This window comes from Azolla caroliniana, unplaced genomic scaffold (genome assembly GCF_043228905.1).
Source record: "Azolla caroliniana isolate FFs.n. ecotype wild unplaced genomic scaffold, voAzoCaro1.0.p SCAF_22, whole genome shotgun sequence".
NCBI classification, from domain to species: domain Eukaryota; kingdom Viridiplantae; phylum Streptophyta; class Polypodiopsida; order Salviniales; family Salviniaceae; genus Azolla; species Azolla caroliniana.
Genome location: NW_028230457.1, coordinates 1664230 through 1736318, shown reverse-complemented (window position 1 = coordinate 1736318; position 72089 = coordinate 1664230). Strand labels below are relative to the sequence as shown.

General features: G+C 46.6%; 2 protein-coding genes and 2 long non-coding RNA genes across 4 annotated transcripts; 3 read left to right on the top strand and 1 right to left on the bottom strand.

Annotated features, from left to right (window-relative positions):
* The first annotated feature begins 39748 nt into the window (after positions 1–39748).
* Positions 39749–40394, top strand: LOC147849752 (uncharacterized). Its single transcript, XR_015531708.1, has 3 exons — positions 39749–39932; positions 40154–40226; positions 40303–40394. It is a non-coding gene; the product is annotated as an uncharacterized LOC147849752 (long non-coding RNA).
* A 5322-nt stretch (positions 40395–45716) lies between these two features.
* Positions 45717–46476, top strand: LOC147849751 (uncharacterized). Its single transcript, XR_015531709.1, has 3 exons — positions 45717–45816; positions 45911–46210; positions 46350–46476. It is a non-coding gene; the product is annotated as an uncharacterized LOC147849751 (long non-coding RNA).
* Positions 46477–47762: 1286 nt separating this feature from the next.
* LOC147849750 (putative F-box protein At4g22030) lies at positions 47763–49477 on the bottom strand. The gene has a single exon (XM_087336893.1). The coding sequence runs from the start codon at positions 49303–49305 to the stop codon at positions 47848–47850; it is 1458 nt and encodes a 485-aa protein (XP_087193019.1). The 5' UTR covers positions 49306–49477; the 3' UTR covers positions 47763–47847.
* A 13088-nt stretch (positions 49478–62565) lies between these two features.
* Positions 62566–64179, top strand: LOC147849749 (putative F-box protein At4g22030). The gene has a single exon (XM_087337276.1). It carries the CDS (start codon positions 62719–62721, stop codon positions 64156–64158), a length of 1440 nt encoding a protein of 479 aa, XP_087193402.1. The 5' UTR covers positions 62566–62718; the 3' UTR covers positions 64159–64179.
* The last annotated feature ends 7910 nt before the right edge of the window (positions 64180–72089 follow it).

Genomic DNA, 72089 nt, shown 5'->3' with positions numbered 1-72089 from the left:
AAGTAGTCAACCTTCACCCACACACGACAAGCCTTCATCACCGGCTTGACGGGGAGGAACCGAGATTGCCACGGCGAAGAAAGCTGAAGGCCGGATTGAAGCAAATGAAGCCGACAAAAGCCAAAGCGGATGTCGGACGCCTCACACGAGCTTGAGGGGGCGTGTTGGGAGATCAAGCTCAATTTAGTTTAGCTTATTAGTCAACAATGTAACTTCGAAGTTACCTAGATAAAATCTAGTCAGAACTGTTAACTATAACGTCTTAAATAGGACCTTGTACTTAAGTGGGATATTGTAGATCCTCCACTCCTAAGTACATTTAATATAGGACTTACACATTAATACCTATATTCTACTCACACATGTGCACCTTTGCACATGAGATGTATATATACCTCATTGTGGGTATTTTTGTATTTGATGATGATGAAGCTAATGCTAATTTAATATAGTCACTCATCCCCAATCTTGTGTTGTTCATAAGCCTCTCTCCCTCTCTCTCTTCCTCTCACACACATACACACACATATCACTTAATCTTTCGTGCTTAGCAACTAATCACATAATTAGGTACTAATTAACCCTTTCTTAATTACTTAACTAATTCTTAACATGGAATTAGAGCGTGTGGTTTAGAAAATCTACTAAGCCCACTGGACTCCATGTTTGTGTGTTCGAGACACTGACGACAAAATCCGGCTATCGGCTACCGTAGTGCTGCTATGTAGCATGTGTACGTGATTGAAGGAAGAAAAGCAAAAGAAGAGAAGACACTACAATCAACATGAACACACAAATGGGTAGCTCGCTCCCTAGTGAAAAGCTAGACCGGAGTAATTATTCATCTTGGGAGTACAAGATGACCCAATACCTTGTCGGCCAAGGGTATTGGAGCTACATCAACGGTGCTCAAGAAAATCAACTCGACTCAAAGAATGCCGACTACGCAACATGGGAGCAAATGGCTAGTCGAGTCATGTATTGCTTGGCAACATGTGTCCACGACCACATGCTTAGGCACATTCGAGAGGTCAAGACGCCCAAAGTGGCATGGGCGAACTTAAAGAAAATGTTCGCCACCAACACAACCGCCCGAAGCTTCAACTTCAACAAGAGTTGAACAACATTTGGCAAAAAGACATGTCCATGTCGGACTACACTGCCAAGATCAAGAGCATTTTTTACTCGCTTGGCTCCATCAGAATAAACGTTGACGAAGACAAGATGGTTCAAGTATGCTTGGGCGGTCTCACACAACGATTTGATCCATTACGGACGGCAATCTTGGCGAGAGAAAACCCTCCTTCATTCTTCGACCTCCAATCAATGCTATTGGTCGAAGAGACCCACGTCCGAACCAAAAGCAAGACGTCGGAAGGGAAAATGTTCTTCTTGAATTCGGACGATGGCCGAGGAGGAGATCACGGCGGTAGAAGAGGTCAATTCGACCCATCACATGAAGGGAACTCAAACCTTCACGGAAGCCATCGAGGAACCTTCAGAAGAAGGGCGAGCTTCCACGCCGAACATGGTCGGCAAATGAGCCTTGCAACTTGCAACTATTGCGGCAAAATCGGCCACCGCGAGGAGGAATGCCGAAAAAGAAGAAGCAAGTCGGCTTCAACAAGTCGACAACTCACAAACTACGCATCAAACTCTGACTACGAAAATCATAGCGGAATGTTCACGAATCACGCATTGAATTCCGACTATGGCGACCATTGCGGAATGTTCGTAATGAGGCATAGAGCGAACTCTATGATGGCCTCCAACCCCGCAAGCACCTCCAACTCGGAAGACATGTGGTTCATCGACTCCGGCGCCTCACATCACATGACATCTCACGAAGAGTGGTTTCGTGACTTGCATACACCGAACCGACCCGGCTTCATAGAGACGGGAGACGACACCACGCACCCCATTTGGCACATCGGCAATGTCCCATTCGGGAAAGAAAGCGAGCAAACTTGCATCAAGAATGTCTTGCACGTGCCCACAATAACGAAGAATTTGGTCTCAGTCGGCCAAATCGTGGAGCAAGGCATGCAAGTCCGCTTCAACAACGAAGGATGCTTCATCGAGAAAGATGGCCGACTCATAGCTAAGGGGCCGAGAGACAGCCGAATGTTCATCCTTGATTCGAACGAGGTGAAATCGGAAATGTACGCCAAAGTTTTCAAAACCGAGACAAGCACCGAGTTGTGGCACAAGAGAATCGGCCACATAAACCTCCAACAGCTACAAGTGATGCAAACTAAGGGAGTCATCATCGGACTTCCAACATTCGAGTCGACCGAGTATGCGAAGCGTGTCAACTCGGCAAACAACATCGACTCCCATTCCCGAAGGAGAGCTCCACAAGCAAAGGCCTCCTCAACGTCATACACTCGGATGTATGGGGACCGGCTCAAACGCCGATGATCGGCGGATGCCAATACCACATAACCCTCATCGACGACTACTCACGCTACGCGTGGATCTACCCGATGAAGAAGAAGAGCGAAGTGTTCTCCCACTTCCAAAAGCTCAAGGGGCAAGTCGAAAAAGAAACCGGTCGGCACATTCGATGTCTACGATCGGATGGACGCAAGGAGTACTTCTCCGACGAATTCATCTCCTACCTCCAAAATGAAGGCATTCAGAGAGAATTCTCATGCCGACACACACCCCAACAAAATGGAGTAGCCGAAAGGAAGAATCGGCAAATACTCGAGGTAGCATGTGCCATGATGCCTGAGAAGCACATGCCAAATTTCTATTGGGCCGAAGTGGCATCCACGTCCGTCTATCTCATGAACCGGTGCACCACCAATGGAGTCCATGAGCTAACTCCCTAAGAGCTCCTTGCCGGAAGGAAGTCGATCCTGTCGCACCTCAAGGTGTTCGGAAGCATTGCGAATGTATGCATCCCGAACGGACAACGACAGAAGCCCAACGCGAAGTCGGAGGAATGTATCCTCATAGTATACTCATCCGAGAAGAAGGCATACAAGTGCTACAACCCTTCTACTTGAGCGGTTCGGGTAAGTCGAGACGTAGTCTTCGACGAGTCCGCATCCTGGTACGCACCAAAGACCACTACGACTCCGAATCCGCCGAACAAGAGGTAGAAGATGGAGATCGCTTAGAACACATGTTCAAAGAAAGTCTGATTACGGCAAAGCCTATTGGGCCACAAGCGTTCCCACGCAACCCAAGCATGTCGCGACCAAGTACGAACTTGGACAAGGGCAAAGGTAAGATGCCCGAATACGAAGTCCATCACCCCGACGACAATGATTCAGATGTGTCGGCTCCCTCACTAGACAGTGAGTTCGGTGCGCCCATGTTGCGGACACCCGGAGTAAAGAAGGCACTCACATCGGCGAGCGAAAAGCTTTGATGCTCATCTAGAGCTAAGAACCTTGTCACTCGGCACGGCTACAACGAGTACATGGCACATCATTACGCTTTCATGATGAAGGTAGCGGCCGAACAAGATCCCAAGAGCTCCATCGAAGCGGCTCGTAACCTAGGATGGGTGGAAGTAGTCAACTTTCACCCACACACTACAAGCCTTCGTCACCGGCTTGACGGGGAGGAACCGAGATTTCCACGGCGACGAAAGCCGAAGGCCGGATGGAAGCACACAAAGTCGACAAAAGCCAAAGCGGATGTCGGACGCCTCACACTTCAGCTTGAGGGGGCGTGTTGGGAGATCAAGCTCAATTTAGTTTAGCTAATTAGTCAACAATGTAACTTCGTAGTTACCTAGATAAAATCTAGTCAGAACTGTTGACTATAACGCCTTTAATACGACCTTGTACTTAAGTGGGATATTGTAGATCCTCCACTCCTAAGTACATTTAATATAGGACTTACACATTAGTACCTATATTCTACTCACACATGTGCACCTTTGCACATGAGATGTATATATACCTCATTGTGCGTATTTTTGTATTTGATGATGATGAAGCTAATGCTAATTTAATATAGTCACTCATCCCCATCTTGTGTTGTTCATAAGTCTCTCTCTCTCTCTCTCTTCCTCTCACACACATACACACACATATCACTTAATCTTCCGTGCTTATCAACTAATCACATATTTATGTACTAATTAACCCTTGCTTAATTACTTACCTAATTTTTAACACTATTCCTGCCCGATCATGTTTCCGAAGTCCGCAATGACTTTGTACATCTCAACTGAACCGACCAGAATCATCCAGTCCTCGCTAAGATCCTCCCCGACTAGCCTCTCGATCTCTCCAAGGGTGTCATGGAATGAGATCGGCTCCACGGATCCACTAATCTCTTCGTCGGGGCTCAGGGCTCCGCATGCGTTCAAGCACTCTTCGACTCGCTTCTTGTCCTTGCTACTGATGTCAAGTATTGTACAACGTCTGTTGTCGGAGAACCAAAATTTCCTACGCATATCTTCCAATTGTGCTTCGTGTTGATCGGCCACTTCCCCTTTTTGTAAAAGTCCATGGACATCAGGTTTTTTTTAGACCCATGGTCGACCAATACCACCATCGGTTCCTTCATGTCCCTGATCTGGAATGGGGTATTTGTTGTTGCCCTCGCCCAATGTACCTTCATGTAGTGTTTTTCCGAGAACTCATCTTGCATGGCCACCTCGTCAATGTGCGCTGCTCTCACCTCCACGAGCTTCTCCAGCTCTAGCTCTGTCAAGTGTCACTTTCATTTTACTAGGTTCACGATGGAGTCGTGGAATTCTTTCCTTGCAATTCCCAACACTTGCCTCAACGAGAGCTCTACCTTGCTATCGAGGATCCATTCTTCCAAGACCTATCGCAAGTCTATCGCCCTCTCTATCTCCAAGCTCAACCGAAAGCCCGTCAACTTTGTTCTTTCATGTGGGTTGACCAGGCCTCCATCATTCTTCCTTGGTGTGCTCTGGGTTTCATACCGGTTCAAGGGTTCGGCTCCTCCACTCTTCCCCACCCATTTATTTTCTACGAGAACTTCGTAGTTCTTGCATCCGGCCTCCACGAAGCCAGCCTTTTCTTCGACCGGGTCGTTCCACCCGGTGACCTCTTGGACCCGCCTCTCCGTGCAGACCACTTCTCCTTTCCTCAGTCTTACCCCGGACAAGCCCTCCAACACTAACAGCCAGAATTCAGAATTGGTGATCCTTTCTCCTCCTACCCGGATCCCGATGGAAGCCGAGTAGGGAACAGTCTCACCATGTCAGGCCGCAGCCTCCTCCATCATCCTTCATTCCGCCTCGGCTAGAGTTCACCTCTACAGGCCTCTTCTGTCTGGTTGGCGTGCACCCGACCGTTCCCAAGGTACACTAGGTTATTGTTGGTAGACAGGTCCCTCCGGATGGGAAGGGAGAAGAACAGTGCCGACGAACAAACTCGGCCGAGGCCGACAGGCCGAGGCCGAAACGGTATGAACCGGATGGGGAGAACCCGACTTCGGAGAGTCGGATGGTGTAGGCCCGGTATGAACCGGATGAGGAGTACCCGACTGCGGAGAGTCTGATGGTGTAGGCCCGGTATGAACCGGATGAGGAGTACCCGACTGCGGAGAGCCGGATGGAGCCCATCGAGGCTACATTTGTAAATAGCCGAAAAGTCATATTAGTATAAATATGACTTAGGGCAAACTTTTAGTTTTTTTTAGTAGTTGTCGTTTTGTGGTGATTCTTCGTTGTTGGTGCAAGGAGAAATCAGAGCTCGTAACTGTACAGAGAGAGAGAGAGAGAGACGAGGTCGTTGCCTCTGTTGTAACCGCCGCCTGTGGCGAAGATCTGAGAGCACGAGGTCGTTGCCTCAGTGATCTCACTGTTGTATATTTCTACATAGTGACAGTTTGCAGCTTGTGGGCTGCCGTGGTTTTTCCCCTATTTTGGGGTTTTCCACGTATACCTCCTGTGTATCATTTCTCCTCTTTTGTGTCGCGTTTCATTACCTGTTTTTCTATGTATGTAAAGAATCTCGGTTGTGGCCGAGCGTCGGACATAAGGAACGTCAAGTTCTCAACAGTTATTCCTAAGTGCCTCTCTAAATTCCGCATAGTTCCTTTGGATGTGACCGACGGCGTCTCACCATATACACGTTTGTTCGAATGGCAGCCTTCGGTTGCGCGATTGACCCCCACTATCCCTCCGAGCCTGCGCAATCTAGGTGCTGCCGGCGGTGGCGATTGCAAAGGGATGGCACCTACATCACATAGATGTGAGGAATGTGTTCCTACAAGGAGAACTTGAGGAACAAGTATACATGGTGCAACCCCTCGGATTTCAGTCTAGATTAAACACGTTCACTGTCTACCGACTAAAGAATTCACTCTATGGACTCAAGCAAGCCTTGCGTGCTTCGTGCGCAAAGATCATGGAGTGACTGCGTCAGATGGGGTTTGCTACGTCGAAATCAAACTCTTCACTTTTCATCCGACAAGATCGGCATGGGTCAGCAAGAATTTTTCTATATGTAGATGATTTAGTCATCACAGACGCCGACCTAGGTCGTGTGCAGTCTCAACTAGCGGCATCGTTTGAGATGAAGGATCTGGGAACCTTCACTACTCCCTCGGGATTGAAGTGATCCAGACCCCCGAAGGCATATTAGTCAGTCAAAGGCATTATGTACTGAATATGCTCTTCAAGTTCGGTTTGATGGATTCTATCGACTCCTCTGGATTGGAATATCAAGCTTCACCTTGGATCGGGGTCGACTTGTGATGCGACATGTTTCCGACAGATTGTTGAAACCCTTATCTATTTGACTATCACCTGGCCATACCTCAACTATCCAATCATCTTGATTAGTCAATTCATGTCACAGCCGACCACCGAACACCTTCAATGCGCGCATTGGACCATGAGATATATGTCAGTGGCACTAAGGATAGAGCGTTGTTGTATCAGACTGGGTTAGCTGCCCAACTTGTTGGCTACATGGATGCTGATTGGGTCGAAATGTTGACGATCGTCGATCGACTTCCGTATATGCATTTTCTTTCAGAAGTGTGTTGATCGCATGGAGGAGCAATAAACAGCTGACAATAGCATTGTTGATATTGAGGCCGAATATCGAGGAGTGGTTGTCATTACACACAAAGCCAAATGGCTCAAGAGGCTCTTGACGGATCTGCAAATGGAGGTATCTGATTCGACAATGATATACTGCGACAACCTCAGGAGCATCCAACTCGCCAAGAACCCTATCTTCTATACCCAGACGAAGCACATTGAGGTGCATTACCATTTTGTCCATGAGCAAGTAATCTTGGGAGAAATGGAGCTTGAACATGTCCCCACAGATCGACAAGTTGCCGACATCTTTACCAAAACTCTCAATCTTGACAAGTTACGACACTTTTCGAGCATGCTTGGCTTACAACACCTCGACATGCAAAACTTGAGGGAGAGGAGTGATGTCGGAAAGATGGAGAGAGATGATGTTTGGAAAGCCGAATCGGATGAGGAGTCTGATTTCGAAACGACGGAAAAAGTCGGCGGTACATCCAGATCGGTTGAAGAAATCGAGGACACATCGGACATGAAGACAAGTGGAAGAGGAGCAACCAAACGGAGATTAGCTAGCTATAGGGGGAACAATCAGAGTAAAGAGTTGGAGCTAGAACCAACCAACCAAGGGAGAGATAGAACTGGAGTAGGCAGCAGAGTCAAGAAGGATAGAGCCGACCGATAGAAGAAGGCCAAGACTAGGACATGGGAAAACGTGGTCAAAGGCCAGAAGGAAGGTGAATCAGATACAACCAATTTAGACAAGGCAGAAGGCAAATCAGAGTTAGCCGATTCGGTCATGTTTGATTCGGGAGACCTGAATCTTATGAAGGCCAGGCAAACGAAAGGGTAGCCAAGGCTGACACTGAAACGAACGAGTAGACAGATCAATGGGCGTCAATGCCGCAACTGCGAGGAAGCTAAGAAGCGCCTACTGAGCAAACATGCTGACCGAAAGGAGCGACCGGCTATAGGGGTCGTAGGACGCAGGATCATACCGGACAAGGAGCACGAGCAAGGCGTGATGATGGCAAGAAGAGCCGGAGGGAAGAACGGGTGAATGTTGACACGATGGACCGACCTCAAGTTGAGCATGAGGGGGAGTGTTGAACAAGCAAGCTCAACATGGACTGAACCACCTAGATAAGCAGGTAGGCTAGACCTGAATCAATCCAATTTGCTAGGCCCACTTTGGCTAATAAAGCCTAAGCTCCAGACTAGGTTCTAGACCGGATGCAATATTAGGATGACGGATTGGATGTCGGATCTGGATGACAGATCCAGACCGGATGACGGAGTGGTCATGGAAGCCGATCCGGAATGTCACACGTGTCGATTAGGCCTATTCTAGTAAAGAGGCCTAATATAGGCAGTTAGTGTCAGAGGCTCTTTTAAGAACATTGAAGTACATGTCAGTACTTCCTGACAACCCTATAAGATGGGCTTGTATATATAAAGTGCATTTAAGCACTATTGTTTGTACTGAGCATTTTGTAATAGAATCATCTGTTGTCTTCTCTCACGCAGTCTCTCTCTCTAACCCTTACTTTGTGTTTACCTAAGTGTTATACTTCCAAATAACCGATTGTGTATTCTGTGTCTTCCGCATATGCTTCCATGCGGACATATGTGACAGGAACTAGACGCTCCGAGGAACACAACTCGGCCACAACCGAGCTTAGAATCAAACACAGAAAACGGGGAATGAATACACACGACACAAAGGAGAGAAGAGTACACAGGATGTTTAACATGGAAAACCCTGAGAGGGGAAAAACCACGGGAGTCCACAGACTCCAAACTTTCACTATATCACAATGATTACAACAGTGATCTCACGGAGGCAACGACCTCGCGGTCACAATCTTCGCCACAGGTGGCGGTTGCAACAGAGGCAACGACCTCCTTCTCTCTCACTCTCTCTCTCTCTCTCTGTACACAGTTACGCGCTCAAATCTTGCACCAACAAGAATGGAAACAACAACAACCTAAAAGAGTTTTCCCTAAGTCATATTTATACTAATATGACTTTCCAGCTATTTACAAATATATCCCCGATGGACTCTCAAAAACATATTTATGAATATGTCCCTTCATCCGGTGAGCACTCCTCACCGGGCCTGCATCATCCGGCGCTTGTCGGGCACATGTCATCTGGTTCTCACCGGGTCTTCCGTAGTTGAGTACTCTTCATCCGGTTCTCACCGGGTTTTCACCATCCGGCTCTTGCCGGGTACTGCTCATCCGGTTCTCACCGGGTCTTCACCATTCGGCTCTTGCCAGGTACTGCTCATTCGGTTCTCACCGGGTCTTCACCATCCGGCTCTTGCCGGGTACTTCTCATCCGGTTCTCACCGGGTCTTCCGTTGCCGGATACAACTCATTCGGTTCTCACTTCCCATCCGGAGGGACCCGTTTCCTAACAAACTCCCCCTTCACTCTGGCATGGGATGTCTTACTAGTCCGATCCGCTTCCGACATGCATCCAGCTTGTCGGGTATCAGTACTTTGGTCAGCATATCTGACCCGTTCTCGGCCGTGTGGATCTTCGTCAGCGCGAACTCCTGGTCATCTACTCTTTCCCGGATCCAGTGATACCTTCACTGGATATGGTTCGTCCGGGAATGGTAGGCCGCATTCTTAGCAAGGTGGATGGCACTTTGACTGTCGCAATAGAGCCGGTATTCATCTTGCCGGATACCGAGCTCTCCGATGAAGTCCTTCATCCATAATCTTTCCTTGCCGGCTTCCACAACCGCCATGTACTCCGCTTTCGTGGTTGACAACGCAACCGTCTTCTGCAACCTCGACTACCACGAAACAGCTCCCCCTGCATATGTCATTACATACCCGGATGTAGACCGGCTGGTATCCACATCAGCCGACATGTCCAAATCAGTAAAACCGTCAAGTTGAGGTTTTCCGGAGCCGAATCGGAGACACATATTTGAAGTGCCCTTCAAGTACCGGAGTATCCATTTGACCGCGTTCCAGTGCTCCTTGCCGGGATTGCTCATAAACCGGCTCACCACTCCGACTACGTATCCTATATCCGGTCGGGTACACACCATTGGGTACATTAGGCTCCCGACGACAGAGGCATATGGAACCTTCATCATATCCGCCTTCTTTGCTTTCGTCTTTGGGCTTTGCTTACCGGATAACCTGCAGTTTGCCGGAAGTGTCGATCCGACCGGTTTCACATCTGACATGTTCAACCGTTGAAGCACCTTTGTCACGTACTTCTCCTGTGACAACCACAATTGCTTCGTTGGCCGGTTCCGAATGATATGCATCCCCAGCATCTGTCTTGCCAGGCCCAAGTCTTTCATTCAGAAGGTCTGATTGAGAGCCTTCTTCAGCATCCGTATTTTGGCTCGGTCCCGTCCGACGATCAACATGTCGTCCACGTACAGAAGGAGTATCAGGAAGTCGCCTCCTTCGAAATTCTTCACAAACACACAGTGATCAGCCTGTGTCTTGTGGTAACCTTGATCGGTCATGAAGGAGTCGAACTTCCGGTACCATTGCCGGGGAGCCTGCTTCAGTCCGTATAGGCTCTTCTTCAACTAGCATACCAGGTGCTCCTTCCCTTTCTCCACGAATCCTTCCAGTTACTGCATGTAGATCTCCTCTTCGAGGTCACCGTGAAGAAATGTCATCTTCACGTCCAGCTGCTCTACCTCAAGGTCCATGCTTGCCGCTATACTCAGCACCATCCGGATGGAGGTCATCTTTACTACCGGGGAAAATATCTCGTCGAAATCCACGCCCTTCTTCTGTTGGAACCCCTTCACCACGATCCTGGCTTTGTATCTCGGGGGGTTGTCGGCATCTCTAGGTTACAACTTGTACACCCACTTGTTTCGGAGTGCCCGCTTTCCTTTCGGCAACTCCACCAATTTGTACGTATAGTTCTCATGCAGGGAATCCATCTCATCCTGCATGGCACTTAACCATTTGCGGTTGTGGGTGTCATCCTTCGTTTCTTCGAAGCTTTCCAGCTCTCCCTGATCGGTCAGCAACACATGCTCTGAGTCCGGAAATCTTCGGGGGGCCCTTTTCTCTCTAAGAGGATATCTCCGTCTTTGGGCTTCGGTAACCGGCTCCTCCATTTGCTCTTCATCCGAATCCGATTCGGGGTCTTGGCCGGTTCCGGTTTCAGCTTCCTCTACTTCTTCTTCTGCCGGTTCGGTATCCTCACGATAAACGGCTAGTTCCTCGAGTGTTAACCGGTCTCTTACCGGTTGGGTCTGCTCATTGTAGGATTGATCCTTACCGGTCGAATCGGAGTTCATTATCTTCTTCTTCGACTCCCAGTCGGCTAGCGTCTTGTCCTCCATGAAGATAATATCTCGACTCCGGAATACCTTCTTGTCGACTGGGTCCCACACTCGGTAGCCGAACTCATCGTCGCCATAACCGAGGAATATGCATGGCCAGGTCTTTGGATCTAACTTTCCTCTCCGGTCCTTAGCTACATGCACGTACGCGAGACACTCGAACACCTTCAAATGCCGGTAGGACACTTCCTTACCGGTCCATACTCTCTGCGGCGTGTCTCCGTCCAAGGGTACTGAGGGGGATCTGTTTATCACATATGTCGCCGTCGACAGTGCCTCAACCCAAAACTTCTTGGGTAGTTTTGCATGCGCCAGCATACTCCGGACCCTCTCCATTATGGTCCAGTTCATCCTCTCGGCCAGCCCGTTTAGTTCCGGCGTCTTTGGCATGGTGAATTCGAGCCGGATTCCCTTTGAGCGATAGTACTCCTCGAACTGCCCCCGGTATTCACCTCTGTTATCTGCTCGAACCGCCCTCAGCTTCCGGTCGGTTTCTCTTTCCACTCTCACGTGGAGCTCCTTGAAGACGGATAGCACCTGATCCTTCATCTTCAACGGTGTGGCCCACAGCTTCCGGCTGTGGTCATCTATGAACGTCACAAAGTACTGCGATCCTGCATGTGACTTCGTGTCCACTTGACACACATCAGTATGCACCAACTCTAGTGGTGCATTACCTCTCATCGGTGGCCTTGGTCGAAAGGAGGTCCGGTTTTGCTTACCGGCCAGAAAATCAGTGCACTTCTCCAAGTGCACGTTCTTCACTGGAATGAGGTTGTCGTCTGCAAGCCTCTTCATCCCCTTTTCGCTCATGTGACACAGCCTTTTGTGCCACAGCTCACCGGCAATGTCGGATGCCACGTTCACTTCCTCCGAACATAACCAGGCATTCATCAGGTACAGAGTGTTGACCTTTCGGGCCCGAGCCACAATCAGGCTTCCTTTGCTGAACTTCATAACACCATTCCGGATGCTACCCGTGTAGTCTTCATCATCTATACCGACCGGCTGATATCAGGTTCAGACGAACCTCCACAACGTGTCGGACATCCTTCAGCAGCATCTTGCATCTGGTTGGTGTTGTCAGCCACACGTCTCCTATGCCGACAATTCGGCATGTACCTTCATTCCCCATCCGGACACAGCCGTGATCACCGGCTGAGTAGGATGAGAAGCATTTCCGGTCAGGGGTAAGGTGGAACGACGCTCCGAAGTCGACCACCCAAGTCATCTCGTCGCCAGCAATGTTTATCTCACTCTCCTCGGTGATGAGCATCAACTCTTCTTCACTTGCCGCGATTGTCGTCGTTCCCCTCCAGTCTTTACCGTTCCAATCCGGTGTCCGCTTCGAATCGGTACCGTCCGTTTCCTTGTCTTTCCAGAAATGCCGACAGTTCTTCTGGAAGTGTCCCCGCTTGCCGCAATAGAAGCAAGTGGGCCTCCCCCTTGACTTTGTCGTGAAGAAAACCGTCTATAGGCGGAATCGGCGCACCAAGGCGTGGGAACCGGTTCTTCACGCGTGCACGCTCCGAGTTGTACATAGAAACGAATTGAGAGGATAATCCGCAGGAACGGGCCCTAACTCAAGTGGAGACAAAGACCGCGCGAACAGTCTTTTCGGTCGCGCGCGCGAACTGTACGAGTCGGCGGCGTAACTACGCGGATCCGTGAAAAACGGAGCGGATCCCTGTCCAAAAGGGACAGGGAATAAAGCTGACACGACGGCCTGTTCGTCGGCCTATATAAGGAGCGGGAAAGAGCTGTTGCAGGGATCTGGCGCGGAGAGGACGAAGTGCTGTCGGACCGTTTCTGGACGCTTCGCTCTCTCTGTTTCCTTCCTTCTTGAGCTCCAAAGCTTTCTGTGCAGGGTTCCGGGGAGGCTCGCGCTGTTTCGAGGAACGCCCGAGTGCTTCCGGCAGCACCTCCGACCTGCTACCCCCCCCCCATTTCCCCGTTTGTGCGTCGAAGCGAACAGGCATCGGCATCTGTTCGCCGGCCTGTTCGGTTGCAACCAACCTGTGCCCCATCGGGGGTTGTAGTCGTGTTAGCCATTTTGTTAATACACATATTTAGTCATTCGCATCCGTCTGTGTCGGTGTCTGTTCGCGTTCTCCGTGCTGAAGGGCCGTGTCCCTGTGTATCCCCGGTCCTGCGTAGCCGGTTCTCTCTCTTTCTCCTCCCTCGCTTGCTCTTTGGTTCGAGACCCCCGCGGTCCCGCCTCTATTCCACACGCACTTGCGTAATATCTCGACATCTTTGGTGAACCCGACGTGAAAGAGGCGGCAGAAGAGCAGAAGATGAGGGGGTCGGATCTCGCAGAGGCCATGGCTTCGGCCGTGGATCGGATCGTAAACGCGCGCGAGGGTACCGGTGCCCTCGACAGAGCTATTGAGGCGGTCGTCGGCACGATCGGCCGGTTCGATGGGAGGGATGCCACGAAGTATCTGGCGTCCTACGGTGCAGAAATGTTGATGCGGGACATTCCGGAAGAAAGGCGTCTTGCCGGTTTTCCCCGAGTGGCAATGCCGAGCATCCATGCGGAGGTGCTCGAGGTGCGGGCGGAGAGCCGTACCTGGGAGGAGTTCGAAGGTCGGCTCCTAGAGAAATACGGGCTGGACGACGCGCTCCGGCTTTCGAAGCGAAGGTTCATGGAATGGGTGGAGTCCCCGGGGAAGGGAAGAAACGCGTCGGCACTCCTCCGGGAGTTCGAGGAAAACTTTGCGCGCCTTTCGGCGCTCGACCGAACCATCCTGGACACGAGCCGGGTCTTGCTGTTTGTCAAGTCGGTCGACGAGCGGGATCGGGAGCAAGTGGGCCTCTTGCTGGAAACCGAAGACGGGCTCACTACCGACTGGGCGGCTGTCAGGAAGGTCTGTGGCCGTTTCGACAAACGGCGAGAATGGGCGGATAACGGGGCGACTGGGTCGGGCTCGGTCGCAGCAAGGAAGCTCGAACCAGCGCCACAGGTGCGCAAGGAAGAGACCCGGGAGTGGTTGGAAACCGGTTCGGCTTCGACCGGCGTAGTCAGAGGCTCAACCGGAGGAGCGGCGCTGGAGGAATTGACGAAGGCGATAAAGGACCTCCAAATCGCGCAGGCCCGAAGGGAAGGAGGCGAACCGGCTCGTGACCGACGGCCGGCGGCAGGAAACAGGTGCATGTGGTGCGATGAAGTCGGCCACGTTCGGAAGGACTGCGGCGACTTCGCGGAGGCGCTGAGGGACCGGGTGGTGTACCTGTGGGAAGGACGGGTGCATGCCAGCGACACCCGAAGGGCCCTGAGCCGAAACGACGGAAAGGGTGGTATGAAAAGGTTGATGGAAGAGGCGGCGGCCCGACACGCGGAAACCGTCCACTACTCGGCGTCGGCCGGCATTCGAGTCGGGGGCGGCGAGGCCCGAAAGGAAAGCAAAGCCGGATTCTGGCCGACGATGCTGGAAGGCCTTGCCGGTGCAGGGCTTAAAAGGGAGGAATCGGACCGTGCGGAGAAACGGGTACGGGAGATGACCGGGTGGAGCGACCCGGTCGAGGAAAGGACGGGCTTCGTGGAAGCCGCTTGCCGGAACTACGAGGCTCTGGTAGAAGAGAAGCGGGTGGGAAAACCCGGGACGACCGGGCCCTCACAACGATACGAGACCCGGTCCGGGCCACGACGGGACGAAGCCGGCAGGGCCGGTACGCAAGATAAACCCCAGAAGGGCGGGTACCGTCTGGGGACGGAGATAGAAAGAACCACGGACTTACGAAAGGTCCTGGAGGAACGGATCCTCGACAGCAAGGTGGAGCTGTCGCTACGGGAGGTGCTTGGAATCGCCAAGAAGGAGTTCCACGACTCCATCGTGGACTTGGTGAAACGGAAGAGGCTGTCAACGGAGACAGAACCGGAAAGACCGGTGGAAGTGCGGACGACGCACCTAGACGACATGGCGCTGGGAGACGAGTGGGCGGAAAGCCACTATTCGAGACCGCACTGGGCCCGAGCGACCACGGAAACCCCGGTGAAGATCGGCGATGTCCAGGAACCGGTGATAGCTTTGGTGGACCACGGATCGGAGATCAATTTGATGTCCATGGACTTCTATAAGAAGGGAAAATGGCCGATCAACACCAAGCACGGGTGGAAAATAAGGGCAGCAACGCGCGCCACCGAGGAACTGCACGGGGCCTGTCCGAATGTGCGAGTCAAGATCGGCGACGTCGAGATTGACCAGCACTTCTTCGTGCAGGAGACGTCTTCGCATCCGGTCATACTGGGAGAGCCGTACATCACGGCGGCGCGAATGGAGACCAAGGTGCTGGACAATGGTTCGGCCTATGCGCGGGTCAAGAGCCAGGACGGCCGCCATTCGGTCCAGTTTTTGACGGTTAGGCCGAACCACGAGCGTAACCGCGACTCCCTCGGTTCCGATAACCGAGAGGATTTTTAGAGAGGGCTGCCAAGGCGTGGGGCCGCGACAGTCCGGACACCCCGGGAAAACCCCACACCTGTACGATAAAACCGAAGAAACCTTGTACCATAGGTAGGGAATTTTTGTTCTCCGACAGCGGAGCGTGTGCGATGGTCGGCATCGCCGGCCGAGAGAAAACAAAGACGGAGGCGAGACTTCGAGCGTGCGGAGTTCTCGGCCCGGACGAGGAAATCAACGGAGCCGTGGAGGCGGTCTCATTCGACGACACCTTGGGAATGCTGGGAAAGGTAGTCGAAGAAGGCCTTAACGACAACCGGACGATACCGGTGTGTTCCGAGGAGATGTACGAAGTCATCGCGGACTTCGGTCGAGGGCTCGAGTCAGTTCGGACGGCCCACGTAAACACCAAGTACAAGACTGTGGACCGGAAGGTAAGGCCAGTAGCGGCACCCTTACCGGAGGACAGCGCGTCGAGAATCAAAGGGGTTGCATCAGACCCTAGTCTACGAGATCCGGCCTGCATAGGGCACACCTTCACTGACGAGACGCTCCGAGAGCTCAAAATCGGTGGGGGCGGGTTCCTACTACCGGCGGAGGAAGACCGGTTTCGGAGAATGCTCGGAAGGCACGGGAAAGCCTTCGCATTCTCGCCGGAGGAAATCGGGTGCGTTGACCCGACGATCGTGGAGCCGATGGTGATATTCACGGTACCGCATGTACCATGGAATCTCAAGCCAATCCCGGTTCCGAGAGCTCACATCCCGAAGTTGATGGAGCTGCTGAGGCAGAAAGTTGATATGGGAATTCTCGAGCCGTCGAGCGCCCCATATTCGAATCGATGGTTTACCGTACCGAAGAAAAACGGTTCGCTGCGCTTCATCCAGGACCTGCAGCCGGTCAATCGAGTGACCATTCGGAACGCAGGAATCGGACCGACCATAGACGAGTTCGCGGAGGCCTTCGCCGGAAGGTCAATTTATTCGGTCGGGGATCTATACTCAGGGTACGACCAGTTCCAGCTGGCCGTGGAGAGCAGAGACCTTACGACGATGCGAACTCCCCTCGGCCTAGTTCGGATGTGTACACTGCCGCAAGGAGGGACCAACTCGGTGGCCCACATGGTGAATGCGATGAACAAGGTTCTGAGGGACTGTGTCCCGGACATTACCATGCCGTTTCTGGACGACATCCCGATCAAGGGATGCCCGGTGGAAGAAAAGGACGAGACGATCGGGCCGGACGGATGCCGGCGATTCGTGGCGACGCACGTCGACGACTGCGAGAAGGTGCTGCAAAGGCTAGAGGATGCGAGACTCACCTTCTCCGGGGAGAAGTCGGCCTTCGGGCAGTCAGAAATCATGGTGGTCGGACACCTGTGCGGACCATATGGCCGGAAACCGTCTCCGGCGAAGGTAGAAGCCATCTCCGCGATGAAGCCCGACTGCAGCTCGGTCACGGAAGTACGGAGATTCCTGGGGGCATGCGCGTTCTACCACATATGGATCCCGCATTACGCACACGTCGCGGAGCCACTGTACGGGTTGCTGAAAAAGGGGCGAAGGTTTGAATGGCTAGACAAGCACGCGGAATCGGTCCGGAAGCTGAAAGAGGCCCTTGCAGCGGCACCGGCACTCCGGAAGGCGGTTTACGGGAAGGGTACCCCGGTATTCATAACGGTGGATACCAGTCCGACCGGGATCGGATGGGTCGTGAACCAGGAAGACGAGGACGGCAATCGGTTTCCGATCCGATTCGGCGCGAAAGTCCTCAGTGAACGGCAGCGAGGGTACGCCCAGGTTAAACGCGAACTCTGGGGTATTGTTTCGGCGGTTAAGGCCGACAAAGACTACCTGATAGGGACGGAAGTGATCATCGAGACGGATTGCCTGCCGATTCTCGGTATGGTTTCCGGATGCGCGACTCCGGACCTGGCGATGCTCAGGTGGATAGCGTACATCAAGTCCCTGGACCCGGAAATACGACACATTTCCGGGAAAGACAACGCCATGGCCGACATGCTTTCGAGGGCGAGGTACGACGACGAGGGCGGCATGGTTTCGGAAGACGAAGAAGTCGGCGTGGATTTCTTCGAGGCGGCATACATAACGACCGACGGGATGAGCACTCCGGCGCTTAACGAGTTCGACGCGAGCAAGTACGACGGGGAATGGCTGCAGATCAGCGGGTTTTTGAAGACGATGACGCCCGATGCGTCATGGACGAAGGACGAGGCCAACCGGATCCGGAAGAAAGCATATCGATTCTTTCTCCGAGATGGGCATCTATGGAAGCACCCGAAGAAGAGGGACGGCGTCCCGCTCCGAGTGGTGGCGATGAAGGAAGAGCAGGAGGAGCTACTGGCGGCCTACCACGACAGCCCTTGGGCTGGACACCGGGGAACGTGGGCGACGTTTGAGAAGCTGAAGGGAAAGTACTGGTGGCCGGGATTGTACCGGGACGTGCATCGGTTCGTGTCAACTTGCGAGAGTTGTCAGATGCACTCGATAGTCCGACACCGGGACGGGCTTCACCCTACGTACCCTCCGACTATCCACTTCAAATGGATGGTAGATCTGGTGACGATGCCGATGGGGGTAGGACAGATGCGGTATCTGGTCCTAGCGCGGGAAGACCTGACGAACCAGGTGGAAGGCCGAGCCCTTCAGAACAAGACGACCGCGGCCGTGTGTCGGTTCCTAGTCGAGGACGTGATATGCCGGTACGGGTGCGTCGGGAAGATCGTGGCTGACCGAGGGGAGTTGGACGCCGAAGAGGCCGCGGAGCTGTTCGACCGGCTTGGAGTCAAGCTCTCGCTCACCACTGCGTACAATCCGGAGGCGAATGGAAAGGTGGAGCGCGGACACGGACCGATCGTCAAGGCGTTGATTCGGGCATGCGGAGGCCAAGTCGGTAACTGGCCGCGGCTGCTACCTTATGCTTTGTGGGCAGACCGGACCACGCACAGTTCGGTAACCGGGTACATGCCGACGGAGCTCATGTTCGGCCAGAAGCCGATCATGCCGGTTGAACGGACGATCTCCTCGTGGGCAGCGGTCGACTGGAGGGACGAGATGAGCCGGGAGGAGTTGTTGGTCGCACGTATACGACAGCTCGAGCGGAGGCCGGAGGACGTGGCACTGGCTACGGAGAAGCTCCGGGTGGCGAGGACAAAGAACAAAGCCCGGTTCGACCGAACGCACCGGCTACGACCGAAGAAAATCGAAGAAGGTGACTGGGTGCTCGTCTACGACAGCAGCCTCGACAACCAGCACCGAGCCACACGGAAGTTCGCACGAAGGTGGTTCGGGCCTTACGTGGTACGGAGTGCCAATGACAACGGGACATATCACCTGGCGGAACTTGACGGCACGAGAATGGCGATACCGGTTGCAGGGAAGCGGATCAAAGCGTTCAAGAAGCGACACGACGACGAGCCAGACCCGGCTCTCCTGGTCGGCAATGACGAACGATCCGAAAATGAAGAAGAACCGACGGGCGAGGAATGAAGACGGGCCGGTTTTCTCCGTCCCAACTCTCTTGGCGCATACCGGAGGATGCGCGGTTAGGTGGGGGCGGATGTCGTGAAGAAAACCGTCTATAGGCGGAATCGGCGCACCAAGGCGTGGGAACCGGTTCTTCACGCGCGCACGCTCCGAGTTGTACATAGAAACGAATTGAGAGGATAATCGGCAGGAACGGGCCCTAACTCAAGTGGAGACAAAGACCGCGCGAACAGTCTTTTCGGTCGCGCGCGCGAACTGTACGAGTCGGCGGCGTAACTACGCGGATCCGTGAAAAACGGAGCGGATCCCTGTCCAAAAGGGACAGGGAATAAAGCTGACACGACGGCCTGTTCGTCGGCCTATATAAGGAGCGGGAAAGAGCTGTTGCAGGGATCTGGCGCGGAGAGGACGAAGTGCTGTCGGACCGTTTCTGGACGCTTCGCTCTCTCTGTTTCCTTCCTTCTTGAGCTCCAAAGCTTTCTGTGCAGGGTTCCGGGGAGGCTCGCGCTGTTTCGAGGAACGCCCGAGTGCTTCCGGCAGCACCTCCGACCTGCTACCCCCCCCCCATTTCCCCGTTTGTGCGTCGAAGCGAACAGGCATCGGCATCTGTTCGCCGGCCTGTTCGGTTGCAACCAACCTGTGCCCCATCGGGGGTTGTAGTCGTGTTAGCCATTTTGTTAATACACATATTTAGTCATTCGCATCCGTCTGTGTCGGTGTCTGTTCGCGTTCTCCGTGCTGAAGGGCCGTGTCCCTGTGTATCCCCGGTCCTGCGTAGCCGGTTCTCTCTCTTTCTCCTCCCTCGCTTGCTCTTTGGTTCGAGACCCCCACGGTCCCGCCTCTATTCCACACGCACTTGCGTAATATCTCGACACCGTGTCCCCGACTTTTCCCGGTTCTGGGGGCTACGGTTCCTTTGCCTTCCGCGTTCTGATTCGGTAAGGAGCGCTTTGGAATCGGAGCTCATATCCTTATCTTTCTGACGCGCCTCCTCATCTAGCAAGCTCGACTTCACTCTTGCTAGGGATAACCATTTCCCTTCCGACCCGACGTTGCCCAAAGTGACAACCAACGTCTCCCAGCTATCTGGGAGGGAACCGAGCAGGAGTAGCGCTAGTACCTCATCGGCGAGAGGTACTTCCAATGATGTTGCCTGGTGGATCAGACCCTGGAAGCCATTCATGTGCTCCGCCATGCTGGAGCCATCTTGGTACCGGAGTCTTACTAGCTTCCGAAATACCGAAACCTGATTAACAACATTTTTGTTTTGAAACATAATGCCGATCTTCTCCCAGAGCTCATGAGCCTTGCTCTCTTCATTGAAGTTGTTGTATAGGCTCATGTCGATGAAGCACCGTATGTACGTCGTTGTCTTCATGTGCATCACCTCCCATATCATGGCGTCGATCTTGTCCGGTCTCTTGTCCCCAAACTGAACCAGAAACCAAAGATCTTTAACCACGAGCATGTCCCTCATCTTCGACTTCCACACTGAATAGTTGGAGCCGGTGAGCTTAAACATACCTCCCAACAAATCGTTCATTTTCTGTGTCGTTTCACTCTGATACCACTTTGACAGGAACTAGACACTCCGATGAACACCGCTCAGCCACAACCGAGCTTAGAATCAAACACAGAAAACGGGGAATGAATACACACGATACAAAGGAGAGAAGAGTACACATGATGTTTAACGTGGAAAACCCTGAGAGGGGAAAAACCACGGGAGTCCACAGACTCCAAACTTTCACTATATCACAATGATTACAACAGTGATCTCACGGAGGCAACGAGCTCGCGGTCACGATCTTCGCCACAGGCGGCGGTTGCAACAGAGGCAACAACCTCCTTCTCTCTCACTCTCTCTCTCTCTCTGTACACAGTTACACGCTCAAATCTTGCACCAACAAGAATGGCAACAACAACAACCTAAAAGAGTTTGCCCTAAGTCATATTTATCCTAATATGACTTTCCGGCTATTTACAAATATAGCCCTAATGGACTCTCAGAAACATATTTACGAATATGTCCCTTCATCCGGTGAGCACTCCTCACCAGGCCTGCATCATCCGGCGCTTGCCGAGCACATGTCATCCGGTTCTCACTGGGTTTTGACCATCCGGCTCTTGCCGGGTACAGCTCATCCGATTCTCACCAGGTCTTCACCATCCGGCTCTTGCCGGGTACTGCTCATCTGGTTCTCACCGGGTCTTCACCATCCGGCTCTTGCCGGGTACTTCTCCTCCGGTTCTCACTGGGTCTTCCGTTGCCGGATACAACTCATCCGGCTCTCACTTCCCATCCGGAGGGACCCGTTTCGTAACAATATGCTCTATTCGAACTTCGATGAAGAAAGAGGACAAGGTAGTGGAAGAAGAGGCCGATTCGGCCAAGGCTGACACAACCAAGAGCAACCCCGAGAACACAACTTCTACTACCGACAAGACGTTTCAAACGCGCGAGGTGGAGCATCCGGAAGAAGGTGGAGCAATCATGCCAAACCCAGCCGACAAAACAATTCCGCCCAGTGCGGATACTATGGTGAATTCGGCCACTATGAGGCAGAGTGTCGAAAAAAGAAGAGTGAGTCGGCCTCCACAAGCCAACAACTCACCAAGTACGCCTCAAACTCCGACTACGACGATCGTGGTGGAATTTTCATGATGCGACACAGAGAGAATTCGATGACAGGATCATGTTCAACCAATACCTCCAATTCCGAAGATGTATGGTTTGTCGATTCGGGTGCGTCAAATCGCATGATGTCTCATGCAAATTAGTTTCGAGAACTCCAATAACCTAGTCAACCAGGCTATGTTGAAACTAGGGATGACACAGTACACCCCATTCAGTATGTCAGCAATGTTCCGTTCGGCGAAGTGGGCAATCAGACCTACATCAAAAATGTCCTGCATGTTACAACAATAACAAAGAATCTGGTCTCGGTCGGATATATCGTGGAACAAGGAATGCAATTTCGGTTCAACGATAGAGGATGCTTCATCGAAAAGGAAGGCCGAATTATCTCTCACGGTCGAAGAGAAGGCCGAATGTTGATCCTCAACTCTCACAAGATGAAATCGGAAATGTATGCCAAGTGTCGTAACGTCGGCACCGACATAGAGCTTTGGCACAAACGAATCGGCCACATCAATCTCCAAAAGCTCAAAGGGATGCAGTCGAAAGGAGTCATCATTGGACTCCCGACCTTTACCGAAAAGGAGATTGTTGGCATATGTTAGGCGTGCCAATTCAAAAAACAAAGCCAACATTCATTGTTGAAAGAGAGGAATGTGAGTAAAGGAGTCTTGGACGTAGTCTACTCCGACGTATGGGGACCAGCTCAAATAGCTACATTCGGCAGATGCCGATATTATGTGACATTCATCGATGACTTCTCTAGGCACACCTGGATCTACTCTATGCGGCAAAAGAGTTCAAAGTGTTCGGACACTTCCAAAAATTCAAAAATGAAGTCGAAAAGGCAACAGGTCGGCATGTTCAATGCCTTTGATCAGACAATGGCAAGGAGTATTTCTCCGATGCCTTCACAACATAATTTTGACAAGAAGGAATTCGACTGGAATTTCATTGCCGACACACACCTCAACAAAAGGAGTAGTCGAACGTAAAAATCAGCATATATTGGAGGTGGCCACAGCAATGATGAACGAAAAGAACCTGCCGAAATCATACTAGGTTGAAGCAGCGAACACAACCGTGTATCTAATGAACCGGTGCACAACATCCGAAGTGCAGGATTCTACCCCCCATGAGAAACTCCATGGAAAGAAGCCGAACTTATCCCACGTCAGGATATTCGGGTCGATCGCATTCGTACATATTCCCGATGAGAAGTGGCAAAAGCTCGATCCGAAATTGGAGAAGTGTATCCTTGTGGGGTACTTGCTCGAACAAAAGGGGTATAAGTGCTTCAACACCTCTACCAAAAAGGTATGAGTGAGTAGGGATGTCGTATTTGATGAATCGGCATCTTGGTACTTGGTCGACTCAACTCCATCCGATCATCCAATCGAAACCGATTTCGATATAGACTCGGATGAGGACAATCGACTAAGCCTCACATTAGAAGAGAGTCCAATCTCAACCAGGTTGAGTGGACCACAAGAGCTCCCGAGCAACCAAAGCATGTCATGGCCGAGTCCAAAGCTGGACAAAGGAAGGCCAAAAGGCCAGAGTATGAAGAATCAAATAGAAACGAATCGGACCACTCACCTGACAATGAGAATGATGGATTGGATGTTCCTAGCATGGGAACACCAGGGCACCTCGTCGCTCTACCCAAGAAAAGAACGCAGTCAACCGATTCAACTACAATGACTACATGGCATATCATTATGCCTTTATGATGAAGACGTCGACAATTCGAGATCCGGAAACGTTTTCCGAAGCCGCCAAGGACCCGCGATGGGTCGAGGCGATGAATGTGGAGATGCAAGCGCTCTCCAAAAACAACACTTGGGATCTCATTCCCTCTTCACCCCACCAAAAGGCGATTAGATGTCGATGGATATTTAAAGTGAAGCAAAATGTCAATGGCACGGTCAATCGATATAAGGCTCGGCTTGTTGCAAAAGGGTATGCGTAGACTCATGGGGTCGATTACGAAGAGACCTTTGACCAGGTGGCAAAGATGACTACCATTCGAACCGTGATCACGCTTGTAGTAGCCAAAGAGTGGCACCTCCACCAAATGGATGTAAAGAATGCCTTTCTACAAGGCAAGTTAGACGAGGAGGTGTACATGGTGCAACCACCTGGATTCGAGTCGAGTACACATTCGACTGTTGCCCATCAACTCAAAAAGCCTCTCTACGGTCTCAAGCAAGCACCGAGACCATGGCACTTGAAGATAACCCAATATCTTCACCAACTCAGTTTTAAAATGTCCAAGTCCAATAACTCTCTATTCATCTAGAATGATTCCAAAGGATAGTTATTCATCATAATTTATGTAGACGACTTGGTCATTGGAGGAGAGCCCCTCGAGGACATCGAACATACCAAAAGGGAACTCTCCTGCTGATTCGAAATGACTGACATGCAAGAGCTCCATTACTTCCTCGGGATTGAAGTAATTCGGACCCCCGACGGCATCCTGATCTCTCAAAGACACTATATCCTCAATCTTCTCTACAAGTTTGGGATAACAGAGTGTAAGCCCGTCGCCACCCCTCTCAATCGAAACTTAAGGTTAGATGCAGATTCTGGCACAGAAGAGTGTGAGCCCACATTTTATCGTCGACTTGTCGAAAGCCTTATCTATCTCACCATCACCCAGCCCGACCTCAGCTACCCAATCGGCCTCCTTATCCAATTCATGCAAAAACCTCGGGATATATGTCTCGATTGCGCTAAGAGAGTACTTAGGTACATCCGTGGGATGATGGATTTCGGCATCCTATATAAATTGGTCATGATCATTCGACACGAAGGGTACACAGATGTTGATTGGGCCGACTACAAAGCCGACAAACGATCAACAACGGGATTTGTCTTCTCACTCGGCAGCGGACCTATATAATGGAGCAACAAAAAGCAGCTAATTGTCGCACTGTCGAGCACAGAGGCCAAATACAGGGGCATCGTTGTCACCGCATGCGAAGCCGTGTGGCTCCAAAGAATACTGAAGGATTTGGGTGCTCCCATCAAGGATCCAATTCTCCTCTACTGCAACAACATGAGCAACATCCACCTGGCCCACAACCCAGTCTTCCATGCTCGGACCAAGCACATTGAGGTGCACTACCATTTCATTCGAGAACATGTCTTGGTTGGAGATATCGATCTATGGTACATTAGCACGAATCTATGAGACGGTCAACATATTCACGAAAGCCCTAGGAATCGAAGACCGAATCAAACCAACTTTTTGCGTCTAGAAGTTGCGTTTGAAGGGGAATGTTGAGAATCAAACTCAACTTCCCTAGTGTGTGAACACCCCACCAACTACTACAGTAACTAGTGTGTGTCATAGAATCTTATAGTTCTATGACACATATTTAGAGTAGTTAAGTCTCCACCACTCTTTAGTAATTGGTGGTTGTATAATGAGAAGGTGACTACATAAGCACCTCTCTCCACCTTTGTGTGGTGGTTGTTGGTTATTCTTGTATTCTGCTATTTGTTAATACAATTTTTACTTGCGTTTTCTGATTACGTCGATCTCTCTCTCTCTATTTCTCTCCTTCACACACACACACATATCACTTCCAATGCACATAATCACTCTCGTTTATTTACAAGAATCAAACCCAACTTCCCCAATGAAATGGCTTTCACACTAGCAATGGACACACTAGGCTAGTTTTGTAAATAGCAGAAAGGGCAACTGCCCTAGGTTAGTTGCTATTTAAACCAACCTTTTGTAACTTCGTTATTGTTGGATGTATTTCATTTTGCCTAATACAACTTCTTGTTCCCTATCTCTAAGTTCACTCTCTCCCTTTGTTTGTTTGTCTTACACACAAAGTTTCCTTTCGCTGCATGAGATCACCTACACTCTTCCATTACTTCACATGGTACCAGCGCGTGTGGTTTTTTTATCGAGCTTATTCAATTGTGTTGTGCCTCACACCGATGACCAAAACAGAACTGGCTCAACACTAGAGAAGAAAATTGCCACTATGAACACTCAGATGGGAAGCGCTCTTCCTATAAAGAAGCTTCACAAGGCAAACTTCGCATCCTGGGAATACAAGATGCCCCAATAGCTTGTTGGTCAAGGATATTGAAGCTATATTGAAGGAGCTCAAGTAATACAACCCAACCCAACATATGTCGACTACCCAGCATGGGAGCAAGCAGCCAACTCTTATCTACACATTAACTATGTGTCATAGAATCATATTCTATGACACATAACTAATGAGTTTTTACATTCCCCATGACCCATGAGCTTCGGTAGTTAATGAAGAGAGAGAGCGACTATATAAAGCACTCTCCTCCTACTTTGTAATTAGTTCGGTTAATCTCCTTTGTAATATACATTGTCTTGAGTATTCTATTTTACTGTCTAGCATCATGCGTTCATGATCACATGCTCGGCTATATTCGAGAGGCAAAAATGCCAAAAGAAGCTTGGTGCAACCTCAAGAAGATTTTTTAGGCCAACATAGTTGCACGCAAGCTTCAATTCCGATAGGAGTTGAACAACATACAAAAAAGGGATACGTCGATCATCAGCTATACCTTGAAAATCAAGGAGTTGTGTAATGCCCTCGGATCAATTAACGTCATCATCGACGATGATGAACTGGAGCAAGTATGCCTCGACGACTTAGCACCACGATTCGGCACGATCATATCAGCCATCCTTTCAAGGGAGAATCCTCCCTCCTTTTTCGACCTTCAATAAATACTATTCGTCGAGAAAAATCACATCTGACAAAGAAGCAATGCGCCCGATGGTCAATGCTCTACTCCCAGTCAGATGAGGGAAGAAGCTTTGGCCAAGGAAACAGAGGCCGATTCGAACAAGGCCGATAGGGTCAGTCGACCCCAGAATACAATTCCCATCATTGGCAGGAGGCCAGGACCACTCCAAGGGAGTTCGGCAGAAGGAGGAGCCATCCTACTGAACCAAGCCACCAAAACATCCCCATCAAATGCGGGTATTGTGGAAAACTCGGCCACTATGAAGAGGAGTGCTGAAAGAAAAAACAAGAGTCGGCGTCGACCAGCCGACAACTCACTAACTATTCCTCAAATTCCAACTATGACAACCATGGCAGAATGTTTGTAATGAGGCATAAAGCACACTCGATGTTGGCACAGACTCTGAGCAACACCTCTTCATAAGATAATGTATGGTTTGTCAACTCTAAATCGTCCAATCACATGACGTCTCATGAAGATTGGTTCTAAGAGTTGAGAAAGCTTGATCGAACCTACCTCAAGAACGTCTTGGATGTTCCAACCATCACGAAAAAACTGTCTAAGTCGGCCAGATAGTAGAACAAGGCAAGCAAGTACGGTTTAATCACAAAGGGCTCTTTATAGAAAAAGACGTTCGACTTCTCGCTCAAGGTCAAAGAGAAGGTCGAATGTTCATCCTTGAGTCGAACGAGGTGAAGTCAGCCATGTTTGCAAAAGGCTTCAAAGTCAACGCCTGTTGGGAAACAGGTCCCTTCGGATGGGATCCAGATGGAACCTGATAAGCCGGATCAGACGGGATGAAGGAAGGAACGTGACCAGATGGATCTGGAAGATATCCAGAGACCGAATCGGATGGATTTGGATGGAGATCGGTCGGATCTAGTATGAACTACTAAATAGGAACATATTAGTTAATATGAAAAAGATTATGTGTGAAAGCAATAGAAAACTGAACACAGAAAATATGCAGGTTTAATGGAGAACTTGAATATACACAGTACGCGGGAGAGACAGAGAGAGAGAGAGAGAGAGAGAGAGAGAGAGAACACATAGAAAAACAATTCAAAATAATACTCAATCTGTACATACACCATGCTCAATGAGCACCTTTTATACAAGCCCTGACAATCGGGCTGACGCAAGTACTGACAGTACTTGACTGCTCATAAATGAGCCTCGACACTTACTCCCAAAATTATTCCTTATGAGGAACATCTCTCTAACGGCCTTCCGGTTTATGCACCGATACGACCACGTTATGCATACTATTTTATGCACCCAGTCTAGGCACTGGGTTACGCACCGTATTACGCACGAATGTTGAGCTTGTCTCTCAACACTCCCCCTCAAGCTCAACTTGAGGTTCCACCTACACTGCCGGATCTACGCTCCAGTTCCTTCTAGCTTCACGCCTCGCTCGCACTCCTCGACCCGTTCGATTCCGCATGCCTCGACCCTTCCGGCCAGTTTGTCTGCTTACACGGCCCTTCTCAGCTTCCTTGTTGTTGCAGTGTTGGCGCCTCTTCTGTTGCCTTCTCTTCCGCTTGGCCCTTGGTTGATTCAGTGTATCCGAATCAAACATTCGAACCGACTCGGCTTCCTCCGATCGGTTTTCGCTCTTGTCCAAGTTGGTTGTCTCCAACTCGTCTTCGGTCTTCTCGCCCTTGATGGCTTCCTCTCCCACACGCTTGGTTGGCTTCGGCTCTTTCTTTCGTCTGCTCCCCTTATGTCCGTTTTCGAACTCTTCCGCAGATCCTCCCTCGACTTCTTCAACCGATCCGAAATCGAATTCGTCATCCGACTCAGCATCACGGTCTTTTCCGCTCCTTTCCTACTCCCTTCTGTGGTCATCCGGGACGTCTCTCCCCCTCAAGTTCGGCACGTCGAGGTGACGCAACCCAAGCGCACTCGAGAATTGCCGCAACTTGTCTAGACCAAGAGGCTTGGTAAAGATGTCGGCGTTCTGCCGATCCGTCGGAACATATTGAAGTTCGACTTCACCGGAGAGGACACGCTCACGGACGAAATGGTAGTGCACCTCAATGTGCTTAGTCCGGGCGTGGAAGACAGGGTTCTTTCCTAGCTGGATGCTGCTAAGGTTGTCGCAGTAGATTGTCGTTGGATCGGATACCTCCACCTGCAGATCCTTAAGTAGCCGCTTCAACCATATGGCTTCACACGTCGCGACAGCCGCTCCTCTATACTCGGCTTCGATTCTCGACAACATAACTGTCGGTTGCTTCTTGCTACTCCACGCAATCGCGGCACTCCCAAAAGAGAACACGAAACCGGACGTGGATCGGCCCAATCAGCATCGGTGTAACCGACCAACTGCGCAGCAGTATCGGTCTGATATAGTAGCCCCTAGTCCTTAGTGTCACTGACGTACCGGAGTATGCATTGTGTGCACGGAAGGTGCTCCTCGGTCGGTCGCGCCATGAACTGACTAATCACCCCGACCGGGTAGCTGAGATGTGGTCGGGTGATGGTCAAGTATATAAGGCTTCCGACTATCTATCGGAACCTCGTCGGGTCGCATACCTTTCCAGAATCGGGGCGAAGCTTGACGGTTCTATCTAGAGGAGTCGAGACGGATTTACAGTCGGCCATCCCGAATTTGAAGAGCATATTCAGCACGTAATGTCGTTGGCTGATCAGTATGCCGAGGGGGTACGGATCACTTTGATCCCGAGGAAGTAATGAAGGTCCCCCAGATCCTTCATGTCGAATGATGCCACAAGCTGGAGGTTCACGCGGTCAATCTAACCTAGGTCGGCGTTGGTGATGACCAAGTCATTAACATAAAGTAAAATGCTAACCGGCCCGAGTTGACCTTTCTGGATGAACAGTGAGTCTGATTTGGACGTCACAAAGCCCATCCGACGCAATCATTGCGTGATCTTCGCGTTCCAGGCATGCGGGGCTTGCTTTAGTCCGTAAAGGGACTTCTTCAATCGGCACACCGCCAAAGTGTTCGTTCCGGAGTTACCGAAGTTTAGGAAGACCAGCCGGTTCTGTCCCTCAAGTTACCGAAGTCACTTCGAGCAAGCTCCGCAACAAGTATCTGAAACCAAACCGACTCGGGTTCAAAAACCGACTAGAATGATATCGGGTGAGTCGACCAGCTACACCCCACTAAGGTTCGTAGTCAACTCCGTACCGAGTCTTACCAACCAAAACCGAAGTAGATGGCATCAACATCCGGCTCATCAGAGATGAGTCTAAGGAGGCTCGACGGTTCGAACTTCAACTTCTAGAAGGAGCAAATGCAGGACTATCTCATAGTCAAGGGTCAGATAGACCCGATTGAGAATGAAAATCCTCCAGAAGCATACAAGGCAAACGAATGGCTAAAGTTGGACAGAATCGTCTGCCGAACAATTCAAATGCACTTATCAGAGTCAGTGTACTTCACAGTGCAATCGTGCTCGACAGGGTTTTAACTATGGAAAACATTGTCGGAAACTTATGAAAAGAAGGTCGCTGCAACGAAGATGTATCTGATCCGGCGTCTCTACAACTTGCGGATGAAAGAATCTGATTCGGTTCAAGCACACGTCAATGAGTACGAAAGCGTAAGCTCCCAAATCTCGTCTCAGGGGACGGTAATCGAGAATGAACTCAGAGCAATGATACTCATGAGTAGTCTCCCCTCTTCATAGGAAACTTTTGTTACAACCGTCCGCAATGCTTCAACAGCTGTCATTAAGTACTCCGAAGTCACGAACGCAATCCTCACTAAAGCAGCTCAGAGAAAGTCTTTCGCCAAAGACTCGGAAAATGAAGCTTACGTAGTACAAGGTTCGACCAACCGATCGAACAACCAGGGAAGAAGTTCTTCCCGACCGCCGAACAATCAGCGAATCTGCAACTATTGCAAGAAACCGGGACACATCAAAGCCGACTGTAGGGCACTCAAAGCAAAAACCGACAAAGCTCAGAGAGCGGATCAGAAGAGTAGCCGGCATGAGGAGGTCAACTACGTCGGCTCTTCAGCCGAAATTTTGACGACCGACCCGAACGTATTGTCCATAAAGAACCCAGTCGAATCAGAAGTTCTACATATGACTGAGGAATCAAGCACATGGCTCCTGGACTCGGGCGCATCGTATCATGTGACACCTCACCGATCTCAGTTTCGGCAATACTCAGACCGGCACTCCGACTCAATTCGAGTCGGAAACTCGCAGCACTGTGCTATAATCGGAATCGGCACCGTAGAGCTCAACCTTCCGAGTGGCTCTACACTCATACTACACAACGTCCGACACATTCCTGAGCTATCAAGATCCATGATCTCAGTCGGACAGCTTGACAAAACCGGCATTCGTGCCGGATTCTCATCAGGAGGGTGGACACTCCACAAAGGGAACCTCCTGCTTGCTCGAGAACCAAAGGTACATTCCTTGTACCCTTTATATGTCACACTCAAAGAGGGTGACCTATTTTTGGTTGATATCCCCGTGTCATCGTTATGGCATGGACGACTAGGACACCTTAGCAAGGCCGACATAAGTCACCTATCCAGAGCCGGTTACATCCCCAAACTCTCCTTCTCGAATCACCAATTCTGCGAGCATTGCCAGTACGGCAAACAGGAAGCCGCATCACACCCGACATCAACACCAAGAGAATCGAGTCCCCTCGATTTGGTCCACTCGGACATCTGTGGCCCGATGCCACATCAGTCTCTCGGCGGTGCTTCATACTTCGTCGGTTTTATTGACGACTCGACTCAGAAGGTGTGGTCTTACTCCATCAGAACCAAAGATCGGGTGTTCTCGATCTTCTCCGAATGGCTTGCAATGGTCGAAAATCAGGCCGTTCGGAAACTGAAATGTCTCCGAACTGACAACGGAGGAGAATTCAACTCTGAAGAATTCGTCAAATTTTACCGAGAACGCGGCATTCGACGTGAATATACGGCACCCTATAGTCCAGAGCATAACGGAATTGATGAACGCATGAATCAGACGATTCAAGAACGCATAGTATCCATGCTCCAACACTCCGGACTGTCGGATGGCTTCTGGGCAGAGGCTCTACTTACGGCAATACACATCATAAATATGTCGCGAAGTAGACCTCTAGGACTTAAAATACCTCAGGAAACATGGACCGGCAGTAAGCCGAATTATGACAAGCTAAGGATCTTCGGCTACGAGGTGTATGCTCTCATACCAAAAGACGACCGTCGGAAACTCAAACCAAGATCAAGGAAATGTGTTTCCCTTGGAAATGGACCCAACAGCGAGATCGGATACCGATTCTGGGACCTCGAGCACAGACAAATCGTCCGAAGTTCGGACGTCGTGTTCAACGAGTCGGCTATGCACAAAATGGCCGAAAGGCCTATTGAAGTTCGAAGGGTAATATTCTCCGAAGTGCCAACCCTTCATGAAGGCCCAGCCCACAACACGAGATCGGTTTCACGGGTAACCAACACCTCCCGAACTGAATCCACTGATTCAGCACAACCGAGTGACTCAACTTCTGACCATCCGACATTTATACCCGGTGCGACCAGTCCAGTGATACCTCGAAGATCCGAGAGACTGTCGCAACCTCCGGAAAGGTATTCTCCTGGAATTTTCTTTACCGACACCGGAGAACCGACGTCTTATGAAGAAGCATCGGCATCTGCAGACTCAGCCACTTGGCATCTAGCGATGGAGTCGGAAATGCACTCCATTTGTGCAAACAAGACTTGGGACTTGGTCGAATTACCGGAGAATCGGCATGCTCTTCCGCGCAAGTGGGTCTATTGACTAAACGAGACGTCTGACTCGACCAACCCAAAGTACAAGGCCAGACTAGTTGCGAAAGGATTTCGACAAGAACATGGCATCGACTTCAATGAAATCTTTTCACCAGTGGTGAAAATGACAACCCTTCGTTTCATGCTCGGCGTCGTGGCCGCCGACAACTTGGAGCTGATTCAGCTAGATGTAAAAACGGCATTCCTCCACGGTGACCTACAAGAGGAAATCTATATGGAGCAGTCAAAAGGCTTTGTGGCATCCAGCCAGGAACATCTAGTCTTCCGACTCAGGAAGAGTTTATACGGCCTGAAACAAGCACCCCGACAGTGGTACAAAAAGTTCGACGACTTCATCCAATCAGTCGGCTTCTCCAAGAGCGATGAGGACCACTGTCTCTTCACCAGAACAACTCAAGACGAGTCTCCCTTCTTCCTCATCATTTACGTGGACGACATGCTACTCTCCGGCCGACATGCTGGAGAGCTCACCGAACTCGTTCGGAAACTGCAATTGAAGTTTGCCATGAAGGACCTCAGTCCGGCAAGACACATACTTGGTATGAAGATTAGTCGGTATCACAATAAACGACAACTTTTCTTGTCTCAAACCGAATACATCAGACGTGTCTTGGAACCCTTCAAAATGCACTCGGCCAAGTCTGCTTCGACCCCGCTCCCCATTAACCTTCAGCTATCTCAGCGAGACTATCCGACATCCGGTCTGGAGGGGGAAGATATGAAGTCGGTACCGTATGCACCGGCAGTCAACTCCCTTATGTACGCAATGGTCGCGACACGGCCTGATATTTCTCACGCCATAGGAGTCGTCAGTAGATTCATGCACAACCCAGGCGGATCGCACTGGAACGCAGTCAAGCATGTGTTCAGATATCTAGCTGGCACAAAAGACCACAACATTCTTTTTGGCCCGAACTCAACCTCAGGCATAGTCAATTACACCGACTCGGACTTCGCCAACTGCGTAGACAGTCGGAAATCAACAACCGGATATTGTTTCAAATTCGGAAATGGAGCAATCTCGTGGAAGTCGAAACTTCAAGAGTGCACAGCCACCTCAACAACCGAAGCGGAATATGTAGCTGCGTCTGACACGGCCAAAGAAGCTTTATGGCTCGGTCAGCTAGCGCACACATTTAGACAAGTCCACCTCGACTCAGCTCCAATTGTCTACAGCGACAGTCAAGGTGTTGATTCTTTGTCAAAGAATCTGGTTCACCACAATGCCTCCAAGCATATCGACGTTCGATATCACTTCGTTCGGGACTGCGTCATTTCAAGGAAAATCGATCTCGAGAAAATATCCACAACTGATAATGTCGCAGATGGAATGACCAAGTGTCTTTCGGCGGATCGTTTCCGGTCCCTTCGGCACCAAATGGGCGTAACGAAAAATCGGTTCTTTAAAGTCGGACACACAGCACAGGATGGTTTCGGACAACATACATCGGTTCTTTGAGGATCGGCTTCAGCTATTCTGACCCGGCCGGTTCGGGCTTCAGTCTTCAGATCCTGCCGACTCAAACAAAACCGATCTGCCCGACAACCTTGTACATACCTATAACTTTAGTATAACCCATGTATACGCCCATTACAGGGGAGTGTCTAATACGAGTGTATAATGGCTGTATTCACACTGTCCTCTTTTGGACATCCCGAGTTTGGGCTATTTCTGTAAATAGCATTTAAAGGGCAGTTGCCCTAGGATAGTCACTATATATAGTGACTTTGTAACCTTTAGAAAAGGTTGGTTATCATTTTTTGTAACTGTTGCTATTGAGAAAAAGTCATTTCTTTGTGCCTATCTGTGTGTGTGTGTGTGTGTGCGCGCGCGCGCGCGTGTGTGTGTGTGTGTGTGTGTGTGTGTGTGTGTGTGTGTGTGTGTCTTGTTTCATTCTCATACACAGGTCCTTCAACTTCACAAATGTTGTTTGTTCTTCCGCACTAACGACCTTGTCCCCAACATATACCATGTACACCTATTCCTCAAGCTCACCTTGCAGGAACGCATTCTTTACATCCATCTGATGTAAGTGCCACCCCTTTGCCGCAGCTACCGCGAGCAGAACACGGATGGTCGTCATCTTTGTGACCAGCGCAAACATCTCATCGTAGTCGATGCCATGTTTCTGCGCGTAGCCTTTTGCTACTAACCGGGTCTTGTATCGGTTGACCGAGCCGTCAGTGTTGTACTTGACCTTGTACACTGACCTACATCCGATCGGCTTCACACATTCCGGTGTGTAAACCAGGTCCCAGGTTTCATTCTCCTCCAATGTGCGCATCTCTTCCTCCATTGCGGCACACCAATTCACGTCCTTCGCTGCTTCTGCATAGCTCTCCGGCTCACGCACTTTTGTTACATGCGTCATGTACGCATAGTGATGCGCCATGTACTCGTTGTAACCGAACCGCACAACAGGGTTCTTCTGGTGGGTAGATCGGCGTAATTGTTCATTAGCTGAAGTTGAGGCTTTCTTGGCCAACGCGGACTTCGCTCTCAAAGACCCGTCATCACTTCCCTCGGAGTCGGACTCGCGTAGATCCGACTCATTCCTATTAGTGTCATAATCCGACACCTTCGGACTGGTCAAACCGACTCAGTCGCTCATTCGGTCCACTTAACCGAAACGAAATCGAGCTCTTTTCACGGGTCCCAATTTCAGGCGCATCCAGAGGCATCTCGGCCTTGTTGACCTCATCGTCAGAACTCGGATTAGAGATGAGGTGCGGAGTCGGAGGCAAGTACCAGGACGCGGAATCGTCAAACACAACGTCGCGGCTCACGCGTGTTTGTTTGGTGTGAGGGTTATAACACTTATAACCCTTCTGCTCATCCGAATAGCCGACCAAGATACACTTCTCAATTTTCGCGTCCAACTTCCTCCGTTTGTCCTTCGGCACATGCACATACGCAATGCTACCGAAAACTCTCAAGTGTCGCAGATTCGACTTTCTTCCGAAATACAGGTCATGCGCCGACACTTTTTCTTCGATCCGATTCTGAATGTACACCACGGTTCATACAGCCTCGGCCCAATAGAACTTGGGCAAGCTCTTCTCCTCCATCATTGGCCGTGTTGTTTCTACAATTGACCGGTTCTTCCTCTCGGCCACGCCGTTTTGCTTCGGCGTGTATCTACAACTGAATTCACGCCGAGTTCCCATTTGTTGCAGATAGCCGTTGAATTGAACGGAAAAGTACTCTTTTCCACCATCCGACCACAAGCACTTGATCTTTCGTCCTGTAACCGTTTCCAAGAACCCTTTGAGGTTCCGGAAATAGTCGAAGACTTCACTCTTCTTCTCGATGAGGTAGATCCACGTGTGTCGCGTATAGTCGTCGATGAAGGACACAAAATATCGACTCCCGCCAAGACTAACATTCTGTGTCGGCCCCCATACATCGGAATGTATCAAGTCAAACTTGTTCCGGCTCCGGTTATACTCGTTAGGGAAAGGAAGTCGGTGTTGCTTCCCTAGCTGGCACGCTTCACAAATTTGCGCCTTTCGGCCACTAAATTTGGGCAATCCGAACACCACCTGTTTCGATTGCAGGTTCTGAAGCCGTTGATAGTTGACGTGGCCTATCCGCTTGTGCCATAAGTCGATATCTAACTCGACTTTTTGTCCTTTCGCGAACATTGCGGTGCCACCATCACTAGAGTCGAGGATAAACATCCTCCCGTCTCTGCGCCCTCGCGCAATAACTCAGCCTTCTTCCTCGATGAAGCACCCAAGATGCGTGAACCGGACTTGCATCCCCTGGTCGACGATCTGCCCGATCAACACCAGATTCTTCGTGATTGTCGGGACATGTAACAAATTCATAAGTTTCCCTTTCTACCCAACATGGTTCAAGGGAACTTCACTGACATTCGCGATCGGATGCGGAGTGTCGTCTCCGGTTGCGACTACTCCCGGTTGCATCGGTTTTTCCAGGTACGAGAACCACTCCTTGTGGCACATCATGTGGTTTGACGCGTCGGAGTCGACGTACCACACCTCGTCCGACATCAGTGTGATCTTCTTCATCGAGTTTGCTTCGTGTCTCGTCACGAAGACTAACCCTTTTCCGGGTTTTCCGGATCCTTCGGCGTAGTGTGATCGTTGCCGATTTCCTTTGTCGGTCTGTCCGGAACCTAATCCGGGCCCGGTTCTCTCCGAATTGGCGCGCTTTTTCCAGCACTCGCTCTCCCTGTGGCCTTTCTTGCCACAGTACCAGCATTCCGCGGTGGATTTCCCTTGCCGGTTCTCGTCACCTCGACTCCCCCTGTTTCCGGAGGGTCCGAAATTGTTGTCGGCATCACTTCGGTGCCTTCTTCCTTGATCCCGTCGGCTGCCTCCATTGCGCACCGACTCGCCTTGTCCGTCACAACCATGGGGCCTATCTCCCTCTGTGTACAGCATCTTGTTGTCGGCATGTGTGCTCGTCGACGCACCCGCATGGTTCTCCTCTATAAGGAGCATCGACTGTAGCTCGAAAAACGACGGCGTATTCTCTCGTGTACACACACCAGTTCGGAACGCTCTCAACTTCGTCGCCAGTCCCCCGAGACAGATCTGCACCATCTCGCCTTCCTCGACGTTCACATCGATGGAGGCTAGGGATTCGCATATATCTTTGATCTTCGAGGTGTAATCAACCACCGACAAGTTGCGTTGTCGTAGGTTGCTCAGCTCCTGTCGGAGTTGAAGCTTCCTGGTTGTGGTGCTTGCGGCAAAAATCTTCTTCAGATTTCCCCAAGCATCTTTCGGTGTTTTTGCATCCCGAATGTAGCTTAGGAGCTATTCGCCCACACAAGACGCAAAGCAGTACAGTACTCTGCTCGCCGACTATTCCCAGGCCGGGAAGTCTTTGTGTGTCGAATCGGGTGTTGTGTCATTTGCTCCGTCGACATAGCTCCAGTAATCGTGCCCGAGCAGGTACTGGTGCATCTTGTAGGACCAAGACGCGCAGTTGTTTCTGTCGAGCTTCTCAGTAGGAAGCGAGCTAGCCATGCCTCTATATCCATTTTGTTTTTCCTGTTCTTCTTGGTTAGTTTTCTTTTCAAGCTATGTCGGCTGCAGAGGTTCTCAACCCTCGCGCTCTGATACCATGAAAAAGATTATGTGCAGAAGCAATAGAAAACCGAACACAAAAACTACGCAGGTTTAATGGAGAGCTTGAATACACACAGTACGAGGGAGAGACAGACAGAGAGAGAGAGAGAACACACAGAAAAACAATTCAAAATAATACTCAATCTATACATACACCGTGCTCAGTGAGCACCTTTTATACAAGCCCTGAAAATCGGGTTGACGCAAGTACTGACAATACTTGACTGCTCATAAATGAGCCTCAACACTTACTCCCAAAATTATTCCTTATGAGGAACATCTCTCCAACGGCCTTCCGGTTTACACACCGATACGGCCACGTTATGCGTACTATTTTACGCAGCCAGTCTATGCACTGGGTTACGCACCGTATTACGCACGAATGTTGAGCTTATCTCTCAACATAATATATTTAGATGTGACCGTTGAGGTCATATTTGTAAATAGCCCCAAATTTATATAACTATAAATAGATACAGAAAGCTTTTCTATTGTAACTACAGGTTGGCGAAGGTAGAGCTCGAGCTCGTTGCCTCTGAGTCTCACATTATTGTACCTCTCCTCTATAGTGATCCCGTGGTTTTGCCTCTTGAGGTTTTCCATGTTAATACATTGCGTTGTCTTATTTTCTATTTTCTATTTTCTTCCAATGAGTGAGTGAGACTCGGTTGTGGTCGAGCACTATTCCACACAATCTGGTATCAGAGCATGGAAGATCTAGTCAACGGCATGTTCCAGCTCACCTGCTCCAACTACTCTGTGTGGAAGTTGAAGATGAGGGACATGGAAGTGGTTAAAGAACTCTGGATGTCGGTACAATTCAGGGACAAAAGGCCAGAAAAGATTGATGCATCAACATGGGAGGTGATGCATATGAAGAAGACATCCTATATTCGATGCTTCATCGACATGAGCTTGTACAACAACTACAATGAACAGAGTAAGGTTCATGAACTTTGGGAGAAGATAGGCATCATGTTTGAGAACAAGAATGTCATAAATCGAGTCTCGATCTTCCAGAAGTTAGTGAGACTTAGATATCAAGACGACTCCAGTATGGTGGAGCACATGAATGCCTTCCAGGGTCTGATAAACCAAACAACCTCGTTGGAAGTATCTCTAGCCAACGAGGTAGAGGTTTTGATTGAAGTTGTTGAAATTTGATTGATAGGAGGAACCTATGAAACTTGGCCTACCATTATCTAGAAGATTATTTTAGGCCATATAGAGGTTTGTTGAGTTTACACACATAATCAAGGTCTATATTATTATCTAACATTTGGGGTTGTTCCATATAATATATATCTTCTTCTAAATCACCATGCAAAAACATTGTTTCAACATCAACATGGTGAAGTTCAACATTTAAATATGCCATCATGGCAAGAATCAATCGGAGTGTTGTGATTTTTAGAGTGGGTGAAAAAGTTTCATGGTAGTCCACACCTAGTATTTGTGAGAATCCTCGAGCCACTAATCTCAATTTGAACCTCACAAGAGTACCTAAAGCATCATATTTCTTTGTAAAAAGCCACTTACAACTGATTACATTGGAGTTAGAAGGCCGAGGTACTAATGTTCATGTGTGATTCTTTTGGAGTGCCAAGAATTCAGATTTAATAGCCGCAACCCAATTTTGTTTTTCTTTACTTTTTAATGCTTGCTTGAAGGTGATAATTGGGGCCGTGTCATAGTTGTCTCCTTCAATGATGGCTGCAAAGATGGATATGTCAAACTCCGTCTTTGTTACAAAGTGACATGTCGACTTTTCAAGCACCTCGTCCTTAGTTGCGTCATAGATGTCACTAATTAACCTTACCTTAGTCTTTTTATCCCTAATTTCTTTGTCTTTTAAGGTTGATTTGGAGAGTTGCAGGCTTGCATGCAGCTAACACCCACTTCCTCAAACTGAGGGCTTCTACATTCTGTGGATGTAGAGGAGTTGCAGGGTTTTTGGCGGCCGAGACCCATATTCTCATATCTAGAGCTTTGTTTTGTTGCGATCACGGAGGATGCACAGGGTATCATGTGTTCACCACTCATATGATCACGTTCGAGGCTTCGAGTAATAGATTGGGCAGTGGACTGATCATCTATTTCAAGGCTTCGAGCATACAACTATTTAGCTTCAAGGCTCTGAGCAACAAATCAGCCGACAAATTGACTACCAATTTCGAGATTTCAAGGATATGTTGAGGAGGTGTAGGGTTGTAGGTGACTTGAACTTGTATGTTCAGATTCACAATGACATTTGGATGTTGAAGAAGAGGTGTTGAGTTGTTGGCGGCACACAAACACATCCTCAGGTTCAAGACTTCAAGTGGTTGATTTGGTGGCCACGGACTTGGTGGTGGGCTTGGCAACGGAGGTCATCAACCCCTCATCTTGAGTGGTTGAGATCTAAAACTGAGGTAATTGATTGAGTTTCTTACCTTTGTTTTCTATTCCATTAGTTGTTGGTGCACCATGATTGTTGTGTAGATCAATGTATTGATTAGAGGGATCCCGATGTTGCTCCAATGTTGATGATGTGATTTCATAGAATTCAACTCTCCATGTGTTTTTCTTCATTATTATGTTGTAGAGGCTCAAATTTCTATATGTAAGATGCACTAGATTGTGTTGATGGTAGTGGGTATGTAGAAGAGGATGTTGTAATTCGATTGTCACCAACAATCATGCATTCATTTAGTGAGTTCTCTGTTGTTGTCCTATCATTTTCAGATTCCATTGTTGTTGCTTGAAAATTTGTGATTTCATTTGTAGGGTGTCCACTCCTAGTTTCTTTCATTACATATGATGACCTAGAAAATAGACTTTCTCATCAAACTCCACAAAACGACTAAAAATTATTTCACCGGTATCCAAAAGGTAAAATCTGTATGCTTTTACTCCATATGGCTCCCCATATCCAATAAATTTTCCTTTGATGCACCAATCCTCAAGTTTTGTTCTCTTGGCAATATGTATGCAAATGCGTTTGCTCCAAATACTTGAAGATGTGATATCTCAGGTGCATACCCATACCACATGGTGTATGGAACTTGTCCTTCTATACCTTGGTGAGGAGTTCTATTTTGTAGGTAACAAGTTGTGGCTACTCTTGAGTCCATTCCACTCGTCTTCAGCATATTCTTAGTAGTGTCGTAGTGTAGTTTGTACACTACGTGAAAAACATATAAAATAACCGATTGAATAAATATGAAGAAAAAGAAGAAAATATTAAAATATGTATTACATGCATAGGGCAAGATTCAAACCCTATACCTCCATGTTAAGAGTGTTAAAAAATAGATATCCCACATAGAAAGGTTACTTCACGCATATTTTTTAGGAAAAAGCTTTAGTTAGAAGAAAAACGCATGATAGAAAGAAAAAAAAACTACACATGCACACCTAGCGTGCGTGCATGAACACTATAGTCGATAAAAACGTATGAGTTTAGAAAAAGCATAAAGTCTATCATTAGAAAAAGCATGAATTGCTAAGCCTCTCCCATCACTATATAAGGATGGGAGTAAATTGTAATGGGGAGGAGAAAATTATGGGTGAAAATTCATTAGGGTTCAAAAATAATGATTAATATAATACATTATACTTGTGGGATTCACAAGTTTTCTATATCTCTCTCTTCCAATCTATTCTAATTTATTATTAGGGTTTTAAATATTAATAAAACTAATAAATTATGCTTGTGGGATTCACGATTTTTCTATCTATTTCTCTCTTTCAATCTAAATTAATATTTTTATCTAAGTATTGATTAATACAGTATACTCGTGGGATTCACAAGTTTCCTATCTCTCTCTCTCTCTCTCTTGCAATCTATTCATAACTAGACTCATCTCAAATTCTTCCTCCTCCTAGTCCAAAACCCCAACGGTTCCCACCCGACTCACGCAACGATCCTGCGTCGAAAGGCACGATACACTTGGTGAACTTGACGTGAAGACAAGTGGCAAGGAGATGGAGAATCCGCAAGAGGTGATCAACATGATGATGATGTTCAAGTGGATGTTGCAAGAACAACGTGAGATGTCGGAGATCGTAGTGGTAGTAGAGCAGCTCGTGAAAAGAAACAGGTAATTCAATGGAAAAGACGTGTCACGCTATTTATGTGACTACAAGGTAGAGATGATGCAATGTGGGATATCTAAAAGATTGTAGGTCATATCCTTCAATCGGGTGGCCACGGATGAGCTACAAGAGAGAATCCACAAGATACGGCAACAAAACCCGACGTGGGGGTCCTTTGAATAAGCTTTACAATAGGCATATGACTACAAGAGACCGAAGGGACAAGATCGATGCGAGTTCGACGAATGGGTGGCATCGGAGAAGACCAATCGGAGAAGGGTGTGGAACAAGCCATCCTCTCTTCTTGCGAAAGAACGATTGGTCGATGACTTGAGAAACCTTCTTCCACCCTTGAAGTGGTGTTCGCAAAATTGATTCTTGCATGATCGAGGGAGATAAAGAGTGTGAGGTGGACGTGATTAAGGAGGTAGCCACGAAAGATGGCATCAAATCGGAGGTGGCTATGGACGAGTCAATGGCGAATGGTCGTGTCGAGAGTTTCCCACCACTAATTCCAGAGACTTCGACAATTGCGTCTGAGAACCAATGTGAGCCCGAAGAGACAGAAGGTGGCAGTGAGGAAACGAAGGTCGAATACGATGCATACGACAAAGAGATAGCCGAGGAGGTGGCTATGTGCGAAACAACAAAGGAAGATAATATCAAGGATTCTTGTCCACTAATTCTAGAGACTTCGGCGGTTGTGTCCGACAACCAACGTGAGACCGGAGAGACGGGAGGTGGTAGTAAAGGAACGTAAAGCCGGAAGAGGGTCAAGATGGAAGATGATCCGACCGGAATTCTAGCCTAAACAAAAGCCGAACCAGGCGGAAGTGGATTTGGCCAAAATCCAATTGGTCGAGCCCAACCCAGACGGAAATCGTTCCAATCAAAAGCCGATCGGACAAGACCGATTCGGAAAGAAGTCGATGTTGATGAAGACAAGGAAGAGGCCAAGCAAAGACACTACCACGGATGACAAGGACCAAGCGGGCCAAGAGGATTTGAAGGGTGCTACTAAGGATGAGATCTAGACAGAGAAAGAGAGCTCTAACATGAAGATTGTCAACTCTAAAGCAAGATTGTACAACGAAGGTGGACAAAGTGAGAAGCATGACAACATGCACTTGAAGGGTCTACATGGGATAGTCAATGTCGGTATTCGGACAAATCCTTGGGAAGGAAGGCACGAAACAAGAATAAATGATGGGTCGAAGTGCCTTGACCAAGAAGACAATCGGGACGAAGGTGGCACATGCACGAGACATGAAGGATTAAGCGTAGGAGGAGCACAAGGAGCCATGACAACCGGCCATGGCAATGCAAAGAGTGAACGAAGAATATGGTGGATTGGATGGCGACAATGGTTCCGGTGGAAGGAATGGACATGCTCAAAATGGAGAGACAAAGTCGACATAGCAGGAGAAACAGAGGGTATTATAGATGAAGGAGAATAACAAGCTCTGGCAACTTCAGCACATACCAGAGGATGTGCAAGTTCGGAGGGGGTGAGTGTCGTAGTGTAGTTTGTACACTACGTGAAAAATGTATAAAATAATCGATTGAATGTTAAAATATGTATTATATGCATATAATAGGGAAAGACTCAAACCCTATACCTCCATGTTAATAATTTAAAGCCTTACCATTATACTAACACATCATGAGTGTTAGAAAAACAGATATCCCACATAGAAAGGTTACTTCACGCATATTTTCTAGAAAAAAGCTTTAGTTAGAAGAAAAACATATGATTGAAAAAAAAAAAACTACACATGCACACCTAGCGTTGTCGTGAAGATTTTCGGCAATGGTGTGAAAATCGCATAAAACATACGAAATCGAGTATAAATAATATAAAACAATAATAGTGAAATTACTATTTTAATATCTTGGTACAAAAAGGTGGAGGTCTTCAAGAGCTTTCGAATGCACTTTACTACAGTACAAACGGACATCTAAGTCTCAAGTTATGTGGGTAGGAAGTTTGCAAAGAAAAAGAGAAAGATAAAACTATGAGATATCCCACATAGACAAGACAAATAAGGATCCCACCTTATATAACGCAGAGCAAAAGCTATTTTCTTTGTGTTTATGTGTGGAGCATAGAGAGTTCAAGCTTACTTGAACTAAGTTAATTGGATGAGTGGTGTGGCCTAGCTACTTGTAAAGTTTTTGGCCAACCAAAACCGGCAGCAACCGGCGACGGAGCCGGTGACCGGCAAGCGACTCGGGATGCGGACTCAGCCGGACCAAACGGATGCAAATCGGACAGATCGGTCGGGTCAGTTGATCGCGGTGCATGGTGTCTTGAAGATATTTGGTCCAAAAACCTAATAGTATTTTGTGCATAAAAGAAAAAGACTTAAGCAAGACTCAAACTTAACACCTCCAAGATAGGAAACAATAGGCTTACCATTAAGCCAAATCATTTCTTTAGGGATTATATTTTTATCATTATAGCTTTACATGTAAATTCTCATGTGTGAGAGCTTAGATGATGACATGGTAAGCATGCATTGCATGCATTTCATGCATTTCGTGCATGTCTTGCACCCTCACATGCACCATATGCATGGGGGCATCTATAAAAGAGTGAAGGAATCAAGAAAAAGGGGGATTTTTATCAAGCAAGCTTTGTAAATTATATCAAAATTAATATTAAGAAGAAAATTTGTTATCCTTTTGATGATATACCTTGTTCTTCAAATCTAAAGTCAAGAGTTCAATCTTAATCTCTCTTTCTATTTCAATCATTCTAAACCTGTTTTAAAATTGGAATCTTTATCTCAATCTCTCTCTCCCAATCTATCTTAAATACTTTTTCGCTAAACTAGTACAAACTTCGAATCCTTCCGGTTCAAGACCCCGGCAGTTCCGCCTCACGATCCGCTCGTAGTGACGGATCTTCACGACAGCGTGCGTGCATGAACACTATAGTCGATAAAAACGCATGAGTTTAGAAAAAGCATAAAGTTAAAAGAAAGCATAAAGTCTATAGTTAGAGAAAGCATGAATTGCTAAGCCTCTCCCATCGCTATATAAGGATGGGAGTAAATTGTAATGGGGAGGAGAAAATTATGGGTGAAAATTCATTAGGGTTCAAAAATAATGATTAATATAATACATTATACTTGTGGGATTCACAAGTTTTCTATATCTCTCTCTTCCAATCTATTCTAATTTATTATTAGGGTTTTAAATATTAATAAAACTAATAAATTATGTTTGTGGGATTCACGAGTTTTCTATCTATTTCTCTCTTTCAATCTTAATTAATATTTTTATCTAAGTATTGATTAATACACTATACTCATGGGATTCACGAGTTTCCTATCTCTCTCTCTCTTTTGCAATCTATTCATAACTAGACTCGTCTCAAATTCTTCCTCCTCCTAGTTCAAAACCCCAGCGGTTCCCTCCTGACGCACGCAACGATCCAACGTCGAAAGGCAAGACAACGGATTTAATAAGGTGCAATTCTTTCTCTCGGTTATCCCATTTTGTTGAGGTGTGGAAATAGTTGACTTTTGATGAAATATACCACTTTTTTTGTTAAAGGCCTCTCACTCTTGTGAAACAAACTCCCCACCATTGTCACTTCTTATTACTTTGACTTTAAGTTGTGTTTGATTTTTCAACAAAGCTCTTATATGCACAAAATGCTTTGAATACGTTTCCCTTCTGTTTAAGAAAGCTAACCATTATGAATCGCGAAGCGTTATCAATGAATGTTATAAAGTACCTTGCTCCAGAGAGTGAGTTGGGAGTTATCAATCCACGTACATCCAAGTGAACAAGTTGACGTAGTTCCTTTGTCTTTGAGTTACTTAGTGGAAATGATTTTTGAGCCATTTTCCCATACAAGTATTCTTCACAAATATCAATAGATTTAAAGATTTTGGAAGGTAAACCTCTTACCAGGTTCTGATTTTGACACAACTTGAGTGTTGGTGTATGTAGATGATCGAGCATGCAATGCCATAGATAGGTGGGGGACAAATTGTCTACTCCTCCTTGATGTACTTCAGCAGTTAATACTTCTCCTTGATTTGCCTTGACAGGATATAGTTGCCCTTGTTTTGGAGATACAATTTTTATCTCATGTTGGTCATCTTGGATATATAGGGTAGCTTGTTGTTTGTTGAATTTTATTGTCATTCCTTTTGCAGTAGCTTGTCCCATTGACAATAGACGTTTTGCAATTCCAGGCACAAAGTATATATCTGAAATTTGTACAAGATGATTACTAATGAGCCTTAATTTAATATTACCTTTCCCAACCACCACTTTTTTACCTTTGTTTCTGAAGGTGACCTTCAATGGCATTGGGAGCTCTTGATAGTTGTCCAACCAATCTTTTCGATATGTTAGATGGTGAGTAGCTCCAATATCCAAGAACCAGGTGCTATCATCTTCATTTTGATTTTCTTCAAGTGTGTTTGCATGATATGCTTGAATGTACTCTTCTTCCTCATGTTCTCCGTTTTGTTCACGTTCCTCTTCAAAAGACTATTCTATATTTCTATCATCTTCTTGTTGGATAACCACATTATGTGTCTGGGGTCGGTTGGAGTTCTTCTCTGCTTGCTTGAGGCGACATACTCGCTCAGTATGTCCTTCCTTCTTGCAATATCTACAGATGATTCTAAAGCTTCCATTTTGCCGTGAGTTGTTCCCATAGTATTTTTGTATTTCACTCTTTAAAGTGTATGTTTTATTATTAGATTCACTATTTCTTACTTTATCAGGTCTGTACCTTTGTTGGTTTGTTGGATGACCCCTTTGGAATCGATTCATGGAGACTGCCATTGCGACCGGTTGAGCATTATTCTTCTTTTGTCATCAAATGTCTTCATGGTGGATCTTAGTTAGTAGCTTAGATAATGTTGCGGTGCTACTATGCATAGTGATAAATGTTCCCCAAGATTCAGGGAGTTTGCTTAGTACTGATCCAATCTTGATGTCTTCTGAGATGCAATTGTCGGCAGTAGTTGCATCATCCATGGTTGCCTCCCAGGTTGATAAGAAGGTAGGGACATCTTCTTCTTCCTGTAAAACACACATATTAAACAAGGTAGCTAAAGTATAAAGTTTAATTGTATCATCTTGAGGTTCATATAGTTCCTTCAGTTTTGCCCACATCGCAATTGCAGATGTGAGTTTTCGAATAACTTCTAACTGTTTTTCATCTACATTTAACATTTTATCTAGTCCAACTCTTTTATCCAGCTTTCGGCACTAGTTCCATTCGTTTGATTTTTTATTTTCAAGTTTTGGACTAGCGCTAGTTGTGACTTCGAGGAGCTCGTCATCATCAAGCAAAAGCTCCATCCAAGTCTTCCGAGTTTTGTAGTTTTTCTCTATCAATTTGTCCAAGGTATATTTCCTGCTTGAGCTTGCCATAGTGATAGTATTGAGATTTGTTTATCTAAAATAATCTGTGGTGAGTTTTGTTGGTTATAGAGGAGTATGAGATTCAGATTGTGCAACCTGGCTCTGATACCATGTAAAACAGGTTAGAACATAATGGAAGGGATTGACAAGAGAGAGAGAGAGAGAGAGATTTTGGAACAATGTAGACAGGTTAGAACATAATGGAAGGGATTGACAAGAGAGAGAGAGAGAGAGATTTTGGAACAATGTAGATCAAGGTGTATATTATATTAAGAACCTACATTAACAACTCAGATGTAGTACCACACACACACTACTAAACAATACTTAATACATATATATACATACATAGAAGTAAAGGGTGACCGTTACTTCTTTGTAATTGTTGTTGTTGTCTTTTTCCTTATTGTTCTTGTGTAACTCTTATTTTGTCTTTATCTTCGTAAGTAATGTTTTATCATTTTGTGGTGTAAGCAGTTAATCTTAACAAGGAATTCAATTTCTTGCTTAGGGAAAGATGTCTAATCTTATCTATACATATATACTCAGAAATCTTTTGCAAACCAGTTAATGCATCAATTTTGCCTCTTTGATTAATCAACAGATTCATGAGGATAGGAATTCAAATTTCTTTCCTGGGTAAATGATGATGATGTCTAATACCTTTATAATATATATATGTATGTATACACAAAGATATCTTGTAAACCAATCTTCATTATGCATGTTAATTTTTTCCCTGTGGGATTAAAAACAGAGATGAACATGAGATGGGAATTCAATTTCCGAGCTCTACAATATATACAAAATTTTGGTGCCCCAACCCCTCCCCAATTCATCCTCTGAGAAATTTTAAAAGAGAGTCCCTGCTGGGGCAGGTGATTCGGTGATGGTGGTGGTGTCATCGGCCGGGATTAAGGCGGAGGCAGTCGGGGATCGGCCCAGCTCGTACGCAACCCGTTGCCGGAAGAGCTCCCCGTTTTCACGCTCCTCCACGGGGGCATCCAGCGCCTCATTGATGGAGCCCTCTATGTTGGCATAGTACCCGGCGCTGTTCCGGTACAGCTCCGCCACCATGCCCATCTGCATGTCATTCGAGAAGCTTCCGGCAAATGCCGCCATGGCGCTGCAGGCGGCCGCCATTACCCCCAAATGTTGGATGGCGCCGATTTGGCCGGCGGCCACGAGCACCGGCTGTGCCGCGTTCAGGAGGGCCGCCGCCGCCGCTAGCATGGGCGCCGCTATCGCCAGGGATTTGTTGATCTTCACCACGTTCGTCGCCCAACTGCTGTACGTCTTAATGTCCGAGCGGCGGAGGCGGGCGGCGACGCCCCGGAGCTCCGCCTCCAGGTCCGCGTTCCAGCCGCCGCTCCGCCCCCCTGCTTCTTCTTGGGCTTCGGATCTCTGGTCGTGGACGATGGGGCCGCTTGGCCTGGCCAGAGGGGCGATGAGCAGGGGAGGGAGCATTTGGGATGGGAACTTCTCGAGGCCGCCCGGCGTGAGCGGCATGGGGAAGGCTTTGTCCAGCGCTTCCAGGCGGCGGCGGCAGTCCCGCAGAACAACCGCCGATGGCTGCCGGAGATACGGCGCCGCTTTGATCGCATAATCGATGTCGCTCACCAGTTTGCGGAAGAGGCGAGCCGCGGTCCGCTGCTCCTCCGCCAGCTGAGAGGGCTGGAACTGGTTTATGACCGACATCATGGCGGCGCCGCCGGCGTTGAGGAGGGCGGCCGGCAGGGTGAGGCTGGCGATATTGGCGGAGATTTGGGCGGCCACCATGGCGCCGCTGAGGGCGGCCAAGACGGTGGCGGTCATGGAGGCGGCGGTGAGAGTGTGCTGGAAGAGCTTGTTCCAGTTGTCCCGCTGGGCGGCCAGGATAGCGTGCATCTCGGCTCGGTCGGAGGCGGCATTGGCCAGAAGTCGGAGCTCCGCCACTCGAAAGGCCTCCTCTTCAGCGGCGGCGCTGGGGTGCTGGCGGTGGTGGAGGGGGGTGTGGTCATTGTCCCAGAAGGAAAGGGGGTCATCTCTCATAGAGGTGTAGGGGCTGGCGGCGGCCGCGGCGATCTGTGGCGGTGCTGCCGTGGTGGTCCGGGGCTCGGAAATGAGCTGACAAACGAGAAGGGTGTGGCGATTCTTGCCGTCATTGTGAGTGGAGGCGGGGATCGGGACGGGTACCGGGATGGTAGTGAATGGGCGGGGAAAAGAGTGATATGGGCGAGAGAGCCGACACACACGGGAGGAGAAGTTAGCGGTTGCGATGGAAGTGGCGGCGGTGGCGGCGGGAGAGGCAGAAATGGTGGTGGGTTTCATAACAAGAGGCTGAATTTTGGGTGAAGGAAGGGATGAACACAATGCTTTCTGATTTCCTCTTATTATGTGTAGAGAACACAAGCGTCAAAGGAAAGCTGAATTTGGATGGAAGAGGATGAACACAATGGTTTTTTGCTTTTTGTTCTTTGCCTTTTGCTTTTGTCTGTACTTCTCCTCTTCTTTTATGTATGTGTAGAGAACACTCTCCTTGGTACTACATATATATATGTCTTCTTCTTCTTCTTCTTCTTCTTCTTGATTGTGCATAAAAGAGTGGATGGCTTTTGACTTGGAATGAGTCAAGGGTATACTCTCTACTATTCACAGCCAAGTCATAATCCATCATCAATCTTATATATTCCATTCTATTCTATTCTATGTTCAAAAGTAAAACCATCATGTGTGACACCATGGGGACGTGTTCGTTTCCTCGTGTACGAATTCATTCCCGAATATTTCGTTCTTAACTATGGTTGGGTATATCTGGCCTGGACAAACATGTGCCAGTTCATACTTGAGGCTCACCATACACCATAAATACTTAATAGATGCAATGGATCTTGCTCTTTATAGCAAAGTGAGATATACTTGTGTTTTTATGTCCAAAAACATGCCACATACAACTATGGACATTGACCATTAGCGTTTATAGAATTGATGTCAAACTTGGATATTTAAGCATTAGACAAGAAAATGACCATAATAAGCATTAAGCGACAAATTAAGTTATCAAATGACCACATTAGACAATTTGAGCCTTTAGTTCTTGTGATGGTAGTTATTTCGATTGTTTGTGTCATACATGCCTTATCATAGTCGACGCATCAATATGAACATGTCACCTTGATGTAAAGAGGCATATAAATTTACCATGTTGATGTAATGGGTTACTCATTCGTCATAAACTTGCCCCAAGCTTTTCAGCAATTATTTAAATATCTTTCCATGTATATGGACTATACTGCATTTTTTGCATACTGCATTTTTTGCATGGTACTCCCCATGGCTCATGGATCATGACAATCCCATAATAAGAACCAAAATGCACATAAGTTACATCACATTTTTTAACATGGCATGATCATATAAAAAAAAGATATGTTGTACATTCTTATTTCAAATTTGACCAAGTATGAAATGTTTGTGGATCCGACCATCTCATGTAATGGTGACTTTGTAATGTCTAAATTTTAAACAATGGACTTTGCTAGTTGAAACTATGAAATATGGCGGTTTGCATTCACCATTTTGCTTTGATCAAATTCTCATTTCTCTAGTGCTATGAATAATATATCTTGGGTCGATGCCTACATAGTAGCTTGTGTAATTCAAATAGAGCCACATGCCCATCTGTAGGTTATTCAAAACGCTAGTGTTTGGAAATTCATAGGACACTTGCATAGTAGTATAGAAAGGCATAGCATCAATTATATATTTGTACGAAAGTTTTCCTACAATCATGATCTTCCATTTAGCCTTATGGGTTACATATATAGTTGCTCCCCTTTTCATTGGGGTGCATCTTTTCAAACGCTAGTTCACATTATAAAATAATTAATTTGTAATCTATGTAGAACTAAGTTTTCATAACACGAGACAAACTTGTATGTTGGTCAAACTTTTATTAATAAATCAGCCGACATTTATTTGTAGATGCATACTCGAGTAGAAGTTCTTATTTTTAGTCAACTCTCTTAAGAAATGATATTTCTACTCCAAGTGTATTATTTTCTCCTAGCGATTCAGATTTTGGCCAACTAGATACACTAAATATTGTCACAGAACATCTACATGTAGGCTAGCTTGCATAGTTGAAGTTCTTGAAATAGAGTTTGCAACCATAATCCTTTAGCAACCAATACTATGCTATAAAGTTAGCATCTATTGATTTCAAGCATGCCAACTTATTTTAGAAAGAAATAATTTAATGAATGCTAAGAGTATCTAGATTGAGATTGTGCTTAATTTGCACTAAATCTATTATAGAGAAAGCCTCAGAGAGTTCCAAAATTGATTGGGTGATTTCAAATTATGTTCCCATGATAGGGGTGTCCCCCATCCATATGTGACGTTACTACTAGCAATTTTCTGGATGCATGGTTAAGTTTAATGTAAGGTTTTGGTTCAATTAACAACCTAGAGTAACCATGAGAGAGCATAATTTTGTTTACTTCTGAAACCATAATTGAAGAGATTTGAATTATATAAGACCATAGAGAGATCCACGGAGCCAATAAACATAGTTCACTTGAGTACATAATGTCTCAAGTCATATTTTGTGGCAACTAGAACCCTTCACATTTCAAATATTATTGATTTTGATGATTGGAGTATGTATGGTGTTCACTTTTATAGTGGTGGTTTGGTTGGCACATGTGTGGAAGGGCCAATCGTCACTATCCAAAGGGAGAATGTGTGGTTTGACCAACGATGGTGAAGGTAGTGATCGAAGTTAGACATCCAACACTAGGTTAGCTACTTGTTTAGGTTATAAGCAAATGGATGGAACCCACTGAGAAATATTGGAATATTGTTTCATTTTGTTCATGTGATATTGTTTTTGAGAAAGTATCACAAGATGGCCAAGTAGGTAAAATTGTCATTATCATGGACAACTAATCGAATAACGTTTATGAGAGGATGTTGCCATAATTATAATAGAATTTAATAAAAGTATTTTTATTCACAAGGTCGGCCACAAATATTATGTTCTTTTTGTTGCATTCAATATATGAATCCCGCCTCAAATAAAATTGTGATCCAATTGATATGGGTTGTACCATGTCGAAGGTCATACTCAACACTATTGCTATTGAATCCCACCTCAAAGGAATTTTCTAATGGCATGTAACCTTTGAACCATTCCACCCTTGATGTAAGATGACATGTTGCTCATGTATAATTATCCTTGTGGATTCGTGGAAGGCATCTAATCAAGGGTAGTGGGGGCTATGACGGCAATGAAAGAATCTTCATTGTCCTTTTCGAAGAAATTGTAAATTAGATGATGCAAGATAAGCATCACCCAAGTTTATAAGGTTTTTCAATGTTTAATATTATAAAACAATCCATTTTGAATCATCCCCACATTTCCGCCAATTTTTACAAAATAATTCTAAGAAGCATTGATTTGGGTTCATTTTATTTAAATTCCTTTGAGTAGATTCACCATTTGTAGATTGATGTAAGTTCCAAGATTATTTTTAAATTAACAAAAACATTACATAATGTGTAGGCATACATTGATCGATGATGAATATATTGTTGAAGGATTATCTCCATGATCATCAATTTTATTGGTTGGGTACAAAGTTGCCACTTTAGTTATTGCTTATATGCTTGCTTGGCATTATCAAATACCTCCATCCAATCAAAGTCCTATCGTTGGTAACGTGGGAGACTTCTTCCTTGGGTCGGGCTCTTCAAATGGATAGCTTGCAGAAGTATAAAACACATCAATCCTCTCATGTATATTTGTAGATCCCATTATCAATATTACATGCAAGAAAAATAGAAAATGTCAAAAATGTCAAAAATGTTTAGGGATGCAATAAAAAAAATGTTGCATTTCAGAGATACAAGAGAGAGAGAGAGAGAGAAAGACATATTAACATCTTTTGGCCCATGAGAGAAAAAGGTAATGTATTGTATTGAAGTTCTCTTATAACCATAATCTATCCCACGTAGCCTTATCGTTATATATTTGCCATCCTTTTAACCTTGATTCAACTTTTCAAACCATTGTCCATATTTTCGTTGTTGATTTCTTTTCTTTTAACTTGTTAATTTTGAGAGACAAAGTATTACAACATTCTCGTTATAAGAAAGTGTCGCATTTGTTTCAATCAACTAATCATTTCATGATTCGGAGCCACAACATTTGACTATATGCATATATAGTTTTTGTTGTTGTTCACCATTGAAAGAAAGGTCAAAACCTTGGTTCTAACTCAATTCAAACTTTGGTTGAAGAGTAAAGAGAATTCTTGTGACACCATATTTCCAAGCCCCAATCCAAATCATTTTGAAATTCCGACCTTGTGAGTATCTATTCAAAAGGAAGAGATACGATCCGATGTGTTGGAACACTTCCATGAGCGCATTACCATTTTCATTGCAAAGGAATAGAGTCATATGTGTCATGAATTACTATGAGAAACGCTTGTGGCGAGAACATTTGTGGTTTTTCATATAGGGTATCGCATTGTGAGTTCACATGATATGCCATATGTACATTTTTCGATTGAATGGACCTAGTAGGTTGTTGGTACCATCATTGACTTTGTGTCGACGGAACAATGGAGCCTCATACAACGTGTCTTATATGTTGAAGTGTAAGGAAACGAAAGGTGAATATGGCGTTTGAGATTCATAAACCCTGATAATGATGAGAATTTAGGGTTTAACTTGGAACTTCTTTAGGTACTGTTTCATTTTCCATGGCTATAGTTCGTAGGGTTTGGGTCAGTACCAATGTCAATATCGTCAATCCGTGTCAATGGTTCGATCACGTGTGATGTTCCTCGTGGGATATCATTTCATTCAATCACTCGTGATGTTCCTCGTGGGACATCATTTCCTTCAATCTCGGGTGTTTTTCGTAGTGGGACATCATTTCATTCAATTGTAATGGTCGAACCAAAAGTGTGGGGAGTTCCTCGTGGAACACCTCCTTCATTTGGCCATATGGGGTCGTTCGCTCGTCTGTCCAAACATGGCCAGAAATCGCAATGTGGAAAGACGGCAAGGTTAGATTATTGGCAATCATCCGGGTGATCATGGCACAATTGTTGGGCGGCGTCGGCCGGGAAATGTCCGGTCTCATACCCGACGCGTTGCCGGAACAAAGTTGCATGGCCTCGTTCTGCCACGGGAGTGCTTAGGATTTCTCGGATCGAAGTCTCCACGTTCGTGTAGTGCCCGGCCGCGTTCCGGTATAGCTCCACCACCATTCCTAGCTGCATATCATTGGACAAGCTACCCACGAAGGCCGCAACAGCGCTACACATTGCCGCCATCACCGCCAAATGGCCATGGCCAACACCGGCGGCGGCGGCGGCGGCGCCACCCCCAACGACCACCGTGTTGAGGAGCGCCGCCGCCCCTGCCAACATGGGCCCAGCTATGGCCAGCCCTTTGTTGATCTTCACCACGTTTTGCGCCCACCCTGTGTAGGTCCCGGCCTCTTGGCCCCCCACGAGGCCGGCGATGCCCTGGAGCTCCGCCTCCAGTTCGGAGCTCCAGACTGATGAATTGGGCTGCTCCTCCTCCTCCATGGCTGCTGGCTCCTCCGCCGGCAGAGCTAGCGGGGCGATGAGCATGGGGGGCCGTATTTGGGACGGGAATTTCTCGAGACCACCCGGCGTGAGCGGCATGGGGAAGGATTTGTCCAGCGCTTCCAGGCGGCGGCGGCAGTCCCGCAGCAGAACCGCAAATGGCTGGCGTAGATTCGGCCCCACTTGGAGAGCGTACTCGATCTCGCTCACCAGCTTCTTGAAGAGGCGAGCGGCGGATCGCTGCTCCTCTGCAAGCTGCGACGGCTGGAATTGGTTTATGACAGACATCATAACGGCGGCGCCGGCGTTGAGAAGCGCCGCTGGGACGGCGAGGCTATGGAGATCTGCGGAAGCGGCTCCTCCGGAGGTGGCCATCGCGCTATTAATGGCGGCCAAGAGGGTGGCGGTCATGGTGGCGGCGGTGAGGGTGGGCTGGAAGAGCTTGTTCCAGTTGTCGCGCTGGGTGGCAAGGATGGCGTGCATCTCGGCTCGGTCGGAGGCGGCGGCGGCGAGGAGGCGGAGCTCCGCCTCTAGGAAGGTCTCGTCGGCGGCGGGTTCAGGGCGGCGGCGGTGGAGGAGGAGGAGGGCGCGCTGGGCTTCCAAGAAGGGAAGGGGGTGGTCTCTCATGGAGGTGTAGTTGCTGCTGTTATGACGAGCAGGAAGAGGAGCTGAAGTGGCAGACAGCGATGAGTGACGGTTAGTGGCGGCGGAGGCGGTGGCGGAAGAGATGGCGGCGGCGGCGTTCATAACGGCCAAGATTTGTATGTTGTATGTATGTATGTATGTATGTACGTGTACGTGTATGTGTGCGTCTGGGTGTATGTATATGTGTATGTATATGTATATGTATATGTACCTCTATGTGTATGTGTATATGTATATTATGTATATGTATATGTACCTATATGTGTACCTGTATGTATATGTACCTTTATGTGTATATGTATATGTACCTATATGTGTACCTGAATGTGTATGTGTTTGTGTTTGTATGTGTGGTGAAGCTTTTAACTTGGTTTTTGTTCTTGATTTCTTGTTCTTTACAATTTAAGGTGATAACAAATGGAACCAACTATTTATATGTGTGTGCCTTTGCTAGTAGTGTGTGTTGAATGCCACAATCGTCCAAGAATTAGTCTCCTGTCAAGAGACCTTTTGATTGGTCAAGGGTTGTACATTCAATTGACTTCACACATTGGGGCGTTCACACCAGAGAAGTAGAAGCGAAAGAATGAAATCTAAGAATTCATCGATATGATTATGTTTTGCTGCCGTTTGATCTCTTTGAATTAAACAAAATACCACAAAGTTTTAGTAGAAACTAATGTTCGAGAAACTTCCTTGGGAGGTCATTCAAAGAACTTTGGGAACATGGTCACCAGATTACTAGTAAATCGTATCCATTTCTGTTGGCTTGAAGTCAAGGAACAAAGTCAATGCCACCTACATGCACTCATTACAATCACCTAAGTGTTTACTTTCATGTCCATATGAGTTTGTTTAGTGCCATGGAATGAGTCATTGCCCACCTCGACACAATCATTCGACATTTTTCATGTAATCTTAGAAGTTTCCTTTTCTAAATGGGGGTTTTGAATTCTTACCGAGTCATTAAGCCGTGGATGGTTAAAACAAGCGAGCAAAAAACCAACACTGACCGTGTCAGATGAATTCGAGAAACACATCGACTAGAGTAGACTTCACGACGATTTCTACAAAACTACGATGTTTCTTCTGGGGCCAAACTTCTATGCTTCGATACGTGCAAAAACTAATAAATAAATGTTTATATATAATAAGCGAAATAATAATAATAATAATAATAACAATAATAATAGTTACTTTCTTTCTACTATAAAGCCAACACCCCCCCATTGTAATGAAAGGTCTTCTATAAAGCCAACACGGTTCAGCACCCATTGTAAAACAACATGGCTTTGATCATAATAAAAGTGTTTTTCCTCACTTTCTTCTCTTTTCTCACTTCTTTCTATCTCTTACTCTTCTCTCTATCTCTCTCTTTTCCTACATGGGTCTTAACGTAATTCGATAACCTATAAACCTATGCCTTTCTTACATTCCAAAATGTATGCCCTGTTTATGCCCTTATCACAATTCAATAGTTTATGCATTTATCAAAACAACAAAAGTCATAATGTCGAAAATCAGCAAATAACATAAGTCAAGTTTGTGTTTGGCAAGTGCTGATGGGGACAACCCTCTACAATAATGGCACAACCCATGTCGTCGTCATGATACAACACACAAAAATTTACGATTGAAAATTTGTCAGACACAAATTAGTGAATATGTGGCTATGTCTACACACTAGTTGGGCTTACGATTTCTTGGAAGTCGAAGAAGCAATCTCTTGTAGCAATATCATTCATGGAAGTTATATATGTAGTTCTAGCTCTAATAGCTAAAGAAGGCATTTGGATTAAATCAATGCTCAAGGTATTTAACTTATTTACTATTCCAACACGGACTTTGGACTTTGTTATGTGATAATCAATTTTGCATCAAGCTACCCAACAATTGAAAGTTTGTGGATGGGGCGAGGAGACATGTGCTTGATGCCTCGACAACTTAGCTTAAACAATTACAAATAAATATTTTGGGATGTGGATGCGTTACTCATAAAAAGATGCAATCTTGTACACGGAATGGTCCATGCCTTCAAGTACGCTAACACAATCTAAATTTTGTATTTGAAAAGCCATTCATATTTTGATTTTGATCTCGACGTATAAGCCAAGCAACATCATATCATGACTTTGTTGTCTTTATAAGTTTATCACACTTAACTAAGATTTATTTTCACTCAAAAATGCTTTTACGAGTTAATGTTTTCCGTAGCCCGAGGCTAAAAAGTGATAGACATATGAAAAGTAACGACAAGTCGGGATTTGCGTTTGTATCATTCATGTAATTTCCCTTGCACATTCTCACATGGTATGCTTTACTAGGATGCTCCTTATTTCTAAACTTCCAACCATGATTTCTCCAATAAACCATCCTAGCTCGTCCAAATGATTTAAAAATCAATATGACTATTCAGCTTTGGTCACCATATTGATGATTTAGTCTACTATTGGCAAAACCACAAGATATACTATTTGCTAGAGATTAATTTTGCTAGTAAAAACTAGGGTACACATCATAGAATTTGTCCCATTTGCCACCTCTTCAAGATTAGCAAAAAACCTTAAAATCTAATAACATGCACTCCATACTTTGTATCAAATATAAGATGGTACCATTTGTGTCATGTGAATAGACAACAACACCTCACATGTCATGATTTGCAAGTTGTAAGATATGCCTATCCATTTAGGCTATTTGAGTGTGCGAATCGCGATGTTCATTTATAGGTAGGCACCTCCAACAACATTCGTGCATTACCTACAGAATCTGTATATGTATGTTGTAAGAATGTTCATCAGTCAAATTCATAAATGTCATAACAAGATTGACCTCCAAATCCGTACTTGATGCCCATTCCCACACCCGTCAAAGGCCCCATTACAAAGGTGATTGTGGAAAACAAGACCACCTCTACAAAGATGGTTTTGGATGTACCTTGAGAATAATATGCAAATATCGAAGAGTGATGGATCATTGACAATGATTACAAAGTAAATTGATTCTATTGAAGATTGGTTGTGTTTGCCCGAAAAATTACGGCACTTATTGGAATAAGTGAATGAAACTAAGAGCCTAGTTGTTAGAAGGAATCTTGGAGTAAAAAATACACAAAGTAAAGGTTATAAAATAGTGTAATGATCCAAAGGTCCAAGAAAGATCCATGAACATAAGAAGTAGCATACCACAACATACAAGCTGCAAAAAAGTGAAAGGTTGTTTATAAATGAATTCATGTTCTTCGCTAAATAGAAGGGTGAAATCTAGAATGTACAAAGTGGAAATTAACAATTATAAACAGTCATAACTATTCAAAGGATTAGAACCATTTGTATGGCAACACATAAACCCAACATTAAATATGTATTGATTGAATCGATTAATGAGACTTTGCAACATAATATAACAACTTTGATGTATATGCCAAAGTCTGCAATGATTCATTATCATGGGGATAATAATGAGTTTCTAGGTTATGTTTTTCCATTTTGACCATCTTCCACGGTTGAATCTCTAAACAGTTGTAAAGATAGTATGGATAATGGGAAACCAACACTTGGACATTCAAGGAATTGTGAGATTCTAATAATGGGAGAGTGTCTAGAGGTTGCACAATGCCTATTAACTTGATGTTGAAAAGTGGTTTTGATATCAAAAGCTATGGATAGTATTGCTTGATACATCGTCTTGTCTTCATCTAAACACATTATTCCTAACGTCATACTTTTTCCTTCATTCTTTAATTCGCTGAACCATCTCAAAAAAGTTAATAGTGCATCTGAGACAAAGGTGTCTTTAGTACGGCTAAGAACGAAATCATGTGTAGATCTTGCACGTATATTATGGTAAATATTTTTGTAGCACATTCGTGATTATTTTTTACCAAAGCACCTAGTGTTATCCTTTGGAATGACATAAAAATGAGAAAGTGGTTCCAAGGACAAAAAGCACTTATGAGAAGGCTACGCAAATCACAGTGAAAAATTGTGGTTCGAAATGGAAGCCTTTCAACTTTGACGATGCAGGCTACGTATGTCTCTTATATGGACAATTAGTAGCGTTTCCCATCAAGTTAGATCTTAGAAGAAAATTTAAGAGAAATTTAAAGGTTATATACATGATGAAATCCAAGTCCATATCTCTACTTATACTTTTCACTCAAGCTTTTTCTCTACAAAGAGAAAGAACTTTATCAAGGCCACATGCATGTTTTGGCCTATGTTGACAATGTTAGCTTTCTAGAAAACTACATGGTTCCGTAACTAATTTGAGAGATGTTTTGGTAGAATAAGAGATAATTGTCTAAGACTTTTGATTTCATTTGGTGCTTTTCTTAGCCAGATAGCTTCAAGCGATTGTTGTGCTTTAAGGCATTTCTAAGTTTCCAAACATCGAATACTTTAGCATTTTATGGTACTCGTTGAATGTTTTGACATTTTAAAGTATTACTAAGGCTAAGTATAATAACCAAATTGTAGTTTACATCCAATTGTATTAAAGAAAACATTAAACGCATCTTTCTATGAATGACAATATTCAAATAACTATACTACAATATAGTGCAACAACAAATATGCGTTGTACATCAAGGATGCATTTCAATTATTAGGTGTTGCACTTAATATTTAGTATTAAGAATGAGCATAGGAATCATAGTACAAAGTCAAACTAATGGTTATTGGATCCTAAGTTAGTTTGGACAAAATCGAAAGTTTTTATTCGTGAATATCAATCATGTCCAATATGATTCCAGAAAGAGCATACCTTCAAACTCTAACCATGCATGGATTTATCCCTACTACATGCAACCTTTCTTTCATATGTAGCTAAGGTAGTCAAGCATCTTGTGGGTGCATTTTTAGGATTCCCAAAATGGTATGAGCTCACCATCCTATGACTTCGTCAAATGGTGCATTAGTGTGGATTAATGTGATTTCGCACCACCACAACAACACTTTGATCTCTTCTCACACATGAGTTTGTGTATAAGATGACCACAACACTTTTGATTCCTTCTCACATATGAGTTTGTGTATATGATGTGCTCCAGAGGCACTACAAAGTTAGAAATCTTGATAAAAGCCTATGTAACCCAATCAATCTACAAATATTTGATAGTTCCCACATAGATTGTATGATTCCATCCTTCCCTTTATATAGTGCCATAGATTTGTGTATGAGGATCCACATTTTGATGAAGAATTTTGTTCATCCTAATAAGATGCTTAAGACGCACATGCGAAAATTTATATTGAGGAAATTTATGAATTGTCTCCATGCTAGGATCACAGGGTAAGGGAGATATGCAACACGGTTGATAGAGAAGACACTAAGCATAAAAAACAATGTGTGGTGCATGTGAAACTCTACTTTGAAACAACTCGTGTTCTCCATGGTCTTTCCCATGTCCATGCTCGAAATACATATCACCACAGGCAGAATATTACATTCCACATTGACTAGATCTAGAAAAGTATGTATCGTGTATGCGAGAAACGTGAAATGAAACATGGTCTCCATGGTGCTTGTTATGTGGCAGTTATTTTTAACATGAAAAAGCACATGTTCTCCATGGTGCTTGCTTTGTCAATTCAAGATGTTATGACCAACAACAACAATATATATTACATTTAGGATATTTTACATCTAAAAACTATGCATGTTTGTTTATTGGTTTGTTAGTTTGTCAGTATTAAACATCTAACACGAAATAAACACATGTTCTCCATGGTAAGCTTGCCATAGTAAATCCTGAATTTTTTGTGTCTATTCCCTTCCCATGACGATTTTGAAATTGGTGCCTTGTGAAAGTGTTCCAATTATCGCTTCATTTTCCATTAACTCATTGCCAAAAACATATGCCAAATCTGCGAAGCTCGTAGATGTTTGGAGCCCTGGTATGTACGATACATTGATGAATTCAAAGAGTTTATCTCCTAGATAAATTGTTCTAGCGATTTATCACTACTAATTTTTGAAAGGATGAGTGAGGATGTTGTCGAGGGTTGAAGCAAAATGTCATGAGTGGATGAGGACAACTATTTTTTTTGTTGTTGTTGTCTATACAAGAATTTCATGGAAAATGGAGAGGTGGCTGATGTGGAAATATTTTGAATCACATTTATTTGTTTTTAGTTTATACAACGATGAGCGAAGATGGTGGCGGAGGTAGAAGCAAATTTTCATGACGGTCTGAGGAGATTGGATTGAGTAGAGAACCAATATTTTCATATGGTAGGTTCATCTAGATCATTTGGATAAGATGAACTCTTACATGTAGCAGCGATCAAGGAATCATTGTGAAAGAAGATATATCACTACATGTTGAATACGATGGAATTGATGCTAGGGGCTTTGGCATGGTATCAACATTACTTGGTGATATGGACGTTGGTAGGGCAACAATATTACTTAGGGAGAAGTTCACCAATATTATCTTATATCTTGCCTTTATCTTTATCTAGAAAGATTGGCTGCACAATATTCATTGTAATGTTAGATTATCTTGTATCTTGCCTTTGGCTACTTTAATCTTAATACTAATGGAGGATAATTTTTATGGAAAAAAAAATAAAAATTGTTCTAGCAAAGATTTGGAAGTTTTATCATGATTGGTTATAGATCATTGCAATTACTTTATCTTCATTGGTCACTAGAAACTTGTGAACACATATTTGATTACACCCATGCCCTTTGTATACACTATCCGTCGCTCTTTCCAATGGAATGGTCTGAGGAAGTCTTCGGGATCATGATGGTGACACGAGCTAGGCCATCATGAGAACTCCACAAAGCATGCGTCATTCAGAGGAAGGTTGGAAGGGGGCAGGTGGTAATGGCATACAAAAGATGTCACAGGCAAATCAAGCGACATTTAATTCGACCAACTTCCCCGGGGGCGCTCTGAGGCAGGAGGGTTAACGAGTGTGAGATCCCGAGACCGAAACCGTCTTTTCTCTGGGCAGGAGTAAAAGTGAAAGCTCCGTTTCACATGGGACGACGAACCATAGAGAGGCGAGAAAGAAAGTGTAATTGCAATACAATACCATGACTTTGGGTGTTTCTCTTTATTTTCATCAAAGAGAGAGAAGGTGGGCTTGTTCAAAAAAAAGAAAGAGAGCAAAGAAAAAAAGGACCTCGTGGGGATGGACAAAACAACACCACTTGACCATTGACTTGTTCTTCTCCACATGAACAAAAAAGAAGAAGAAGAAGAAGAAGAAGAAGAGTAGAGTACTAGCAGTAGTAGTAGTATATAAATATGTATATGTGTCTCTATGAGTTTATATGAAGGAATTGTGAGAGAAGAAGAAAGAAGCAGCAAAAGACAGAAAAACAGAAGAAACAAAGAGACACAGAGATCGAACCAAAGCCAAGCCAAAACAAAGAGCGAGCAATAATTGTCTCTATTTTTATCTCTCTATCTCCAATTTTAGCCATCAATAGAAGCACAACAACACACACTCTCTCTCTATATATTCCGCCGCCTGCTATGAGCGCCATCGCCGCCATCGCCGCCACCGCCGCCGCCGCTCCGAATTCTCACGACTCCTTCACGCATCATCATCCACGCCTCATCTCCCTCTCTTCTGCCACCTCTCGCCTCCGCCGCCGCGCCATTAATGCTTCTCAGCAAACCCCCGACTCCTCCTCCTCCTCCTCCTCCTCCGCCACCAAAGCGCCGCCGCGCCTCACCCCCCCGCAGGACCAGTCCGCCGCTGCCAGCAGTAGCTACACCTCCATGAGAGATGACCCCCTTTCCTTCTGGGACGCCCACACCCCCCTCCACCGCCAGCAACCCAGCCCCACCGCCACTGAAGAGGCGGCGGCGGCGGCGGAGGCCTTCCGCGTGGCGGAGCTCCGCCTAGTGGCCAATGCCGCCTCCGACCGAGCCGAGATGCACGCCATCCTGGCCACCCAGCGCGACAACTGGAACAAGCTCTTCCAGCACACCCTCACCGCCACCTCCATGACCGCCACCGTCTTGGCCGCCCTCAGCGGCGCCATGGCGGCCGCCCAAATCTCCGCCAATGTCGCCAGCCTCACCCTGCCGGCCGCCCTTCTCAACGCCGGCGGCGCCGCCATGATGTCGGTCATAAACCAGTTCCAGCCCTCTCAGCTGGCCGAGGAGCAGAGGACCGCGGCTCGCCTCTTCCGCAAACTGGTGAGCGACATCGATTATGCGATCAAAGCGGCGCCGTATCTCCGGCAGCCATCGGCGGTTGTTCTGCGGGACTGCCGCCGCCGCCTGGAAGCGCTGGACAAAGCCTTCCCCATGCCGCTCACGCCGGGCGGCCTCGAGAAGTTCCCATCCCAAATGCTCCCTCCCCTGCTCATCGCCCCTCTCGCCCGCCCAAGCGGCCCCATCGTCCCCGACCAGAGATCCGAAGCCCAAGAAGAAGCAGGGGTGCGGAGCGGCGGCTGGAATGCGGACCTGGAGGCGGAGCTCCGGGGCGTCGCCGCCCGCCTCCGCCGCTCGGACATTAAGACGTACACCAGTTGGGCGACGAACGTGGTGAAGATCAACAAATCCCTGGCTATAGCGGCGCCCATGCTAGCGGCGGCGGCGGCCCTCCTGAACGCGGCACAGCCGGTGCTCGTGGCCACTGGCCCAATCGGCATCACCCAGCATTTGGGGGTAATGGCGGCCGCCTGCAGCGCCATGGCGGCATTTGCCGGGAGCTTCTCGAATGACATGCAGATGGGCATGGTGGCGGAGCTGTACCGGAACAGCGCCGGGTACTATGCCAACATAGAGGGCTCCATCAATGAGGCGCTGGATGCCCCCGTGGAGGAGCGTGAGAACGGGGAGCTCTTCCGGCAACGAGTTGCGTATGAGCTGGGCCGATCCCCGATCTCCTCCGCCTTAATCCCGGCCGACGACACCACCACCACCACCGAATCAGCTGCCCCAGCAGGGACTCTCTTTTGAAATTTCTGAGAGGATGAATTTGGGAGGGGGCGGGTTGGGCACCATAATTTTGTAAATATAGCAGAGCTCGGAAATTGAATTCCCATCTCATGTTCATCTGTTTTTTAATCCCACGGGGAAAAAATTAACATGCATAATTAAGATTGGTAACTTACAAGTCGACATCTTTGTGTATACATATAATATTATAAGGTACTAGACATCATCATCAATTTTTACGCAAGAAATGAAACTTGACTCATGAATGAATCCGTTGATTAATCAACTTAGAGGCAAAATTGATGCATTAATTGGTTTGCGAAAGATTCCTGAGTATATATATATATATGTTTAGAAGATAAAGACCATCTTCTAACTACATATTGATATATATATATATATATATATTATTATCTTCTAAGACATCTATATATATATATATACATAACTCAGAAATCTGTTGCAAACCAATTAATGAGTTTAGAAGATTTCTGTATATCTTAAAGAGTTTTTTGGGTTGGTAGATTTCATTCTTTTTTTTCCGAGAAAAAACTGCTTCCCATTAGTTAGTTAGGTGAATAGCATATACAAATCAGGCTATCTATACTCTAAGCATCTATAGCTACTCTACTATTTATAAGTCTACTCTACTATTTATAAGTCTGCTTTCATATATATATATATATATATATATATTTGGCTATCGTTGTGTGACACCTTAGATAAAAAGAAAATGTGACATCTTACATAATAAAAAAAGGGGTGGGGCAATCGCTCTCCACTTTCATTTTTTATCATCATCTTCTTTTTCTACACCTTGAGAGGCTACGACTCATTGAGTGTGTTGGGGGTTTGGAAGGAGGAGTTTTAGGATGAACCATTCGTGAATGCGAATGCAAGTATGGTATGTATGGTTCATACTATCACTATGGGTGATATTATTGATAGTCCAATTACAATCAAAACCCTTTTATCAAAGGGTATAAATGACCTTCGTCTCATTAAATACCTCCTCATTATGTTTCTTACACTCTTCAAAACAAGATCAAAACCCAAACTCTAAAGAAAAATATGCTCAAAGGTCAGGCAGGCAGTGGAGGCAGGCATCAGAGCAATGGAGGCAGCGGCCTCCGGGGAAGAGTGTTAACAAAAGAGCGGAGGAGCAGCAGCCACCACACAGCAGAACGAAGCGAGTGCAGGAGCAGGAGCTGAATTGCGCAGAGCTGAATGTGAAGCTCAGCTCACCACAACTTTCCGAAGGGCGGTGGTCGCCACAACCCCCCCCTCGCCGCCACCGTCGCCATCGCTGTGCAGAGTACACAGTTCAGAAATAAGACAGTTCGGTAAACGCAGAAAACACAGAGAGAGAGCAGACAACTCAGTTCTATTTCAAAATAATGACGCTCTGTACATATATCGTGCTCAGTGAGCACCTTTTATACAAGCCCTGACTATCGGGCTGACACAAGTACTGACAGTACTTGACCGCTCATAAATGAGCTCTACACTAACTCCCAAAATATATTCCTATGCGGAATATCTTTCCAACGGCCTCGCGGTTTACGCACCACTACGGCCTATTGTGCGCACGGTTTTACGCACCCAGTTTACACGCTGGGTTATGCACCCGATTACACATCGAATGTTGAGCTTGTGTCTCAACACTCTCCCTCAAGCTCAACTTGAGGTTCCGTCCGCTCCTCCGAATCTATGCTCCGGTTCCTTCTGGCTTCACGCCTCACTCGTGCTCCTCGACCTGTTCGATTTCGCGCGCCTCGACCCATCCAGTCGGCTGTCACGGACACACCAAATGCAGACTAAGACGGAGCACAGATGATGAGGCTACAACGGAGTGATGACGGAATGACACAAGAGCATAAAGATAGAGATGAAGATTAAGGAGAGAAGATGGGCAAAACGAGAATACTAGATTGATATGTCCATGACTGGCGTTGTTCACTTTGAATTCCTTCAAGGTGAACTCAACTATTTATACTAAGTGGCATGCATACTTGTTACACGCATGTGATACAATAGGGCATGTAGGCAGTAGGTACACATGCATGTGCCAAGTATAAATAATACGAGGGAGAAATTATGCACATGATGCTTGCTAAAACCTACAATGAGGAAGTATATACATGATTATATATTAGATGTGTGGTTAACACATAACACTCGATTATAACATGGTCATGTCAAGAGTTCGAACGAATGAGCGACCATGTGGCCTTCACCGGGAACAAGAACACAAACGGGAGTAATCGACCATGTGTGGTCCTCACCGGGAACTGGAACATGAAAAACAACAGGCATGAGCGAACATGTCGGTCCTCACCGGGATCTGAAACACGAACAATAGTTGGAGTGAGCGACCATGTGTGGTCCTCACCGAGAATTGGAACATGAGCCGCAATGGGCATGAGCGACCATGTCGGTCCTCGCCGGGATGTGGAACATGAAAAATAACTGGAGTGAGCGACCATGTGCGGTCCTCACCGGAGATTGGAACACGAACGGGAGTGAGCGACCATGTGGCCCTCACTAGGAACAGGAACACGAATGGGTGTGAGCAACCATGCGGCCCTCACCGGGAACTCGAATACGAACGTGTGTGAGCGACCATGCGGCCCTCACCGGGAACTCGAACACGAACGTGCGTGAGCGACCATGCGGCCCTCACCGGGAACTCGAACACGAACACCAACGGGAGTGAATGGCCTTGTGTAGGCCTCACCGGGAACACGAACACGAACACGAACACGAACACGAACACGAACACGAACACGAACACGAACAAGAAAGAAACTAAAAAATAGAGACAACGATGAGGAGAACTAAAAGCCAATGAAAATGATGAGAAGAAACTAGGAGATAGAAATGGCGAGGAAGATAGGAAATGAAGCGATGTTGATGATGGTACGGTGACGATGGTAACTCTAGAAGCAAAGGCGATGACGGAGACGGGTGATGCTTCTAGTTGGAAGGTGAACGAACTGTCACGGACACACCAAGTGCGGACTAAGACGGAGCATAGATGATGAGGCTACGATGGAGCGATGACGGAATGACACAAGAGCATAAAGATATAGATGAAGATTAAGGAGAGAAGATGGGCGAAACGAGAATACTAGATTGATATGTCCATGACTGGCGTTGTTCACCTTGAATTCCTTCAAGGTGAACTCAACTATTTATACTAAGTGGCATGCATACCTGTTGCACGCATGTGATACAATAGAGCATGTAGGCAGTAGGTATACATGCATGTACCAAGTGTAAATAATACAAGGGAGAAATTATGCACATGATGCTTGCTAAAACCTACAATGAGGAAGTATATACATGATTATATGCTAGATGTGTGGTTAACACATAACACTCGATTATAACATGGTCATGTCAAGAGTTCGAATCTTGACATCGGCTTGTCTGCTCATCTGACCCTTCTTAGCTCCCTTGTTGTCGTGGTGTCGGCGCGTCGTTTGCTGCCCTTTTCTCCGCATGGCCATCAGTTGATTCGGCATATCCGAATCAAACATTTAGATTGAATCGAACACTTCCGATTCAATTCCGCTCTCATCGGTATTGGCTGTCTCCAATTCGTCTTCAGTCTTCAGGCCTTTGACTACATCAGACCACATCTTGGTCTTGGCCTTTACGCCCTTCTTGGCTGTATGTCCCCCTGATTTGGCTATCCTCAACTCTTCCCTACGATTGCTGCCCTTGCTCTCTTCTTCGGCTTCTTCAGCCGGTTTGAAATCGAATTCTTCATACGATTCCTCATCACGGTCACTTCCACTGTGATGAACACCTCCGCTCCTTTCACTCTCTTGTTCCTGTTCTTCCTTTCTTCCCCTCAAGTTCGGCGTGTCGAGGTGACGCATTCCTAGCTCTCCCAACTTGTTGAGACCAAGAGGCTTGGTGAAGATGTCAGCAACCTGCCGATCCGTCGGAACATACACTAGTTCGACTTCACCTGAAAGAACCCGCTCATAGACAAAATGGTAATGCAGTTCAATGTGCTTGGTCCTTGCATGGAACACAGGGTTTTTCGCAAGGTGGATATTGCTGAGGTTGTCGCAATAGATCGTCGTCGGATCAGACACCTCTACATGCAGATCTCGTAATAGCGATTTCAACCAAATGACTTCGCACGTAGCGACAGTCGCCCCTCGATATTCGGCCTCCATGCACGACAGTGCCATTGTCAGCTGCTTTTTGCTGCTCCATGCGATCGCCGCACTTCCTAATGAGAATGCGTATCTAGATGTGGATCTACGATCATGGGCATTTTCGGCCCAATTGGCATCTGTTTAGCCGACTAACTATTCGGCTATGCCTGCTCGATAGAGCAACGCCATGTCTTTTGTGCCGTTGACATATCGCAATATCCTTTGCGCGCACTGAAAGTGTTCGGTTGTAGGCTGTGACATAAATTGACTGATTAAGCCGACTGGGTAGCTAAGATCTGGCCAAGTAATCGTCAAATAGATGAGGCTTCCGACAATCTATCGAAACTGTGTCGGGTCGCATGCCTTTCCTGAATCTCTGCGAAGCTTGCGTTTCTATCCAGAGGGGTCGAGATGGGCTTACAGTTTGCCATCCCGAACTTGAAGAGCATATTCAACGCGTAATGATGCTGGCTGATCAATATGCCTTCGGGGGTGCGGATCACTTCGATCTCGAGGAAGTAATGAAGGTCTTCGAGATCCTTCATTTCAAATGATGCCGCGATGGATTTATACGGTGGATTTTGTCCAGGTTGGCACCGGCGATGACTAAATCATCAACATAAAGGAGAAGACTTACCAGTCCATATTGACCTTGCCAAACAAAGAGTGAAGAGTCCGATTTCGACGTCGTAAACCCCATCCTACGCAACTATTGCGTAATCTTCGCGTTCCAGGCTCGCGGGGCTTGCTTAAGTCCATAGAGTGACTTCTTCAGTCAGCAAATTGCCGAAGTGTTTTGTTCGGATAGAAATCCGGGGGGCTGTACCATGTACACCTATTCCTCAAGATCACCTTGCAGGAACGCGTTCTTTACATCCATCTGATGTAAGTGCCACCCCTTTGCCGTAGCTACGACTAGTAGAACACGCACGGTAGTCATCTTCGCGACAGGCGCGAAGGTCTCGTTGTAGTCCACGCCATGCTTCTGCATGTAGCCTTTCGCTACTAAGCGGGCCTTATATCGGTTGACAGAGCCGTCGGTGTTGTATTTCACTTTATATACCCACTTGCATCCAATCAGCTTTACACCCTTCTGTGCGTCAACTAGGTCCCAAGTCTCATTATCAGTCAAAGCGCGCATCTCTTCTTCCATTGCGGCATGCCTATTCGCATCTCTCGCTGCTTTTGCGTAGCTCCCCAGCTCACACACTTTCGCCACTCGCATCATGTACCCATAATGGTGCGCCATGTATTCATTGTACTTGTATCTCTTCACGGGGTTCTTCAGGCGGGTAGATCGGCGTAATTCGTGATTACCTGATTTCACGACCTTTTCGGCCGATTTTGACCTCTTCCACGAAGGTTCCTTTATGATCGGCTCGATTTCAGCTTCGGTCTGAACTGACTCGGCGTTGCTGAAGTCGTACTCAGGCATTTTCTTCTTGCCCTTCTCCTTGCACGTAAACCGTCTCCTCGGTTCTTTATGCGGGGACATCACGACTGAGTCTCCACTACTCACCGTCTCTTCAATAGGTTTTCCATTTTGGCCCAACCCCTCATTCGGCCCACTTAGCTAAAATGAGATCGGACTCTCTCTCAGAGCTCCGATTTCTTCATCGCACGGAGGCATTTCGGCCTCATTGACTTCTTCCTCAGAATTCCCGCCATCACTAACATGTGAACTGGTCGGAGAAGTACTCCTTCCCGCCATCGGACCGTAGGCATTTGATCTTACACCTTGTTTCCCTTTCCGCAAGGCTCTTCACCTTCAGGAAACATGCGAAGACTTCGCTCTTCTTCGCGATCATGCATACCCACGTGTGCCGAGTGAAGTCGTCGATGAAGGTTACAAAGTAACGGCTTCCACCAAGACTGACGTTCTGTGCCGGTCCCCACACATCCGAGTGGATAAAAGCCAACGGACTTCGACTATGATTACGCTCATTGGGGAATGGAAGTCGGTGCTGTTTTCCCATCTGACAGGCTTCGCAGACTTGGCCATTACGGCCCCGAAATTTCGGCAGGCCGAAAACAATGTTCTTCATCTGCATCTCACGAAGCCATGGGAAATTTACATGGCCAAACTACTTGTGCCACAGTCGTAATTTTTTTCTTTTGAACGACACTCTGTATCATAAAGGAGTAGATGGTATGTGGAGAAGAGCAGTACGACAATTCGAAAAATCGGTCATTCTTCGGGAATTGCAGGAGGGCACTATGCTGGAGAAACCATAGCCAGAAAAATATGGAACAGTGGCTTATGGTGGCTGACAGTGATGAAGGATGTAGTAGAATATTGTCGGAAATGTGATTTATGCCAACGTATGGGACAACCGACTGAAAAGGACAGGATGCCGTTTCAACTTGTGTTATCTCTTGAACCTTTCCAGAAATGGGGTTTGGATTTTGTAGGCCCATTCAAACCGGCAACAGTAAGTACAAGCAATCGATATATTATAGTTGCCATTGACTACTACACAAAGTGGGTAGAAGCTAAAGCTCTTAGGGATAATACGGCAGCTTCAACAACAAAATTTTTGTACGAAAGTATATGGTGTAGATTCGGCTACCCAATAGAATTAGTGAGCGATCAAGGTACACATTTCATTAACAAGCTTGTTCATGAATTGTCTACATACTATGCAGTGGTTCATAAGAAAAGCACGGCTTACTATCCACAAGCGAATGGATTGGCGGAATCGACAAACAAAACCCTCCAGACGATACTCAAAAAGATAGTAAATGAGAATCGTATGAACTGGGATCAAAAGTTGCATAGTGCTTTATGGGCATATCGCACGTCGTACAAAACATCTATTAAATCAACACCCTTCCAAATGGCTTTCGGATTAGAGGCAGTTATGCCAATCGAATTCTAGATTCCGACACTCCGAATACAAGCAACCAAGAAATTAAATGAACTACAATCGGAGCAAATTCGGAAGGAATCTTTATTACTGTTAGAAAAAGACCGAATACAAGCTATGTCAGCTTTGGAGCACAAGCAGAGGCAAACGAAGGCATTTGTAAATCGACACCGACGAAAGACCGAAACTCAATTCGGAATTGGGAAAGTGGTACTTGTTTTGCAAACCAGGATGGGGCTATGCCAAGTAAACTTAGGTATAGATGGACATGACCAATTTGGATCGTGAATAGTAAAAATGGTACGTATCAACTGGGAACCCTATCAGGTGAGATTTTGCCGAAATGGGTCCATGGTTTCTAGCTTAAGCCATATCATGGAGAAATGCCGGAAAATCCATTCAAGGTTGAATCGGAAGAAAAGTAATGTGGTAACGTAACAACAACAACAACAAAAAAAAACTATAGAAAATTTTCTTGCCAAATCATAACTAACTGTCAAAAGGGGAATATTGGAATGATTTAAGAAGGCTATAAGTAAGAAGTAGTGGAGGCATGCTTCTATTAGTCATTATTGCTATTTCTAGCTATTACTCCATAGTACACCTAGTCATTTCTTACATTAATAGTACTTTTATTCCCTAGGCATCATGCAAAGAATTATTTCCTTAAAACCTATTTTTGTAATGTTTGTTTCACCACAGAAGTAGAAATGTATTCGCGCTCATAGGTTTTTTGATCTTCTCTGCCATAGCCCACAATGTTTTCCACCGCCACCACAGAGCGACGATATGTCAATCGACAACGACAATATGCCGATTACTGTATCTGATGACTTGCGTCGCTGGCTCATTCGCAATAATTTACAAGGATTCTTGAAAGTCTCAGAAGCAGAGCCGCACCTGCACACTG

What these genes read in the sequence shown, in the direction of transcription:
- LOC147849750 (XM_087336893.1), bottom strand. Translation starts at nt 49,305, where the DNA reads ATGAAACCCACCACCATTTCTGCCTCTCCCGCCGCCACCGCCGCCACT.
- LOC147849749 (XM_087337276.1), top strand. Translation starts at nt 62,719, where the DNA reads ATGAGCGCCATCGCCGCCATCGCCGCCACCGCCGCCGCCGCTCCGAAT.